The following is a 72,089-nucleotide window of genomic DNA, read 5'->3' on the forward strand; positions in this document are numbered from 1 at the left end:
TACTTAATCAAGGTATAAAAAGTCTACTGGTATGTGTATTTCATATACCCCCTTTTCTCACTAAGGTGGACCTGGGACATTCTGGTCTGCACTTCCTTCTATAGTTCCATGTGAGGAACGACCCACCCTCTCCTCTCTCCTCTTGTTCTTCTCATTTGTTCCTTCTTCCAGCCTCCTATGTCCTGAATTATCTTTTGAACCTGCTCTAAAGTTCCATTCCTTTACGGCATTGTTTTTAGTTCCTGGTGTATTACCCCTGAAGAAGTCCCTAGTGGACAAAACGCGTAGGGTTTCTCGCATGATCATTCTACACCTATGGTCGAAGTTATATTGAATCACAATGATCCACCGAAAATCTCTGTAAACGATTTCAAACAAATGTATTTAAAATTGTTTTATTGTGTGGAATAAATATTTTGTATTTTTACAATTGTGGACTGGTGAAACCACCTTCTGAGCGCACCTCTACACCTTCTTTCTTCATATATATATATATATATATATATATATATATATATATATATATATATATATATATATATATATATATATATATGAAAAAAGGGGGGGAGATCAGAGTGCGCTAGTAGAACAATAGATGTCACTTTATAGAAAGAAGTATATTTAATAAAAAATACATATAAAAAGTACACATATATATCATGTACAATAAAAGAACCCTTCTAGGGGTATCACAAATATACAATTGGTGAACATCAGTGGTAATTGCTCAGAGATTTCTTGATCACAAACAGAAGGCCCAACGCGTTTCGTCAAATTATGACTTCATCAGGGGCAAAAATTGCAATCAGCAGTAACTGTAATTCACAATAATACGTTACATCAGTAAAATTCATAATAGAATGTCACAAAAAGAAAAAGAAAAAATTTTTTTTGAAGAAGAAGAACAGGAGGAGGAGATGGCGAAAACGACAATGACCACATAAGGTCGGAATAGAATATTTAGAAAATAATACAATCAATAACAGAATCAATCAATAGAAAAATTAATTGAAAAAGAATTAATTCACCCATAAACACCACGTGATGATTAATGATAAAACACATACCTATGGATGTTCAGTACAGATAGTTCTATGAATCAGATGTCAAAAGACATAATCCGGTATATTTCAGCAATCTATATAAATTTATATAGATTTACAGAAAGTCACATTTCGACCCATAGATATTAACAAAAACCTTACAATTGAATATTTTAACATATTTTTACATACCAGGAAACAAAAGATTGTTCTAGCTTGAAATAACCAAATATAGGGTAATTGCCAGGTGTGATAGAATCCTCAAAGAAACATCTGATAACAGAGACATTCCAATCTTAGGGTTAATTTTACAGTCCCAAAAAAAAAAAAAGGTATGCAAGTTCAATTTATCAGGTAGGCAACAGTTAGGGAAAAGAATACTTACTAGCAACGACAGGAGCAGTCACATACAGCAGGAGTTCACCAGTGTGAATGAAAGCACTGTGTCTCTGAAGTGTATATATAGCCCAGGGAGTGTGACATCACTTCCGGGTACCAGATTAAAGAAATAATCTATTAAAAAGTGATTTAAGCTAATGTGGCTCTGATATAATGAGCTATATTGTTTAAACGCTCCATTATCTAATGGAGGAGTGAAGAAGGGGCTAAATAGGGCCATCAAATTAGTGAATATAAGCCAGTGGAACGCAAAGTGGATCGCGTGCGTTCCAACTGGCGGCCATTTTACAGCGGAAGTCCGGGAGTTTATGTGCAGGTGCTGCGAGTGCTCTATAATGAGCGGAAATCCGGGAGTGTGTATGCAGGTGCTACAGGTGCGCTAATGGGCAGAAGTGACAAACCGCTCAGCGTGCTTTAATGATAGTGGGACGCACAGTGTGACTCATGCGTTCCAACCGGCGGCCATGATGGGCGGAATTGATGTGCCGCTCTGTGTAATACAAAGCCTGTGGAACACATGGAGTTATAAATGCGCTCCAGCAGGCAGCCATAATGTGAAAAAAAGGGAGCAGTGTCCAAATATGCATCATTTTTACAAAGTAACTGGGTTAAACCCTCTTTGTGACTGCCATATTTATAAAAATATACTAACTTCCAATTACCCTAATTATTAAGGAATTATACATATGAAGGCTTGCTATTAGAGAAATTGCTGTTACAGGAAAAATTATACTACATTACCTGCACAAAAAAGGGACAAGGAAAAATTATACTAAATTACCTGCACAAAGAGGACAGTCTATATGTTTAATATGTGCAAAATTGGAAAAAATAGGAAAAATTGGTATACGAGTATAAAAAATAAAAAATAAATGATGATAAAAATAAAAATAAATATAAAAATAAAAATAGCTGATAATAGAATATATTAGAAAAAGGCACCCAAAATTGCCTTAATAAATTGAACTTGCATTTACAATGCTAATCGCAATTATCATGACTGAGTCAAGAAATATAATTTGTCCACAAGGAAGAAAAGGGAGCGAAAGATAAGGGGATGAGGAAAGGTTAGATGAATGCTACCACATCTATGCCTTCATTCAGGCCATTTGGTTTGAGGGTGTCGAGAGTATATATCCAATAACTCTCTCTCTCTTGATCAGGTGCTGTCCCCTATCTCCGCCTCTAGGGTTGATGGGTATTTTTTCCAATATTGTGAATGAGAAATTCTCCTTCGTTACAGTTGAGTTATGTTTCTCCAAAAAATGTCTTGGAAGACTATGAATCCTGACTTTATTTTTAATATTTCGAATATGTTCTTGGATGCGTATTTTGGTCTGCCTGATCGTCTTTCCAATATACTTCAGACCACATCCACACGTAATCATATAAACCACATGGTCTGAGTTACATGTAACCGCATCTTTGATCGAATACAATCGGTCATCTTCAAGGGTGTGATTTAAAGGGGTTCTGTCTAGAAACTTGCAACAAATACATTTGTTACATGATGTTACCCCAGGTTTTTTGATCAGGAAGTTCTTTTGAGTGTTCTCTTTATCTTTAGAGTTGGTTTTAAGCCTGCTGGGCGCCAGTATACTCTTCAAGTTGGAGGCCTTTCGGTAGACCACATTTGGTTTTTTGGGAAGATGTTGGCCCAGAATCGGATCTCTTAAGAGAGTACTCCAATGTTTTTCCAGAATTTTGCTGATGGTTTTATTATTACAGTTATATTGTGTAATAAACGGTCTGGTGTTCATTGGTTTTTTACTCTTGATGTTATGCTCCAAAAGGCTATCCCTTTCTCTAATGGCAGCTTTCGATCTTGCCATATCAATGAATTCTTTTTTGTATCCTCTCTCCAGGAACCTACCGTAGAGGAGTTCAGATTGTAGCCAGAAATCGTCTACTGTACTGCAATTTCGTCTAATCCTCAGAAATTGCGCATAGGGGACGCTATTTTTCCATACCGGGTGATGACAGCTTTCTGCTGGAATGAAGCTGTTGGCATCCACAGCTTTGAAGTATGTCCTTGTTACCACTTCTTTTTCTGGGATGCCTTCGAGTTCTAGGTCAAGAAATTCAATTTTGCTTTGATCGGTTTTGTATGTGAATTTAAGATTGAAATCATTCACTTGTATATCAGACATAAAACTGATAATGCTTGACTCGTCGCCACACCAGATAAGGAGGAGATCGTCTATGTATCTACCGTAAAAAACAATATGGTCTTTGTAGGTCGAATTGAATACATGTAGATCTTCCCATGCCCTCATGTGTAGATTGGCATAAGCCGGGGCAAACTTGGTCCCCTTTGCCGTTCCTTGTTGTTGGAGAAATAATTCATCATTGAATTCGAAAAAATGATGGCTAAGTATAAATTTTATACTGTCAATTAAGAAGGCGATCTCAGCATCACTTATGTTCGGGTCTGTTCGAAGAATGTTGCCTACTGACTCTATACCCTTGGAATGGGGTATAGAGGAATATAGGCCCTGAACATCTATGGTGAGCCAGCTGTAATTGGACGACCATATTTTCCCTTTCAAGAGTTGTAAAACAGTGGTACTGTCCTTCAGGTGTGACCGATTCTGTAACACAAATGGTTGCAGGCGTATATCTAAATAATGCGAAAGGTTAGAAGTTAAAGAGTTGACTCCAGCGATAATAGGCCGGCCTGGGGGATGATCTTGGTTTTTGTGTACCTTTGGAATATGGTAAAAGATTGGTACAGTAGGATGCTTTACCATCATGTAGTCATATTCCTCTTTACATATCACGCCCTTCTGTAAACCTGTTTGTAAATGGCAATTGAGTTCTGCTTGAAAGTCAGCGGTGGGGTTATTCTCAAGTTTCATATACGTTGTGTCATCTTCCAAAATTTTATTTGCCTCGGATAAATATTTAACTCTGTCCTGTAAAACTACAGCGCCACCTTTGTCTGCACTTCTAATGATAGTATTAGTGTCTTTCTTCAAGGTTTTAATAGCTTTATTTTCTTGGGGGTTCAGATTTTTTAGGGAAAATTTAGAGGGTTTAATTTTCCTAAAATCTTCTCTCACAGCTTCATAAAAAATGTCCAAGTGACTCCCCCTTGACTCCACAGGATAGAAATGTGAAGGTAAAGATACAATTGGCTTGTCTTTCTCTTCCTGAATGGAATTTGTTTGATTCTTGAGGAAATGACGTTGAAATGTCAAATTTCTGATGTATTTGTTCAAGTCAATAAATAAATCGAAGGCATTTCGGTGCCAATCTGGGGCAAATTTGAGGCCTTTATTTAATACCGCAATCTCGGCTGTAGATAACTCTTTCTCAGAAATGTTGATGATCCCTGATCCTGAGTTGACGATTGTGGTAGTTTTGTTTTTTTTGGGGATCTGTTTCCCACCTCTTGTTCCTCTATGTGGGTCTATGTGACGTTTTTCGTCTAAAAAATGTTGGCGTTGTTGTTCTCTATGAGGCGAGGGGGAACGAAAAGACTCAAATCTTCTTTTATTGTTATGATGATAATCTCGATATGACGGTTTTCTATTCCTTTGGTTCCTCCATTCTTGGGGATAACAGTTATCCCTATATTCTCTTTGATCATAGTTTCTGTTGTCTCTATGCCAATAAGGTCGCTCTGTAGCGTAGTTGGAACGATAATTATTCATCCGTGTGTTGTCATATGGTCTTGATCTCTCCTTATACCGAGCGGCTTCCGTATATGTGGAGTTATATGCTTGACCACGATTCCTGGATTCATTGGGCCAGATGTGTATTTGGCCACTTATATAATCTTTCTTATCACTATAGAATTTCTTTTGTTTTCTTTGTATGATGTCTCTCTCCAGATGATCTATTTTGGACTGAAGATCATTGATGTCCTTTTTAAACTCTTCGCTTCCTTCGAATTTGTATTTGTATTACACAGAGCGGCACATCACTTCCGCCCATCATGGCCGCCGGTTGGAACGCATGAGTCACACTGTGCGTCCCACTATCATTAAAGCACGCTGAGCGGTTTGTCACTTCTGCCCATTAGCGCACCTGTAGCACCTGCATACACACTCCCGGATTTCCGCTCATTATAGAGCACTCGCAGCACCTGCACATACACTCCCGGACTTTCGCTGTAAAATGGCCGCCAGTTGGAACGCACGCGATCCACTTTGCGTTCCACTGGCTTATATTCACTAATTTGATGGCCCTATTTAGCCCCTTCTTCACTCCTCCATTAGATAATGGAGCGTTTAAACAATATAGCTCATTATATCAGAGCCACATTAGCTTAAATCACTTTTTAATAGATTATTTCTTTAATCTGGTACCCGGAAGTGATGTCACACTCCCTGGGCTATATATACACTTCAGAGACACAGTGCTTTCATTCACACTGGTGAACTCCTGCTGTATGTGACTGCTCCTGTCGTTGCTAGTAAGTATTCTTTTCCCTAACTGTTGCCTACCTGATAAATTGAACTTGCATACCTTTTTTTTTTTGGGGACTGTAAAATTAACCCTAAGATTGGAATGTCTCTGTTATCAGATGTTTCTTTGAGGATTCTATCACACCTGGCAATTACCCTATATTTGGTTATTTCAAGCTAGAACAATCTTTTGTTTCCTGGTATGTAAAAATATGTTAAAATATTCAATTGTAAGGTTTTTGTTAATATCTATGGGTCGAAATGTGACTTTCTGTAAATCTATATAAATTTATATAGATTGCTGAAATATACCGGATTATGTCTTTTGACATCTGATTCATAGAACTATCTGTACTGAACATCCATAGGTATGTGTTTTATCATTAATCATCACGTGGTGTTTATGGGTGAATTAATTCTTTTTCAATTAATTTTTCTATTGATTGATTCTGTTATTGATTATATTATTTTCTAAATATTCTATTCCGACCTTATGTGGTCATTGTCGTTTTCGCCATCTCCTCCTCCTGTTCTTCTTAAAAAAAAAAATTTCTTCTTTTTCTTTTTGTGATATTCTATTATGAATTTTACTGATGTAACGTATTATTGTGAATTACAGTTACTGCTGATTGCAATTTTTGCCCCTGATGAAGTCATGATTTGACGAAATGCGTTGGGACTTCTGTTTGTGATCAAGAAATCTCTGAGCAATTACCACTGATGTTCACCAATTGTATATTTGTGATACCCCTAGAAGGGTTCTTTTATTGTACATGATATATATGTGTACTTTTTATATGTATTTTTTATTAAATATACTTCTTTCTATAAAGTGACATCTATTGTTCTACTAGCGCACTCTGATCTCCCCCCCTTTTTTCATGTCTATTTGATTGGGTCTTGGCTAACAGAGGACCCTTCAGAGGTGCTGCTTTCACTCTTTTAGCGCAGGAAAGGGTCTCTTCCTTTTTCATATATATATATATATATATATATATATATATATATAACAATCTATATGCTGCCAGAGTGTCTCGGAGATGTCACCGATAGTATAATGACATTTATATTATACTCTGGATATGTTAACTGGGATCTATATGAGGGATATGGTATGTGCTGGAATTTTACTATATACACAATTTGCCTGAATTGGCTTATTAATACCCGTTTCACACTTGCAAAAATATCCAAGATTTTTGCACATGAACCGGGATTTAGCTCAGTGTGAAAGGGTATTGAAAGAATATCCCGGGATGAGCATTCAGGTCCTGACCTGGGTAGATTACAGAATCCACACGGGATGCGGTCAGTGTGAATGGTCCCGTACCCGGGATCGGGTACACAGGACTTCAAAAAAGCTGCTGATTGGAGCTTTCTTGGGCTCACAAATGCTGATGTCATCTTTCAGAGCCCTGGACAGAGCAGTTCAAGCAGACAGGCTTAATGGCAAACTGGACGGACCAAGAAGTGAGAGAGCTCCTGAGCATAAGGGGAGAGGAGGAGATAAAATGCTAAATCACCGGCACAGTAAAAGATGGAGTTGTTTATAAGCTGCTTGGAGCCAGAGGCATGATCCGGACACAACAGCAAGTTGTTAATAAATTGAAGTCCCTGAGAAAGAAGTTCATGACAACAATCGTAAGAAGAGCAGGGTTGCCGACCCTCCCGGAATTTGCGGAGTGTCCCGAAAATCAGGTCCCCCTCCTGGCCCCCCGGAAGGGTGGGCAACCCTCCCGGAATCAGGGGGACCCCCACTGAGCCCCCCCGATCGCGGCATTTAAATGCCGCAATCCGCGGGTCTCAGAGGAGGGGGCGAAGCTAAAATGGCACAAACGTGTCATTTTAGCCCGCCCCCTCCATGGAGATCAGTTATTTCGGCTATTTGCTGTAATGGGGGCGGGGATTAATGACGTCACCGTTAAGCCACGCCCCCAAACTCGTAGTGAAAGATTCCTCTCCGGGCTTCTCCCGGAGAGGATTATTTGCCAGTCGGCAACCCTGAAGAAGAGTGGGGCTGGCCGCATCGAGTGGGAATACTATGATATCTGCACAACCGTCTTCGGGCACACAGCTCTCTGCAATCCTGTGAGTCTGTCTTCCAGTTCACAGTACATTGCTGCAGAAACCAGTCCAGGTCCTGAAGATACACAGACAAGTGAAGTCTGCCAGTCATCACCCCAGGTGAGGACACACCTGAGAGCAGTGAGCATGAAATATCCACCCACCTGCCCATGCATATAACTAGCCCTGATGACAGCATATCCGACACCGTTGAAGAGGTCGTGGAAGCTGCGTCCAGTGACAGTGGGTTTCCCCAAAGTGCCATCACCCCAACTTTGCAGAGAAACAGTAAGTTTATATTGACACATAGCACACTATAGGGTTAGGTTGGGGGGGGGGGTAGGGAGGTGTAGCATAGGGTTATACAAGGCATGCCCAAATAGTGGTCCTCCAGCAGTTATGGAACTACACATCCCAGCATGCCTTGGCACAGTTTTAGCATTACCTAATAGCAAAACTGTGGCAAGGCATGATGGGACTTGTAGTTTGGACATGCATGGTTTAGCCACCACCCAGGGGAACTTTAGAGTTAGGGTACTACCTTGGAGGGGCAGGTTTTGGCTGCGGGGTGGAAGGGCTAGGGTTTGTGACAGGGTAAGGGGGGGGGGACATAATATCCAGATCAATGTATAACTTGCAGTGATGTCGCAGTCAGTGTTCCCTCTAAGCTGTGCGCACGTGCGCGCGCACACACCTCGACGAGCGTGCGCACAGACATTACAACAGAGCGCACAAAGCAGCAGTGGTCCCTTTTTTGCAGTTGTGGACTCAATGTGTATTTCACCCATTAACTACATTGTGTGCTGTGTTTTGAATGATTAAATGTTTAATATCATTTTGAAGTAAAGTTAACACAAATACTGAACGTCATTTTCCAGTTATATATAAGTGACGCACAAAAATGTAAATTTCCTTCCAAAGTTGCACAGCCAAAATCTTTTGCCGCACACAGCCTTCGTAAAATTAGAAGGAACATTGGTCGCAGTGTAACGCAGTGTGTAGGTGGATTAATGCCAGACACATGTTTGCCAACGCTGCTATTTTTATTTATGGTCATTCTCAATTTATATCTTATCTTTACAGTTTACAACGTTCCACCTAGAGGGAAGAAACTGAACAAAGCGGAGCAAGCAGCTAGAGCCATGACAAGTGCCCTTGCTGAAGAACTCAGAGAAATGGACAATGCTATGTCCGCACAGGGGAATGCTGTGTCCGCACAGGGGAATGCTATGTCCGCACAGGAGAATGCTGTGTCCGCACAGGAAAATGCTATGTGTCCGCACAGGAGAATGCGGCGTCCGCACAGGAGAATGCGGAGTCCGCACAGGGGAATGCTGCGTCCGCACAGGGGAATGCTGCGTCCGCACAGGGGAATGCTGCGTCCGCACAGGAGAATGCTGCGTCCTCACAGGAGAATGCTATGTCCGCACAGGAGAATGCTGCATCCGCACAGGGGAATGCTACGTCTGCACAGGAGAATGCTGCGTCCGCACAGGGCACAGGAGAATGCTATGCCCGCACAGGGGAATGCTGCGTCCGCACAGGAGAATGCTTCGTCCGCACAGGGCACAGGAGAATGCTATGCCCGCACAGGGGAATGCTGCGTCCGCACAGGAGAGTGTAAGGCTCGACCAGTTTATAGAGGCCGAGCGCCAAATGCAGGATTCAATTCTTTCTCAAATCCTGTCATTGCAGGAACGCATGAATCGAGAGGCTCATGACCGTCATAGGGAATTACAGCAAATGAACATGGCGTTCTTGGAACGCTTGTTCAATACTCCAAAAGCCCCAAGCCAACACCACAGCTCACAGTACCCTGAGCCGGGTTATTCCACATATAATCATGGACCATACTTTGGTTCAAGCAATGCTGCAAATGAGCAAACCTCAGAGTTTTCAGTTTTTCGCAACTTGCCTTAAAGCTATAGGCACATTTATTGTCTGTTTTTTGTTTGCACTTAAAGTGCTTAGGCAGCAGATTCGTTACCTCAGTGTTTATGCAGCACTAGCGGTCATTCGCTAACCCTCAGTGTTTGTGCACCACTAGTTCATTTTGTTTTGCACTTAAGTGTTAATGCATTAGGTTAGCTTGGAATGCTAAACTTCAAGCAATTCTTGTTTGGGATAGGGGCGGTTGGGATGGGGGTGGTACAGGTGGATGAGGGTTTCTTTATGGTTTTATTTGCTATAGTGTCTATAATACAAAGCAAAAATGTTATATTTTGTACTGTGAATTTTTTTGCAAATAAAAATTGCACCTTAAATATAAAGGTGATAAACCAAATAAAAAAAAACTTAATGAAACACACTTGTGATCACGTTTTTAGTAAAATTACCATTTCATATGGTATTTGCAGTGATTTCCCGGGGTCAGTGTGAATTGGGGTTTTCCTGTGTCAATCCCAGGTCTGAGTGAGTGTGAAAGGGTAAATTCCCGGGAAGCATCCGGGAGCACATTCCCGGGTATGACCCGGATCTGCGAGTGTGAAAGGGGTATAAGGTCTCCCCATATAGTTACAGCATAGACACCACTATATATGATACACAGTTATTGTTGCCAAGTCTATAATTGGCAGGTTGCCCAGAAATACCACAAGTGATACTGTTGTGGTGGAAAGTTTATTTAGCTGAGCTTCAATGAGATCTGATAAATCACTGCTACAATACTGACACCTTGTGGTGTGAAGTGGTTTTGTCAGCTAATTCTTCATATACATTTTAGTATTCATCAAGAATTTATAAGTTGGGGTACATGCACAAGTCTAATGATGTGATCAGAATTATCAGAAATACAATTTTCTGCACCCACTCATCACAGCCCACTATCTGACGCTATAAACGTTAGGACACGTGTTTCGCAATTAAAGCTTCTTCAAGCTTTAATTATCCAGGGTATAATATAAATGTCATAATACTATCAGTGACATCTCCGAGACACTCTGGCAGCATATATATTGTTCTATATATATATAGACCACACCACAACGTTCGACTCTCTATGAACCACGCATTGGCATAACCCCATTATATATCTAACCACAAGAGTACTCACCAACACGTGCTTACTAAGAGTCCGGCAAGGATATATATATATATATATATATATATAATCCAAATTCCCCTTTTGGGGGAAAGGAGCACTCGCCAAATAGGTAAATAGTTCAATTTATTCAAAAAAAAGGCAAAAATAGCAAAGGTCCAAAGTATTACCTCCTCCGACGTTTCGATCCTGTATAGGATCTTTTTCAAGGAGAGAATGAAGTAAATCACTGTCAGCAAAAGATAGACAAATGGGGTCACCAGTAGAGAGGTTAATCAGCTGCCGCTGTCAGGTGTCTGACAGCGGCAGCTGATTAACCTCTCTACTGGTGACCCCATTTGTCTATCTTTTGCTGACAGTGATTTACTTCATTCTCTCCTTGAAAAAGATCCTATACAGGATCGAAACGTCGGAGGAGGTAATACTTTGGACCTTTGCTATTTTTGCCTTTTTTTTTAATAAATTGAACTATTTACCTATTTGGCGAGTGCTCCTTTCCCCCAAAAGGGGAATTTGGATTGTATTTGGCACACTACGGTGTGTTCTTGGGGCACCCCTACAATTTGTCTCCTGGTGTGTGCGAGTGCAGGTACCGACATATTTGTATATATATATATATATATATTTATTCATTTTTCATTGATGTGTATTAGCCAATACAGGACAACTATATTTACATATTTCAAAGGAAATATAAATATTTAAAATGACCATTTCTTTCAATATATCCTGGATGTATTCATCCCAAGTCAAGAATAAGCCGCACACTTCCAAACACCCCATCGGCCTGTATTGTAAAGTCTATTTAACACTTATTTTTCGTATCTTTAATCACCGTATTGTGTACATGTATGTTGTATGTATGTATGTGTGTACATGTATGTCCCATATTTTAACCTCTCTCATTTCGCAGCTACAGGGGCTGTTTCCTGAATCCATAAACTAATAAAGAATAACGAGATTCCTGCTTTTGATATTAACCTGATATAATAAATACCCAGAACGCTTTCGGGTGCATCCGCAACAACTACTTTCCTCTTCCCTTTTCTTTGTTCTTTAACTGTTATAGGGATTGTTATGGATTTAGGGGTTTTATTGATACTTAATTGGTAATCCAAATGATTATTTAGCCCTTAATAATCTGTTCCCATCGCCCCTTTCCATAGAAGACGTTTCTGTAAGAGTCCAGGTTCCTGAGGTACTACTGTAGTGGGGGGTCTCTCAGGGTGGTCATGGTAGATCTAGCACTAATACTGGGATTACCCCCCCGGCTGCTCGTACACAATGGGGGTGTGCAGGTTCCCCCATCCTCCTACCATGGAGCGCTGGAACCCTATTATACACTTATAATGGCTGAATACAGGAGTGTGGGGGGGGGGGGGGGGGCACTGACCAGGCCAACAGCCATAACATCCCCTATGTCCCTACGCTCCAAACTCATTGTGATATGGACCAGTACAACATCCCGTCACAGGAGTACTCGGCGAGACCCCTCCCTGCCTGCGCAATGGGATATGGACCAGCACAACATCCCGTCACAGGAGTACTCGGCGAGACCCCTCCCTGCCTGCGCAATGGGATATGCATCCTACCCAGACTGTCAGCAGAACGCCCCTCCTCATGCTGGGGCAGATGCTCTTCTTAGTGCTGGCTGCCATGTTACACACCAGCTCCTGCCCAGCGGCTATGTAGGTATAGGAGTGGTGGAAGTGATTTCACCAAGGCCTCCAGCCAAAGGAGTGTCTCTACCAATGATAGGGGACTACTACCGCCAGGAACACTAGGACCCCGCAATGATGGGGGACTACTGCCGCCAGGAACACTAGGACCCCGCAATGATGGGGGACAATTACCGCCAGGAACACTAGGACCGGGACTACTGCCGCCAGGAACACTAGGACCCCGCAATGATGGGGGACTACTGCCTCCAAGGACACTGGGACCCCGCAATGATGGGGGACTACTGCCGCCAGGAACACTAGGACCCCGCAATGATGGGGGACAATTACCGCCAGGAACACTAGGACCGGGACTACTGCCGCCAGGAACACTAGGACCCCGCAATGATGGGGGACTACTGCCTCCAAGGACACTGGGACCCCGCAATGATGGGGGAACTACTACCGCCAGGAACACTGGAACCCCGCAGTGACGATGGACTAATACCACCAGGGACACTGCAATGATGGGAGCGATTGTTCCCCCACCCCTCTCCTTGTTGGGCACAGGTTATAATGTACAGGTCATGCCTACGGATTATACCATGTAATGTAGTCCCAGTCTCCCCCATCACATGACAGATCACGTGTCAATTCTCCATGGTCATCACTTCTGTATAAGGAATAGGACCAGAGGACATGGGAATAGAAAGTGTTGTGTAGCGCCCAATCTTGGGATCCCTGTAACATGAAGCCCCACATACAGGTCCAGGTACGACAGCCATCACCCCAGATTACGTCCAGCACAGTAATGACAGGTGACGCGACCTCAGCAGAATCATACCTTACTGCACTATTAGAGCAGGGGGACCAGAGACAGCGACAAACAAAAGTCAGGACCAAATTTATTACAAAAACAAAAAGCAGCGGAGGAATTCCAGGCCAGAAACGCTTCATAACTTAGACGCATCATGTATAATACACTATGCGGGGAGCAGAGATGGCTGATGGGAGATCATTGCTGGAAGACACAAGACTACAGTCAGTAACCAGCGCAGGGCACACAGGGTGAGAGCGGGCACAGAACGCAGAGCTGGGGGCAGGAGGAATACACAGGGGAGAGGATTGGGGAAGACACAGAGAGAGTGGGAAGGGTGCCAGTCAGTAACCATGGCAGGGTGAGAGCGGGCACAGGACCCAGAGCTGGGGGCAGGAGGAATACACAGGGGAGAGGATTGGGGAAGACACAGAGAGAGAGTGGGAAGGATGCCAGTCAGTAACCAGGGCAGGGTGAGAGCGGGCACAGGACCCAGAGCTGGGGGCAGGAGGAATACACAGGGGAGAGGATTGGGGAAGACACAGAGAGAGTGGGAAGGATGCCAGTCAGTAACCAGGGCAGGGTGAGAGAGGGCACAGGAGGAATCACACAGGGGAGAGGATTGGGGAAGGCATGGCGAGAGTGGGAAGGATGCCAGTCAGGAACCAGTGCAGGGTGAGAGCGGGCACAGGACCCAGAGCTGGGGGCAGGAGGAATCAGACAGGGGAGAGGATTGGGGAAGACACGGAGAGAGTGGGAAGGGTGCCAGTCAGTAACCAGGGCAGGGTGAGAGCGGGCACAGGACCCAGAGCTGGGGGCAGGAGGAATCACACAGGGGAGAGGATTGGGGAAGACACAGAGAGAGTGGGAAGGATGCCAGTTAGTAACCAGCGCAGGGTGAGAGCGGGCACAGAACGCAGAGCTGGGGGCAGGAGGAATCACACAGGGGAGAGGATTGAGGAAGACACAGAGAGAGTGGGAAGGATGCCAGTCAGTAACCAGCGCAGGGTGAGAGGGCACAGGACCCAGAGCTGGGGGCAGGAGGAATCACACAGGGGAGAGGATTGGGGAAGACACAGAGAGAGTGGGAAGGATGCCAGTCAGTAACCAGGGCAGGGTGAGAGCGGGCACAGGACCCAGAGCTGGGGGCAGGAGGAATCACACAGGGGAGAGGATTGAGGAAGACACAGAGAGAGTGGGAAGGATGCCAGTCAGTAACCAGGGCAGGGTGAGAGCGGGCACAGGACCCAGAGCTGGGAGCAGGAGGAATCACACAGGTGAGAGGATTGGGGAAGGCACAGAGAGAGTGGGAAGGGTGCCAGTCAGGAACCAGTGCAGGGTGAGAGGGCACAGGACCCAGAGCTGGGGGCAGGAGGAATCACACAGGGGAGAGGATTGGGGAAGGCATGGCGAGAGTGGGAAGGATGCCAGTTAGTAACCAGGGCAGGGTGAGAGCGGGCACAGGACCCAGAGCTGGGGGCAGGAGGAATCACACAGGGGAGAGGATTGGGGAAGGCATGGCAAGAGTGGGAAGGGTGCCAGTCAGTAACCAGGGCAGGGTGAGAGCGGGCACAGGACCCAGAGCTGGAGGAATCGAACAGGGGAGAGGATTGGGGAAGACATGTAGAGAGAGTTGGAAGGATGCCAGTCAGTAACCAGCACATAGTGAGAGCGGGCACAGGACCCAGAGCTGGGGGCAGGAGGAATCACACAGGGGAGAGGATTGGGGAAGACAAGGAGAGAGTGGGAAGGGTGCCAGTCAGTAACCAGTGCAGGGTGAGAGGGCACAGGACCCAGAGCTGGGGGCAGGAGGAATCACACAGGGGAGAGGATTGGGGAAGGCACGGCGAGAGTGGGAAGGATGCCAGTCAGTAACCAGGGCAGGGTGAGAGCGGGCACAGGACCCAGAGCTGGGGGCAGGAGGAATCAGACAGGGGAGAGGATTGGGGAAGACACGGAGAGAGTGGGAAGGGTGCCAGTCAGGAACCAGTGCAGGGTGAGAGGGCACAGGACCCAGAGCTGGGGGCAGGAGGAATCAGACAGGGGAGAGGATTGGGGAAGACACGGAGAGAGTGGGAAGGGTGCCAGTCAGGAACCAGTGCAGGGTGAGAGGGCACAGGACCCAGAGCTGGGGGCAGGAGGAATCAGACCGGGGAGGACACGGAGGGAGTGGGAAGGATGCCGGACAGTAGCGGGCAGTGCGGACGAGTGGGGAGTGTTGAGGAATGGGGTGGGGGACTCACTTTTGCCTTGTTCTGTACGGGGAGGTACAGCTTGAACTCTGCAGGGAGCTCGTCTTCTGAATATAGACGGTCTGAGAAATAAACTCTTCGGATCCGGCAATTTGCGTGAATCTAGAAGACAGAAGAGCCGTTACCGGACGTATCGCTGGGAGGGGTGCCCGGGATGGGTCCGATGTACATTAATGTGGCAGCTGGGCGAGGGGCGGAAACCAAAACACAACACTAAGTCATCTGTCCCAACCTGTACGCGGAGGGTTTCTATGTAATTCGTTCCGTACGCCCGGCGGGTGAAGTCTGACAGGTTAAACTGAATCTGATTCCATCCATCGTCTAATCTCATCGGCATCGTGCAGATAAACGGCTTCACCCGCGTCGTGCTCTGGTAGTTACTGGCGCGGAACCGCCGGCGGACATTCTTATCATCCAACACCTGCAGGAATCATACAGAGAATGCATCACCCTACAATGGGAGGGGCTAGCTTCATACCTCCACCCAGTCCGTCATACTGCAATGGGAGGAGCTAGCGTCATACATCCACCCAGTCTGTCACCCTACAATGGGAGGGGCTAGCTTCATACATCCACCCAGTCTGTCACTCTGCAAGGGGAGGGGCTAGCTTCATACATCCACCCAGTCTGTCACCCTACAATGGGAGGGGCTAGCTTCATACCTCCACCCAGTCCGTCATACTGCAATGGGAGAGCTAGCTTCATACATCCACCCAGTCTGTCATACTGCAATGGGAGGAGCTAGCGTCATACCTCCACCCAGTCTGTCACTCTGCAAGGGGAGGGGCTAGCTTCATACATCCACCCAGTCTGTCATACTGCAATGGGAGGAGCTAGCGTCATACCTCCACCCAGTCTGTCACTCTGCAAGGGGAGGGGCTAGCTTCAAACATCCACCCAGTCTGTCATCCTCCAAGGGGAGGAGCTAGCGCCAGATCTCATATCTCCTCAGTGTGTTACCCTACAATGGGAGGGGCTAGCGTCAGCTCTCATATCTCCTCAGTGGGTTACCCTACAATGGGAGGGGCTAGTGCCAGATCTCATATCTCCTCAGTGGGTTACCCTACAATGGGAGGGGCTAGTGCCAGATCTCATATCTTCTCAGTGTTACCCTGCAATGGGAGGAGCTAGCTTCATACCTCCACCCAGTCCGTCATCCTTCAATGGGAGGAGCTAGCTTCATACCTCCACCCAGTCCGTCACCCTACAATGGGAGGAGCTAGCTTCAAACCTCCAGCCAGTCTGTCACCCTACAATGGGAGGGGCTAGCTTCCTACTGCCTCTCCTTCCGACACCCTACAATGGGAGGGGCTAGCTGCCTACCTCCTCTCCTTCTGCCACCCTACAATGGGAGGGGCTAGCGTCAGCTCTCATATCTCCTCAGTGTGTCACCCTACAATGGCAGGGGCAAATGCAGGATTTTCAGAAGGGGGTTTCCAGAGGGGCGGAGCAAAGCACGGAGATGGACACTTAGGTGACCCAGTATATGCCGGGACAGTTAAAGTATTATAGATAGACCAAATTTATATAAATAAAAAAAAAAAAAAAAAAAAAAATTATATATATATATATATATATATACATATATATATATACATATGCAAATGACCGCACTCTCACCCAGGAAAGCAACAGTGGGGTGCCCATCCAGAAGTACAAGCCAGGAGGCTGGTACTCAAAAATAGTCCAGGAATCCACACACAAGGTGTAGAAAGGAGAGCACTCTCCAATCACAGGACATGATCAGCTACCAGGTAGCTGATCATGTCCTGACCTACATGGCAGAGATTACCTCATCGCTGACTACCTGTATACTTTGATGACAATGCTCCTTGATAATGGTCCTTGATTTGGACCGAAACGTCGGGGCTGTCATACTAATATATCACCTTTACTTCTATGGATTTTTGATGTCTCTTTATTTCATTATTTAAACCTTTCTGGATTTTCACAAAATTATATTTGTGATTGGAGAGTGCTCTCCTTTCTACACCTTGTGTGTGGATTCCTGGACTATATATATATACACATATACACATACATACATACATACATACATATACACACACACACACACACACACACACACACACACATATATACATTTATATACATATACACACATACATATATACACATACACAGCAGTGTAGACCCCTGGGCATAGCAATGTATTGGGGCCCCTACCGATCCTCCAGCGGTAGGGGTGGGGGGAAGCTTTGATGTCCTGTGGGTGGTATTATATCAACCGCTCAGCATGTAGGGCCTGGATCAGTAATTTCCACTAATTACCCCTTTACAGCACAGATGGTGGGAGATGAGGTGGGAGAAGGGGGCATTGGGCTGAATGAAGGGGCCCTGATACATAACTTCCGGGGTGGTAGAGGGTGTTTAATACGCAGAGGAGGGGTGTATAGTGGAGTGGGCTTATTATTCATAACTTTCTGGTGGGAGGACAGCTTGCTTGGCTGCAGATATCTCCAGTTCCCAGAAATAGATTTCTTAGATTTTAATGGAATTAAAAACTAGAGAATCCCACCTACCAAATGGTATTGGGGACTAGGGGATGAGAGTTCAGGAGGCAGAGCAATCTGCCAAAGAGTATATAAAACTACATACCAGGTGTGTGGAGCTGGAGCAGTAACCAGCTGCTGGAAGGCTGATATTTCTGGTTCTGGGAACAGTAGAGACAAGCTACTAGTGTCCTTCAAAGAGGAAGAGTCCCAGCTTTCGGAATATACCCTCAGAAAAACTCTAAATCAGACAGAACCTGAAATATCTGACTGGGAATAACAATTAACAAGGCTTGGATGGGGACCACTGCTTTGAAGTCAGATATCTCCGGTTCCCAGTGTCCGATTTTTACAATTCTTATACCCATGGAAAGAGGGGACCTTCAGCTTTCAGTTTAGGGTCCTTAGACTCCCGGGGGGTTCTGGGTACTCAGAAACCCCCCCTGCGTGCGCTACTGAATGGGAGGGGCTAGCTTCCTACCGCCTCTCCTTCTGCCACCCTACAATGGGAGGGGCTAACTTCCTACCGCCTCTCCTTCTGCCACCCTACAATGGGAGGGGCTAGCTGCCTACCTCCTCTCCTGTCACCCTACAATGGGAGGGGCTAGCTGCCTACCTCTTCTCCTTCTGTCACCCTACAATGGGAGGGGCTAGCTGCCTACCTCCTCTCCTTCTGCCACCCTACAATGGGAGGGGCTAGCTGCCTACCTCCTCTCCTTCTGCCACCCTACAATGGGAGGGGCTAGCTTCCTACCTCCTCTCCTTCTGCCACCCTACAATGGGAGGGGCTAGCTGCCTACCTCTTCTCCTTCTGCCACCCTACAATGGGAGGGGCTAGCTTCCTACCTCCTCTCCTTCTGCCACCCTACAATGGGAGGGGCTAGCTGCCTACCTCTTCTCCTTCTGTCACCCTACAATGGGAGGGGCTAGCTGCCTACCTCCTCTCCTTCTGCCACCCTACAATGGGAGGGGCTAGCTGCCTACCTCTTCTCCTTCTGTCACCCTACAATGGGAGGGGCTAGCTGCCTACCTCCTCTCCTTCTGCCACCCTACAATGGGAGGGGCTAGCTGCCTACCTCTTCTCCTTCTGTCACCCTACAATGGGAGGGGCTAACTTGGATCTCCCCCTCATTCTATAACCCTACACGGGGAATTGCAGGGAAGGTAGCAGAGAACCTGTCTTACAAGCTGAGTGGTTCCCTGGAGCCCCATGGGGCTCTCTGTCATTGGGCAGGAGACCCAGGCAGGTATCAGGGCTACCCACCTAGTCTAGGCTAGAGATGGGCAGCTGGGCCCCTGGAAGTGCGTTTTAGGTGGAAAACTAACCCCCAGACAGCCCGGCCCCCAGTGGGCTGAGACTCGGGAGCAACCACTCCCCTCTGTCCATAGTGGACAATGAAGAGCGTGCATGTGCCCAATCTCAGCACTTGGCTGGAAACAACAGTGTGGGCGTGCCCCCTGTGGTATGGTGTATTGGAGCGGGCGTACCCCCTGTGGTATGGTGTATTGGAGCGGGCGTACCCCCTGTGGTATGGTGTATTGGAGCGGGCGTGCCCCCTGTGGTATGGTGTATTGGAGCGGGCGTACCCCCTGTGGTATGGTGTATTTGAGCCGGCGTACCCCCTGTGGTATGGTGTATTGGAGCCGGCGTACCCCCTGTGGTATGGTGTATTGGAGCGGGCGTACCCCCTGTGGTATGGTGTATTGGAGCGGGCGTGCCCCCTGTGGTATGGTGTGTTGGAGCGGGCGTGCCCCCTGTGGTATGGTGTGTTGGAGCGGGCGCACGCCCTGTGGTATGGTGTATTGGAGCGGGCGTGCCCCCTGTGGTATGGTGTATTGGAGCGGGCGTACCCCCTGTGGTATGGTGTATTGGAGCGGGCGTACCCCCTGTGGTATGGTGTATTTGAGCCGGCGTACCCCCTGTGGTATGGTGTATTGGAGCCGGCGTACCCCCTGTGGTATGGTGTATTGGAGCGGGCGTACCCCCTGTGGTATGGTGTATTGGAGCGGGCGTGCCCCCTGCGGTATGGTGTGTTGGAGCGGGCGTGCCCCCTGCGGTATGGTGTATTGGAGCGGGCGTGTCCCCTGTGGTATGGTGTATTGGAGCGGGCGTGTCCCCTGCGGTATGGTGTATTGGAGCGGGCGTACCCCCTGCGGTATGGTGTATTGGAGCGGGCGTACCCCCTGCGGTACGGTGGATTGGAGCGGGCGTACCCCCTGCGGTACGGTGGATTGGAGCGGGCGTACCCCCTGCGGTATGGTGTATTGGAGCGGGCGTACCCCCTGTGGTATGGTGTATTGGAGCAGGCGTGCCCCCTGTGGTATTGTGTGTTGGAGCGGGCGCGCCCCCTGTGGTATGGTGTATTGGAGCGGGCGCGCCCCCTGCGGTATGGTGTATTGGAGCGGGCGTGCCCCCTGCGGTATGGTGTATTGGAGCGGGCATACCCCCTGTGGTATTGTGTATTGGAGCGGGCATACCCCCTGTGGTATGGTGTATTGGAGCGGGCGTGCCCCCTGTGGTATGGTGTATTGGAGCGGGCGTACCCCCTGTGGTATGGTGTATTGGAGCGGGCGTACCCCCTGTGGTATGGTGTATTGGAGCGGGCGTACCCCCTGTGGTATTGTGTATTGGAGCGGGCGTACCCACTGTGGCTACTGCATAGTGGGTGGAGTCAGTAACAGGCAGTTAATGATGGTAACAGGGAACCCCCTATTGGCCAGGTTTTGGGAGACCAGAATCTGCTATCTGTGGACCCAGAGCGCAGGGCAGATGTCCAGTCACGGAGGGACGAGCTTCAGGTCTCCACTCATTCTGGACACCCTATATAGGGAGGGGCTAACTTTAACTCTGTAGTGCAATTCTGGGGTCATACAGCTCTCTTATATCTGTGTCCCCCTGAAGTGGGAGGGGCAGGTTCCATGTCTTCTGTTTGTGTCATCCTGCAGTAGGAGGGTCACTGTGGTCACACCTCCCTTCTGTGTCACCCTGCAGTGGGAGGGTCACTGTGGTCACACCTCCCTTCTGTGTCACCCTGCAGTGGGAGGGTCACTGTGGTCACATTACTCTCTTCTGTGTTAGCCTGAAGTGGGAGGGTCACTGTGGACACACCTCCCTTCTGTGTCACCCTGCAGTGGGAGGGTCACTGTGGTCACACCTCCCTTCTGTGTCACCCTGCAGTGGGAGGGTCGTGTGGTCACATCTCCCTTCTCTGTCACCCTGCAGTGGGAGGGTCACTGTGGTCACATCTCCCTTCTGTGTCACCCTATAGTGGGAGGGTCGCTGTGGTCACACCTCCCTTCTGTGTCACCCTGCAGTGGGAGGGTCACTGTGGTCACACCTCCCTTCTGTGTCACCCTATAGTGGGAGGAACTTACCTGAACCTCAAAGGTGAAATATTTCTTTAGATTCTTGATAATCATTACCAGGAACGGCAGCTTGATGCCCAGGGTTTTCTTGGGGTCTGCCGGACAGGTTATATATGTGGTGCTAAAACAAGACACAGACCCCTAAATTACACAGTGATGGCAGCGTTCCCCCTGCCCAATGCCTAGAATAGAATATACATTACTGCAGATCAGACACAAAGATGCACCCGCTACCTGGTGAGTACCTGATAACCTAATGCTCCCCAGGAGCCCCGGGGGCCGGAGGTGACCTACGGATAACGTACATCTCAGGGGATACATCCCAGTACAGCTCACCAGGAGCCCCGGGGGCCGGAGGTGACCTACAACTCAGGGGATACATCCCAGTACAGCTCACCAGGAGCCCCGGGGGCCGGAGGTGACCTACGGATGACGTACATCTCAGGGTATACATCCCAGTACAGCTCCTCAGGAGCCCCGGGGGCCGGAGGTGACCTACGGATAACGTACATCTCAGGGGATACATCCCAGTACAGCTCCCCAGGAGCCCCGGGGGCCGGAGGTGACCTACGGATAACATACACCTCAGGGGATACATCCCAGTACAGTTCACCAGGAGCCCCGGGGACCGGAGGTGACCTACGGATAGCGTACACCTCAGGGGATACATCCCAGTACAGCTCACCAGGATCCCCGGGGGCCGGAGGTGACCTACGGATGACGTACACCTCAGGGGATACATCCCAGTACAGCTCACCAGGAGCCCCGGGGGCCGGAGGTGACCTACGGATGACGTACACCTCAGGGGATACATCTCAGTACAGCTCACCAGGAGCCCCGGGGCCGGAGGTGACCTACGGATGACGTACATCTCAGGGGATACATCCCAGTACAGCTCACCAGGAGCCCCGGGGGCCGGAGGTGACCTACGGATAACGAACATCTCAGGGGATACATCCCAGTACAGCTCACCAGGAGCCCCGGGGGCCGGAGGTGACCTACGGAAAACGTACATCTCAGGGGATACATCCCAGTACAGCTCACCAGGAGCCCCGGGGGCCGGAGGTGACCTACGGATAACGTACATCTCAGGGGATACATCCCAGTACAGCTCACCAGGAGCCCCGGGGGCCGGAGGTGACCTACGGATGACGTACATCTCAGGGGATACATCCCAGTACAGCTCACCAGGAGCCCCGGGGGCCGGAGGTGACCTACGGATAACGTACATCTCAGGGTTTACATCCCAGTACAGCTCACCAGGAGCCCCGGGGGCCGGAGGTGACCTACGGATAACGTACATCTCAGGGGATACATCCCAGTACAGCTCACCAGGAGCCCCGGGGGCCAGAGGTGACCTACGGATAACGTACATCTCAGGGGATACATCCCAGTACAGCTCACCAGGAGCCCCGGGGGCCGGAGGTGACCTACGGATAACGTACATCTCAGGGGATACATCCCAGTACAGCTCACCAGGAGCCCCGGGGGCCGGAGGTGACCTACGGATAACGTACATCTCAGGGGATACATCCCAGTACAGCTCCCCAGGAGCCCCGGGGGCCGGAGGTGACCTACGGATAACGTACATCTCAGGGGATACATCCCAGTACAGCTCACCAGGAGCCCCGGGGACCAGAGGTGACCTACGGATAACGTACACCTCAGGGTATACATCCCAGTACAGCTCACCAGGAGCCCCGGGGCCGGAGGTGACCTACGGATAACTTACATCTCAGGGGATACATCCCAGTACAGCTCACCAGGAGCCCCGGGGGCAGGAGGTGACCTACGGATAACGTACACCTCAGGGGATACATCCAAGTACAGCTCACCAGGAGCCCTGGGGGCCGGAGGTGACCTACATCTCAGGGGATACATCCCAGTACAGCTCACCAGGAGCCCCGGGGGCCGGAGGTGACCTACGGATAACGTACATCTTAGGGGATACATCCCAGTACAGCTCACCAGGAGCCCCGGGGGCCGGAGGTGACCTACGGATAACGTACATCTCAGGGGATACATCCCAGTACAGCTCACCAAAGCCCCGGGGGCCGGAGGTGACCTACGGATAACGTACACCTCAGGGGATACGTCCCAGTACAGCTCACCAGGAGCCCCGGGGGCCGGAGGTGACCTACGGATGACGTACACCTCAGGGGATACGTCCCAGTACAGCTCACCAGGAGCCCCGGGGGCCGGAGGTGACCTACGGATGACGTACATCTCAGGGGATACATCTCAGTACAGCTCACCAGGAGCCCCGGGGGCCAGAGGTAACCTACGGATGACGTACACCTCAGGGGATACATCCCAGTACAGCTCCCCAGGAGCCGGAGGTGACCTACGGATAACGTACACCTCAGGGGATACATCCCAGTACAGCTCACCAGGAGCCCCGGGGGCCGGAGGTGACCTACATCTCAGGGGATACATCCCAGTACAGCTCCCCAGGAGCCCCGGGGGCCGGAGGTGACCTACGGATAACGTACACCTCAGGGGATACATCCCAGTACAGCTCACCAGGAGCCCCGGGGGCCAGAGGTGACCTACATCTCAGGGGATACATCCCAGTACAGCTCACCAGGAGCCCCGGGGGCAGGAGGTAACCTACGGATAACGTACATCTCAGGGGATACATCCCAGTACAGCTCACCAGGAGCCCCGGGGGCCGGAGGTGACCTACGGATAACGTACATCTCAGGGGATACATCCCAGTACAGCTCACCAGGAGCCCCGGGGCCGGAGGTGACCTAAGGATAACGTACATCTCAGGGGATACATCCCAGTACAGCTCACCAGGAGCCCCGGGGCCGGAGGTGACCTACGGATAACTTACATCTCAGGGGATACATCCCAGTACAGCTCACCAGGAGCCCCGGGGGCAGGAGGTGACCTACGGATAACGTACACCTCAGGGGATACATCCCAGTACAGCTCACCGGGAGCCCCGGGGGCCGGAGGTGACCTACATCTCAGGGGATACATCCCAGTACAGCTCACCAGGAGCCCCGGGGGCCAGAGGTGACCTACGGATAACGTACACCTCAGGGGATACATCCCAGTACAGCTCACCAGGAGCCCCGGGGGCAGGAGGTGACCTACGGATAACGTACATCTCAGGGGATACATCCCAGTACAGCTCACCAGGAGCCCCAGGGGCCGGAGGTGACCTACGGATGACGTACATCTCAGGGGATACATCCCAGTACAGCTCCCCAGGAGCCCCGGGGGCCGGAGGTGACCTACGGATAACGTACACCTCAGGGGATACATCCCAGTACAGCTCACCAGGAGCCCCGGGGGCCGGAGGTGACCTACGGATGACGTACACCTCAGGGGATACATCCCAGTACAGCTCACCAGGAGCCCCGGGGGCAGGAGGTGACCTACGGATAACGTACACCTCAGGGGATACATCCCAGTACAGCTCACCAGGAGCCCCGGGGGCCGGAGGTGACCTACATCTCAGGGGATACATCCCAGTACAGCTCACCAGGAGCCCCGGGGGCCGGAGGTGACCTACGGATAACGTACACCTCAGGGGATACATCCCAGTACAGCTCACCAGGAGCCCCGGGGGCAGGAGGTGACCTACGGATAACGTACATCTCAGGGGATACATCCCAGTACAGCTCACCAGGAGCCCCGGGGGCCGGAGGTGACCTACGGATAACGTACATCTCAGGGGATACATCCCAGTACAGCTCACCAGGAGCCCCGGGGGCCGGAGGTGACCTACGGATAACGTACATCTCAGGGGATACATCCCAGTACAGCTCACCAGGAGCCCCGGGGGCCGGAGGTGACCTACGGATAACGTACATCTCAGGGGATACATCCCAGTACAGCTCACCAGGAGCCCCGGGGGCCGGAGGTGACCTACGGATAACGTACATCTCAGGGGATACATCCCAGTACAGCTCACCAGGAGCCCCGGGGGCCGGAGGTGACCTACGGATAACGTACATCTCAGGGGATACATCCCAGTACAGCTCACCAGGAGCCCCGGGGGCCGGAGGTGACCTACGGATGACGTACATCTCAGGGGATACATCTCAGTACAGCTCACCAGGAGCCCCGGGGGCCGGAGGTGACCTACGGATGACGTACACCTCAGGGGATACATCCCAGTACAGCTCACCAGGAGCCCCGGGGGCCGGAGGTGACCTACAGATGACGTACATCTCAGGGGATACATCTCAGTACAGCTCACCAGGAGCCCCGGGGGCCGGAGGTAACCTACGGATGACGTACACCTCAGGGGATACATCCCAGTACAGCTCACCAGGAGCCGGAGGTGACCTACGGATAACGTACACCTCAGGGGATACATCCCAGTACAGCTCACCAGGAGCCGGAGGTGACCTACATCTCAGGGGATACATCCCAGTACAGCTCCCCAGGAGCCCCGGGGGGCCGGAGGTGACCTACGGATAACGTACACCTCAGGGGATACATCCCAGTACAGCTCACCAGGAGCCCCGGGGGCCGGAGGTGACCTACATCTCAGGGGATACATCCCAGTACAGCTCACCAGGAGCCCTGGGGGCAGGAGGTAACCTACGGATAACGTACATCTCAGGGGATACATCCCAGTACAGCTCACCAGGAGCCCCGGAGGTGACCTACGGATAACGTACATCTCAGGGGATACATCCCAGTACAGCTCACCAGGAGCCCCGGGGGCCGGAGGTGACCTACGGATGACGTACATCTCAGGGGATACATCCCAGTACAGCTCACCAGGAGCCCCGGGGCCGGAGGTGACCTACGGATGACGTACATCTCAGGGGATACATCCCAGTACAGCTCACCAGGAGCCCCGGGGGGCGGAGGTGACCTACGGATAACGTACATCTCAGGGGATACATCCCAGTACAGCTCCCCAGGAGCCCCGGGGGCAGGAGGTGACCTACGGATAACGTACATCTCAGGGGATACATCCCAGTACAGCTCACCAGGAGCCCCGGGGGTGACCTACGGATGACGTACATCTCAGGGGATACATCCCAGTACAGCTCACCAGGAGCCCCGGGGGCCAGAGGTGACCTACGGATAATGTACATCTCAGGGGATACATCCCAGTACAGCTCCCCAGGAGCCCCGGGGACTGGAGGTGACCTACGGATGACGTACATCTCAGGGGATACATCCCAGTACAGCTCCCCAGGAGCAGGAGGTGACCTACAGATAACGTACATCTCAGGGGATACATCCCAGTACAGCTCACCAGGAGCCCCGGGGGCCGGAGGTGACCTACATCTTAGGGGATACATCCCAGTACAGCTCACCAGGAGCCCCGGGGGCCGGAGGTAACCTACGGATGACGTACATCTCAGGGTATACATCCCAGTACAGCTCCCCAGGAGCCCCGGGGGCAGAAGGTGACCTACGGATGACGTACATCTCACGGGATACATCCCAGTACAGCTCACCAGGAGCCCCGGGGCAGGAGGTGACCTACGGATGACGTACATCTCAGGGGATACATCCCAGTACAGCTCACCAGGAGCCCCGGGGGCCGGAGGTGACCTACATCTCAGGGGATACATCCCAGTACAGCTCACCAGGAGCCCCGGGGGCAGGAGGTAACCTACGGATGACCTACACCTCAGGGGAAACATCCCAGTACAGCTCACCAGGAGCCCCGGGGGCCGGAGGTGACCTACGGATGACGTACATCTCAGGGGATACATCCCAGTACAGCTCACCAGGAGCCCCGGGGGCCGGAGGTGACCTACATCTCAGGGGATACATCCCAGTACAGCTCACCAGGATGTAATTTATGGATGTTCGGGACGATGAGCACTTACCTGACATTTGTTCCTTCCACCTCGAGTACCAGGGACTGGATATCATTGTCTGTTATCCTCTTGATGTGCCCATTCCTCACCTGCCGGGGACAGGATGGGAAGGCGTTAGAAAATTGTTGGTCAGGACTTGATATAAAGGATCCCACACACGGATCTATACACTGTATATGTTGATGTACGAACCTTCTGTGCCGAGCAATAATATCAATAAGTAAGGCGCTGCATCCACCCGCACAGAATATAGAGGAGGCCCTGCTTTTAATACCTTGTACTGTACAGGGGGGAGACAGTGAGTGAGGAGCATAGAACGGTGGGTTAGGATGAGAGCTTACACTCTATAGGGGACAGACAGGTGTGACACAGAGGAGACAGTGAGGAGCATAGAGCGGTGGGTTAGGATGAGAGCTTACACTCTATAGGGGAGGGACAGACAGGGGTGACACAGAGGAGACAGTGAGGAGCATAGAGCGGTGGGTTAGGATGAGAGCTTACACTCTATAGGGGAGGGACAGACAGACAGGGGTGACACAGAGGAGACAGTGAGCGAGGAGCATAGAGCGGTGGGTTAGGATGAGAGCTTACACTATAGGGGAGGGACAGACAGACAGGGGTGACACAGAGGAGACAGTGAGTGAGGAGCATAGAGCGGTGGGTTAGGATGACAGCTTACACTCTATAGGGGATGGACAGGCAGACAGGGGTGACACAGAGGAGACAGTGAGTGAGGAGCATAGAGCGGTGGGTTAGGATGAGAGCTTACACTATAGGGGAGGGACAGACAGACAGGGGTGACACAGAGGAGACAGTGAGGAGCATAGAGCGGTGGGTTAGGATGAGAGCTTACACTCTATAGGGGAGGGACAGACAGACAGGGGTGACACAGAGGAGACAGTGAGTGAGGAGCATAGAGCGGTGGGTTAGGATGAGAGCTTACACTGTATAGGGGAGGGACAGACAGACAGGGGTGACACAGAGGAGACAGTGAGCGAGGAGCATAGAGCGGTGGGTTAGGATGAGAGCTTACACTGTATAGGGGAGGGACAGACAGACAGGGGTGACACAGAGGAGACAGTGAGCGAGGAGCATAGAGCGGTGGGTTAGGATGACAGCTTAAACTCTTTAGGGGAGGGACAGACAGACAGGGGTGACACAGAGGAGACAGTGAGCGAGGAGCAGAAGTGAAGGGCAGAAATAATCTCTTAGACTGTACTGTTAGGCTAAAAGCACATTACCGCTACACCCCGCATCAGCCTACGTATCAGATAGGCAGCCAGTTCCCAGCCGGAGACCTTTGCCGCTACACCCCGCTTCAGCCTACATATCCGATAGGCAGCCAGTTCCCAGCCGGAGACCTTTCCCGCTACACCCAGCTTCAGAATACGTATCCGATAGGCAGCCAGTTCCCAGCCGGAGCCCTTTCCAGCTACAGCCTACATATCCGATAGGCAGCCAGTTCCCAGCCGGAGCCCTTTCCCGCTACACCCCGCTTCAGCCTACGTATCCGATAGGCAGCCAGTTCCCAGCCGGAGCCCTTTCCCGCTACACCCAGCTTCAGCCTACGTATCCGATAGGCAGCCAGTTCCCAGCCGGAGACCTTTGCCGCTACACCCCGCTTCAGCCTACATATCCGATAGGCAGCCAGTTCCCAGCCGGAGCCCTTTCCCGCTACACCCCGCTTCAGCCTACGTATCCGATAGGCAGCCAGTTCCCAGCCGGAGCCCTTTCCTGCTACAGCCAGCTTCAGCCTACGTATCAGATAGGCAGCCAGTTCCCAGCCGGAGCCCTTTCCCGCTACACCCCGCTTCAGCCTACGTATCCGATAGGCAGCCAGTTCCCAGCCGGAGCCCTTTCCCGCTACACCCAGCTTCAGCCTACGTATCCGATAGGCAGCCAGTTCCCAGCCGGAGACCTTTGCCGCTACACCCCGCTTCAGCCTACATATCCGATAGGCAGCCAGTTCCCAGCCGGAGCCCTTTCCCGCTACACCCCGCTTCAGCCTACGTATCCGATAGGCAGCCAGTTCCCAGCCGGAGCCCTTTCCCGCTACACCCCGCTTCAGCCTACGTATCAGATAGGCAGCCAGTTCCCAGCCGGAGCCCTTTCCCGCTACACCCCGCTTCAGCCTACATATCCGATAGGCAGCCAGTTCCCAGCCGGAGCCCTTTCCCGCTACACCCCGCTTCAGCCTACGTATCCGATAGGCAGCCAGCTCCCAGCCGGAGACCTTTCCCGCTACAGCCTACGTATCCGATAGGCAGCCAGTTCCCAGCCGGAGCCCTTTCCTGCTACAGCCAGCTTCAGCCTACGTATCCGATAGGCAGCCAGTTCCCAGCCGGAGCCCTTTCCCGCTACACCCAGCTTCAGCCTACGTATCCGATAGGCAGCCAGCTCCCAGCCGGAGACCTTTCCCGCTACAGCCTACGTATCCGATAGGCAGCCAGTTCCCAGCCGGAGCCCTTTCCCGCTACAGCCCGCTTCAGCCTACGTATCCGATAGGCAGCCAGTTCCCAGCCGGAGCCCTTTCCCGCTACACCCAGCTTCAGCCTACGTATCCGATAGGCAGCCAGTTCCCAGCCGGAGCCCTTTCCCGCTACAGCCTACGTACCCGATAGGCAGCCAGTTCCCAGCCGGGGACCTTTCCCGCTACAGCCCGCTTCAGCCTACGTATCCGATAGGCAGCCAGTTCCCAGCCGGAGCCCTTTCCCGCTACACCCAGCTTCAGCCTACGTATCCGATAGGCAGCCAGTTCCCAGCCGGAGCCCTTTCCCGCTACAGCCCGCTTCAGCCTCCGTATCCGATAGGCAGCCAGTTCCCAGCCGGAGCCCTTTCCCGCTACAGCCAGCTTCAGCCTCCGTATCCGATAGGCAGCCAGTTCCCAGCCGGAGCCCTTTCCCGCTACACTGCAGATATACACATGAGGTTTATTTATATTGTATATAACGTATACACATGAGGACAAGGGTATGTATGTGGGATATACAGTAACACATGGGGGTATATATATGTGGTATATACAGTAACACATGGGGGTATATATGTGGTATATACAGTATCTATATTAGGCGGGGTATATACAGTAACACCAACGGTATTGTGACCGGACGCCTGTCCTAGGCTCTGTCTACGCCCTCCGGACCCACAGATGGCGGTTTCTGGTCTCACGGGATCTGGCCAATAGGGGATTCCCTGTAACCATCAGTAACCGCACGTTACTGACTCCACCCACTACACAGTGAGCAGGGATATCGCTGGCACCACCAGATGCCTACTACGTGGTGTCCGGAACCACAGATACTTCCTGAGGCCCAAACGCTGGCACCTGAGTACTACCTGCTGGGGTGCATGCTTCGACACGCTGCTGACACTCCCCGGACTGGCGTCTGTTGGTTCCCCACTGGTCACGGACCAGGCTTTGGTAGCTGGCAGAGCGGAGCTTGGAGATGCTGGATGCTTTACCCAGTACAGCCAGGGAAAGGGATTAGGTTTGGCGTATTCCTATTGGTCGCAAGATGCGAACGGTCATCTTGACGCAAAGGATGTTTATTTGCTCAAAGATCTGAAAAGAGCCCTCTCCTATCCCTAGGAGGCACAGCAAACAGCAGATGTCACAGCATACAGCAGATGTCATAGCATACAGATGGTTACAGCAGTCCTAAGGACAAGTCAGCCCCGATTTACGCTGAGCTTCCCGGGGGAGCTTGATAACACTTGGCACTTGATGTGCCATATTTTACATGTGATAAATCGGTTGCGATTTATCACATGAAAAATCCGGGGAGCTGCAGGCGGGGGGGGGGGGGGGGGGGGAGCGGCAGGATGGGAGTGGGGACCGGCCGGGGTAGTGACAGGAGCAGGCTGGGGGCGGGGTCCGGTCCTGGGTACCTGTAGGTGCAGGTTGTAATCTGTATTGTGCACTGGGAGAGCCTCAGCCTCTTCAGATGTATCAGCGCTGCGGCAGGCAGGGTCAGGAGCGGGGACCGCAGATGCAGAGAGACCGGGTGCGCGGCCCGAGAATACAAAGAAATCCCATTCAAAGGACTGGGCGGCCGCTGATTGGCTGAGAACTCAGCCAATCAGCGGCCGCCCAGTCTTTTGAATAGGATGGTTTCTATTCTCCCGCTGCTCTGCGGTCCCCACGGCGAGCGGGAGAATAGAAACCATCCTATTCAAAAGACTGGGCGGCCGCTGATTGGCGCCGCAAATGAGAGGGAGAGCCGCGTCAATGAGGACGTGTACCCTGCAGAGGAGCTCCGGCATGTTAGAGTCAGCGCCGGAGATCTCCGTCTGTTAGGAGTCAGATCTGAGCGCTGCGGACGTCACGCAAGTAGCGCCTCTGACTGAGCGGTCCAGTGAGAACTGGCATACCGCTCCGACTAAACGACCAGGTCATGACGAAGCTCCAATGCGAAGCGTACGCTGACCCAGACACTCAGTGTGCTCTCCTCCTCTCCCCTATCCCTATTACATGTATTTTGATCTGTATTAGCTTAAAATCGTTTAGTCGGAGCGGTATGCCAGTTCTCACTGGACCGCTCAGTCAGAGGCACTACTTGCGTGACGTCCGCAGCGCTCAGATCTGACTCCTAACAGACGGAGATCTCCGGCGCTGACTCTAACACGCCGGAGCTCCTCTGCAGGGTACACGTCCTCATTGACGCGGCTCTCCCTCTCATTTGCGGCGCGCAGTGCTGGTGCAGAGGTGGCAGATCTCACCAGACACGCACCGCTTGAGGGGTGACCCACGGGGCACCATATTGCCTACCCTATTTGTGAAGTGAAGTAATCTGATCAGTAACATCACAGGGGAACATAAACCCAGATTATTTTGTTACCAGCAGATCAGTAATAGGCGACTTAAACGCACAAAATTCCACTGTGGAAAACTGTACAATAAACCATTATTACTAATACATAGAATCTAACCAACATCTAGGAGGATATTGAGTTGGATCACACTGAGTAAGGATTTCTATCCTTTTTAAACCTACACTGTGTGTGTCTTTATGTGTCACTGTCTGTCTATATTTCGCTACATTCTTTTAAACATATCCAAATAAAAGTTACATTTTACTTTCTTAATAACCTGTGCACCACACAGAGACATACTTTCTCTTCTTTCCAAAAATTGTCAAACCTGTGTCCAGTGGTAGCACACCCTCCCTACTCACGGTTAACCAACCGATGTACAAATGCACTGAGGGTAAATGAGAACAATACTGCTTTGATAAAACCTGTGCGACTGATTGCCCCACGTTCCCCTTTCCCCAATGTATATATGGCGCACTGTGTCTGTTGTGTCTGAATCCTGCCTGTAGTTTATATTGATCATTTTGTCTACTGTGAAGTCGTTGTCCTTGGAAACCTCATCCAATTCGTTATCACTGACTAATCAGATTCGCCGTTTTATAGTGATCCCTGACAGACGAAACGCGCTGGGTTGTTATTCCGGCGAGAACCTTACCGAGGACATATTTACATATGGGAAAGACTTTATAATAAAATCTTCAGGATGAATACATTTGTGCTTCACTAAATATGGAGTCTATTATATCATAGTACTGGTGCCAAACCATTATCGCTGTATAATATGTATGTATTTTAGTATACACATGAGGAGGGGGTATATATGGTACATACAGTATACACAGGAGGAGGGGGTATATATATATATATATATATATATATTACATACAGTATACACACGAGGAGGGGGGTGTACATATGGTTCATACAATATACACAGGAGGAGGGTGTATATATGGTACATACAGTATACACAGGAGTAAAGGGTGTATAGATGGTACATACAGTATACACAGGAGGGGGGTGTATATATGGTACATACAGTATACACAGGAGGGGGGTGTATATATGGTACATACAGTATACACAGGAGGGGGGTGTATATATGGTACATACAGTATACACAGGAGGAGGGTGTATATATGGTACATACAGTATACACAGGAGGAGGAGGTGTATATATGGTACATACAGTATACACAGGAGGAGGGGGTGTATATATGGTACATACAGTATACACAGGAGGAGGGGGTGTATATATGGTACATACAGTATACACAGGAGGAGGGGGTGTATATATGGTACATACAGTATACACAGGAGGAGGGGGTGTATATATGGTACATACAGTATACACATGAGGGGGTGTATATATGGTACATACAGTATACACAGGAGGAGGGTGTATATATGGTACATACAGTATACACAGGAGGAGGGGGTGTATATATGGTACATACAGTATACACAGGAGGAGGGGGTGTATATATGGTACATACAGTATATACACATGAGGAGGGGGTTTATATGGTACATACAGTATACACAGGAGGAGGGGGTATATATATATATATATATATATATATATATATATATATATATATTACATACAGTATACACACGAGGAGGGGGGTGTACATATGGTTCATACAATATACACAGGAGGAGGGTGTATATATGGTACATACAGTATACACAGGAGGAAAGGGTGTATAGATGGTACATACAGTATACACAGGAGGGGGGTGTATAGATGGTACATACAGTATACACAGGAGGGGGGTGTATAGATGGTACATACAGTATACACAGGAGGATGGTGTATATGGTACATACAGTATACACAGGAGGAGGGGGTGTATATGGTACATACAGTATACACACGAGGAGGGGGTGTATATATGGTACATACAGTATATACACACGAGGAGGGGGGTGTATATATGGTACATACAGTATACACAGGAGGGGGTGTATATATGGTACATACAGTATACACAGGAGGAGGGGGTGTATATGGTACATACAGTATACACACGAGGAGGGGGTGTATATATGGTACATACAGTATATACGCACGAGGAGGGGGGTGTATATATGGTACACAGTATACACAGGAGGGGGGAGTATATATGGTACATACAGTATACACAGAAGGAGGGGGTGTATATATGGTACATACAGTATACACAGGAGGAGGGGGTGTGTATATATGGTACATACAGTATACACAGGAGGAGGGGTGTGTGTATATATGGTACATACAGTATACACAGGAGGAGGGGTGTATATATGGTACATACAGTATACACAGGAGGAGAGGGTGTATATATATGGTACATACAGTATACACAGGAGGAGGGGTGTATATATGGTACATACAGTATACACAGGAGGGGGGTGTATATATGGTACATACAGTATACACAGGAGGAGGGTGTATATATGGTACATACAGTATACACAGGAGGAGGGTGTATATATGGTACATACAGTATACACAGGAGGAGGGGGTGTATATATGGTACATACAGTATACACAGGAGGAGGGGGTGTATATATGGTACATACAGTATACACAGGAGGAGGGGGTGTATATATGGTACATACAGTATACACAGGAGGGGGTGTATATATGGTACATACAGTATACACAGGAGGAGGGGGTGTATATATGGTACATACAGTATACACAGGAGGAGGGGGTGTATATATGGTACATACAGTATACACAGGAGGAGGGGGTGTATATATGGTACATACAGTATACACAGGAGGAGGGTGTATATATGGTACATACAGTATACACATGAGGAGAGGGTGTATATATATGGTACATACAGTATACACAGGAGGAGGGGTGTATATATGGTACATACAGTATACACAGGAGGGGGGTGTATATATGGTACATACAGTATACACAGGAGGAGGGTGTATATATGGTACATACAGTATACACAGGAGGGGGTGTATATATGGTACATACAGTATACACAGGAGGAGGGGTGTGTATATATGGTACATACAGTATACACAGGAGGAGGGGGTGTATATATGGTACATACAGTATACACAGGAGGAGGGGGTGTATATATGGTACATACAGTATACACAGGAGATGGGGTGTGTATATATGGTACATACAGTATACACAGGAGGGGGTGTATATATGGTACATACAGTATACACAGGAGGAGGGGGTGTATATATGGTACATACAGTATACACAGGAGGAGGGTGTATATATGGTACATACAGTATACACAGGAGGAGGGGTGTGTATATATGGTACATACAGTATACACAGGAGGAGGGGGTGTATATATGGTACATACAGTATACACAGGAGGAGGGGTGTATATATGGTACATACAGTATACACAGGAGGGGGGTGTATATATATGGTACATACAGTATACACAGGAGGAGGGGTGTATATATGGTACATACAGTATACACAGGAGGAGGGGGTGTATATATGGTACATACAGTTTACACAGGAGGGGGGTGTATATATGGTACATACAGTATACACAGGAGGAGGGGTGTGTGTATATGGTACATACAGTATACACAGGAGGAGGGGGTGTATATATGGTACATACAGTATACACAGGAGGGGGTGTATATATGGTACATACAGTATACACAGGAGGAGGGGGTGTATATATGGTACATACAGTATACACAGGAGGAGGGGGGTGTATATATGGTACATACAGTATACACAGGAGGGGGGGGGGGTGTATATATGGTACATACAGTATACACAGGAGGGGGGTGTATATATATGGTACATACAGTATACACAGGAGGAGGGGGTGTATATATGGTACATACAGTATACACAGGAGGAGGGGGTGTATATATGGTACATACAGTATACACAGGAGGAGGGGGTGTATATATGGTACATACAGTATACACAGGAGGAGGGGGTGTATATATGGTACATACAGTATACACAGGAGGAGGGGGTGTATATATGGTACATACAGTATACACAGGAGTAGGGGGTGTATATATGGTACATACAGTTTACACAGGAGGAGGGGGTGTATATATGGTACATACAGTATACACAGGAGGAGGGGGTGTATATATGGTACATACAGTATACACAGGAGGAGGGGTGTATATATGGTACATACAGTATACACAGGAGGGGGGTGTATATATATGGTACATACAGTATACACAGGAGGAGGGGTGTGTATATATGGTACATACAGTATACACAGGAGTGATACAGATACACAGATACACATATACACACACGAGGAGGGGGTCCCCCACCTTCTTGTCCCAGATCTGGAGCGGCTTGCTGCCGATGCTGTACAGGATGGACAGGAAGCCGGACTGGAAGGTGTTCTTGAACATGGTGACCGCTCTCCGCTCCTCTCTCCTCCGATCTCCGCCGCCGCCGCTGCTGCCCCGGTTGCTATAACACGTCACGAGGCCGCGGTTGCCGGGGGGACGCCTCCTCCCGCCCCCGTCGCTATGACAGCAGGCTCCGCCCACCACCGCGCTTGTGTTTACAGGTACACAGTTCCGTATCTTGGAGACCCGCCTGGGGCTCTGCGCGGGAGAGGGCGGAGCAGGGGAGGCCACGGCGGACATATTCCATCCGGGCAATTCAGCGGTATCACAGGCCAGACGGCCATCTTGGCTTCTGGAAAGCTCAAACACATTAGGAGTTTACATAGAGCCAGCGACAGTAGACACAGTAGTCCCAGACAAAATGTACCCCTAGGGCCCTCACTGCCCACCCATATTCATCACTGCCCACCCTTACACATCATTGCTCACCCATATCCATTACTACCCACCCATATCCATCACTACCCACCCATGTACATCACCGCCCACTCATACCTCTTACTGCCAACTCACAGCAATTACTGCACACCCATATCTCCCAACATGACCTTCTCCCTCTTAATGTATAATCACCATCACCTGTTTTAAACTGGTTAATTGATAAGAAAGGTGCTTTAACACAGGTGATGATAATCATAAATTAAGAGGGAAGTCCAGAAACAGAGCATTGTGTCCCTCCTGGAGAGGGTCATGTTGGGAGGTATGCCCACCATACCCATCATTGCCCACCCATATCATTCACTACCCACTCATACCCCTCACTGCCCACTCACAGCAATTAATGCCCACCCATACCCATCACTGCCGACCCATATCCATCACTACCCACCGATATCCATCACCACCCACCCATATCCATCACCGCCCACTCACATCCATCACCGTCCACTCACATCCATCACCGCCCACTTATACCCTTCACTTCCCACTCACAGCAATTACTGCCCACACATACCCATCTCTACCCACCCATATCCATCACAGCCCACTCACATCCATCACCGCCCACTCATACCCCTCACTTCCCACTCACAGCAATTACTGCCCACACATACCCATCACTACCCACCCATATCCATCACTGCCCACTCACATCCATCACAGCCCACTCAAACCAATCACTGCCCACTCACAGAAATCACTGCCCACCCATACTCATCACTGCCCACTCACATCCATCACCACCCACTCATACCCATCATTACCCTTCAGATCCATCGCTGCCCACTCAGGTCCACAATTGCCCACACAAAGCTCTTGCTGCTCACCTAAAGTCATGAAGGTCCACTGAGAGCCCCCAATGCCCAGCCTATGCCCTCACTACCTACTCAGAGGAATCAACCCCCACCTTGAGGCATCACTTCCTGCCCAGAGTCCTCCCTGCCCACCCAGAGTTATCACAGAGCAATCCTCACTGCCTATCCAGTGTCATCATTGTACACCCAGAGCTCTCAATACCCACCCATATCCATCACTACCCACCATGTCCATCACTACCCACCATGTCCATCACTACCCACCATGTCCATCACTTCCCAACCATACCCCATCACTGCCACCCATGTTCATCACTACCCACCCATATCCGTCACTACCCACCCATATCCATCACTACCCACCATATCCATCACTTCCCAACCATACCCCATCACTATCACCCATGTCCATCACTGCCCACCCATATCCATCACTGCCCACCCATGTCCATCACTACCCACCCATATCCATCACTACCCACCCATATCCATCACTACCCACCATGTCCATCACTACCCACCCATATCCGTCACTGCCCACCCATATCCATCACTTCCCAACCATACCCCATCACTGCCCACCCATGTTCATCACTGCCCACCCATATCCATCACTACCACCCATGTCCATCACTGCCCACCCATATCCATCACTACCCACCATGTCCATCACTACCCACCCATATCCATCCCTTCCCAACCATACCCCATCACTGCCACCCATGTTCATCACTGCCCACCCATATCCATCACTACCCACCATGTCCATCACTACCCACCCATATCCATCACTACCCACCCATATCCATCACTGTCCACCCATGTCCATCACTGCCCACCATGTCCATCACTACCCACCCATATCCATCACATCCCAACCATACCCCATCACTGCCACCTATGTCCATCACTGCCCACCCATATCCATCACTACCACCCATGTCCATCGCTGCCCACCCATATCCATCACTGATCACCCATGTCCATCACTGCCCACCCATGTCCATCACTGCCCACCCATATCCATCACTACCACCCATGTCCATCACTGTCCACCCATGTCCATCACTTCCCACCCATGTCCATCACTGCCCACCTATGTCCATAACTTCCCAACCATGTCCATCACTACCACCCATGTCCATCACTGCCCACCCATATCCATCACTGATCACCCATGTCCATCACTGTCCACCCATGTCCATCACTACCCACCCATATCCATCACTATCACCCATGTCCATCACTGCCCACCCATGTCCATCACTGCCCACCCATGTCCATCACTTCCCACCCATGTCCATCACTGCCCACCCATGTCCATCACTTCCCAACCATGTCCATCACTGCCCACCCATATCCATCACTGCCCCCCCATATCCATCTCTGCCCAACCATGTTCATCACTGCCCACCCATGTCCATCACTGCCCACACATGTCCATCACTGCCCGCCCATATCCATCACTGCCCGCCCATATCCATCACTGCCCGCCCATGTCCATCACTGCCCACCCATATCCATCATTGCCCATTGATGTGCATCACTGCCCACCCATGTCCATCACTGCCCACCCATGTCCATCACTGCCCACCCATATCCATCACTACCCACCCATATCCATCACTAACCACCCATATCCATCACTGTCCACCAATATCCATCACTGCCCACCCATATCCATCACTACCCAACCATACCCCATCACTGCCACCCATGTCCATCACTGCCCATCCATATCCATCACTGCCCACCCATATCCATCACTACCCACCCATATCCATCTATGCCCACCCATATCCATCACTGCCCACCCATATCCATAACTGCCCACCCATATCCATCACAGCCCACCCATATCCATCACTACCCACCCATATCCATCACTGCCCACCCATATCCATCACTACCCACCCATATCCATCACTGCCCACCCATATCCATCACTACCCACCCATATCCATCACTACCCACCCATATCCATCACTACCCACCCATATCCATCACTGCCCACCCATATCCATCACTACCCACCCATATCCATCACTACCCACCCATATCCATCACTACCCACCCATATCCATCACTGCCCACTAATGTGCATCACTGCCCACCCATGTCCATCACTGCCCACCCATATCCATCACTACCCACCCATATCCATCACTACCCACCCATATCCATCACTGCCCACTGATGTGCATCACTGCCCACCCATATCCATCACTGCCCGCCCATATCCATCACTGCACGCCCATGTCCATCACTGCCACCCATGTCCATCACTGCCCACCCATGTCCATCACTGCCCACCCATATCCATCACTGCCCACCCATATCCATCACTACCCACCCATATCCATCACTGCCCACCCATATCCATCACTGCCCACCCATGTCCATCACTGCCCACCCATGCCCATCACTGCCCACCCATATCCATCACTGCCCACCCATATCCATCACTGCCCACCCATATCCATCACTACCCACTCATATCCATCACTGCCCACCCATGTCCATCACTGCCCACCCAAATCCATCACTACCCACCCATATCCATCACTGCCCACTGATGTGCATCACTGCCCACCCATATCCATCACTACCCACCCATATCCATCACTGCCCACTGATGTGCATCACTGCCCACCCATATCCATCACTGCTCGCCCATATCCATCACTGCCACCCATGTCTATCACTGCCCACCCATGTCCATCACTGCCCACCCATATCCATCACTACCCACCCATATCCATCACTACCCACCCATACCCATCTATGCCCACCCATATCCATCACTGCCCACCCATATCCATCACTGCCCACCCATATCCATCACAGCCCACCCATATCCATCACTACCCACCCATATCCATCACTGCCCACCCATATCCATCACTACCCACCCATATCCATCACTGCCCACCCATATCCATCACTACCCACCCATATCCATCACTACCCACCCATATCCATCACTACCCACCCATATCCATCACTGCCCACTAATGTGCATCACTGCCCACCCATGTCCATCACTGCCCACCCATATCCATCACTACCCACCCATATCCATCACTACCCACCCATATCCATCACTGCCCACTGATGTGCATCACTGCCCACCCATATCCATCACTGCCCGCCCATATCCATCACTGCCCGCCCATGTCCATCACTGCCACCCATGTCCATCACTGCCCACCCATGTCCATCACTGCCCACCCATATCCATCACTGCCCACCCATATCCATCACTACCCACCCATATCCATCACTGCCCACCCATATCCATCACTGCCCACCCATATCCATCACTACCCACCCATATCCATCACTGCCCACCCATATCCATCACTGCCCACCCATGTCCATCACTGCCCACCCATGCCCATCACTGCCCACCCATGTCCATCACTGCCCACCCAAATCCATCACTACCCACCCATATCCATCACTGCCCACTGATGTGCATCACTGCCCACCCATATCCATCACTGCCCGCCCATATCCATCACTGCTCGCCCATATCCATCACTGCCACCCATGTCTATCACTGCCCACCCATGTCCATCACTGCCCACCCATATCCATCACTGCCCACCCATATCCATCACTACCCACCCATGTCCATCACTACCCACCCATATCCATCACTGCCCACCCATATCCATCACTGCCCACCGATGTCCATCACTGTCCACCCATGCCCATCACTGCCCACCCATGTCCATCATTGCCCGCCCATATCCATCACTGCCCGCCCATATCCATCACTGCCCGCCCATGTCCATCACTGCCACCCATGTCCATCACTGCCCACCCATGTCCATCACTGCCCACCCATATCCATCACTGCCCACCCATATCCATCACTACCCACCCATATCCATCACTGCCCATCCATATCCATCACTGCCCACCCATATCCATCATTGCCCAGTAGGATGGGTGGGCAGTGATAGACATTTCCATCACTGCCACCCATGTCCATCACTGCCCACCCATATCCATCACTACCCACCCATATCCATCACTGCCCACTAATGTGCATCACTGCCCACCCATGTCCATCACTGCCCACCCATATCCATCACTACCCACCCATATCCATCACTGCCCACCCATATCCATCACTGCCCACCCATGTCCATCACTGCCCACCCATGTCCATCACTGCCCACCCATATTCATCACTACCCACCCATATCCATCACTACCCACCCATATCCATCACTGCCCACTAATGTGCATCACTGCCCACCCATGTCCATCACTGCCCACCCATATCCATCACTACCCACCCATATCCATCACTGCCCGCCCATATCCATCACTGCTCGCCCATATCCATCACTGCCACCCATGTCCATCACTGCCCACCCATATCCATCACTGCCCACCAATATCCATCACTACCCACCCATATCCATCACTGCCCGCCCATATCCATCACTGCTCGCCCATATCCATCACTGCCACCCATATCCATCACTACCCACCCATATCCATCACTGCCCACCCATATCCATCACTGCCCACCGATGTCCATCACTGCCACCCATGTCCATCACTGCCCACCCAAGTCCATCACTGCCCACCCATATCCATCACTGCCCACCCATATCCATCACTACCCACCCATATCCATCACTGCCCACCCATATCCATCACTGCCCACCCATGTCCATCACTGCCCACCCATGTCCATCACTGCCCACCGATGTCCATTACTGCCCACCCATATTCATCACTACCCACCCATATCAATCACTGCCCACTGATGTGCATCACTGCCCACCCATGTCCATCACTGCCCACCCATATCCATCACTACCCACCCATATCCATCACTGCCCACTGATGTGTATCACTGCCCACTGATGTGTATCACTGCCCACCCATATCCATCACTGCCCGCCCATATCCATCACTGCTCGCCCATATCCATCACTGCCACCCATGTCTATCACTGCCCACCCATTACAATGGGCAATGATGGATGTCCATCATTGCTCACCCATATCCATCACTGCCCACCCATATCCATCACTGCCCACCCATATCCATCACTGCCCACCCATATCCATCACTACCCACCCATATCCATCACTACCCACCCATATCCATCACTGCCCACCCATATACATCACTGCCCTATTCACAACCCTCATTGTCAACCCAGAGCCCTTGGAGCGCAGACAGGGCATTCACTGCGCACACATATTATCATTGCCCGTTAGATTCATCGCTGCCCACTCACAGCTCTTGCTGCCCACCTAGCGTTATCAATGCCCACTGAGCCTTCAATGCCCACCCTATGCCCTCACTACCTAGTCAGAGGAATAGTCCTTCCTGTCCACCCAGAGTTATCACAGAGCAATCCTCACTGCCTATCTCACTACCCAACCATATCCATCACTGCCCACCTGTGACCGGACGCCTGCCCTTACGCTGTGGCTACGCCCTTCGGGTCCACAGATAGCGGTTGCTGGTCTCACGGGACCTGGCCAATAGGGGATTCCCTGTTACCATCAGTACCCGCCTGTTACTGACTCCGCCCACTATGCAGTGGGCGGGGATATCGCTGCCACCGCCAGACTCTTACCAGAGGCGTAACTAGAACTTCATGGGCCCCATAGCAAAATACTGAAAGCCCCCCCCCCCCCCTTCCTGGCTAAACCCCCCCCCCCCAGAGGCGTAACTACTTTTTTTGCGCCCCCCCCCCCGTCGGACATTTCAGGCGCCCCTCCCCCGAAATATTAACCCCCTCCTTACCCGTCCCCATTGCCGCCTGCGCTTCTGCCTCTAACCTGACACGCAGATCTGTGTCGGGTGACGGGCGGTCCCCGGCTCCGGCTGTAGTGCTAATATAATAACAGACACTCGGAAAATGGCTGCCTCCATACAGCATTATGGGGTCAGCCATTTTCCGAGTGTCCCTTATTATATTAGCACTGCAGCCGGAGCCGGGGACCGCCCGTCACCTGACACAGATCTGCGTGTCGGGTTAGAGGCAGGGGCGCCGGCGGCAATGGGGTAAGGAAAGGGAGGGCAGGAGTCGGGAGCCGGGACCAGGTGGTAACTATAGTCCCGCAGACCCCCCAGACACCCACACCTGCCTAGCGCCTCCCCGCCACCGCGGGGCTGCGGGACTATAGTTACGCCACTGCCCCCCCCAGCGAGTGACAGCGGGGGGAATAGAGACATAAAAAACATAGATGGAATACTGTAATAATTATAAAATGATTTAAAAAATGCTACAAGCACTTATTGTCTCAATAAACCCCTTCTGCCACTGTGGGGATAAGATATCAGGTGTGAAGGCAGGGAGGTGGGGGTGAAACAGGATTTGGCATTTTGCCATAATACCAGGACAGCAGCAGCACAGACGGGACTCCAGTGCTCAGTGGGACCTGTCCACTGACTGCAGGTGACTGATGGGGCCTCTAACACTGTGCGCTGGAGTCCCATCCATGCTGCTGCGGCCATGGTATTTCTGATCCCTGACACCCTACTCCGATCTCTCCTCCCCCGCTCCACTAACCCGTCCAGCTCCTCTTGGTGGCCCGGGTCCTCCTTCCCTGCCGGCTGCCGTTTCATACTTGCAGCGCTCCTCCGCTCCACGCTCCTGCATGTAATTGCCGCGCTGTGTGACAGGGTGCAGGGGGAGCAGCATTCCGGTGCCTCCCTGCACAGACTGCCGACGCGGATCTTCATATTATGCAGCAGGATGTCAGCGTCAGCAATCTCTCTGGATCAAAGCAGGGCACAATGGACTCATGGGATTTGTAGTTTATCATTAACTGCACAAAGTGTGACCAGTTGAAGATAAACTACAATCCCCATGATGCCACCGTGCCTGCTTATCTGTCTATAGCCTAGATACCTCTGAGGTAACTGAAGCTTAATCCCGGCGGCAGCTGCCTTCACATTGTGCCGTCATCATGGCACTCTCTCTAAGCGCCAGCTGCGTAATAGTCGGGCCGGGCTGCCTGGTGGTGTGACAGGGCGCAGGGGGAGCAGCGGGCCCCAATACAGCTCGGGCCCCATAGCAGCTGCACCCCCTGCACCCTCGGTAGTTACGCCACTGACTCCTACTACGTGGCACCTGGGACCACGGATACCTCCTCAGGCCCAAACGCTGGCACCGGAGTACTACCTGCTGGAGTGTGTGCGTCGACCCACTGCTGACACACCCCTGAATGGCGTTGGTTGGTTCCCCACTGGTCACAGACCAGACCTCTGCTTCAGTAGCTGGCAGAGCGAAACTTCGGAGGACGCTGGGCAGTATACCCAGAACAGCCGGAGAACGGAATTATTGCGGTAATTCTGTTGGTCGCAAGATGAGAACGCTAGGAGGCACAGCATACAGATGTTACTGCATTGAAGTCAGGTCAGGGCCGGCGCTACCCACTCAGCAGCTCTTGCGGTGCAGGGAGGCGCCGGACTGAAGAGGCGCTCAAGCCTCTCCCTGCACTACCACTCTGCTTCTGTCGGGACACGGTGCCTCCTGTACTGCACCTGTCATACAGACAGCGGTGCTGGAAGCACAGCAACAACGCAGAGCTGACTACCGCATCGGCTATCGCTTAATCGGGTCTTCCCCACCGCCAGTGTCCCAGTTATCAGTATTTTCAGCAATAGCCTGGACACCGCTGGGGCAGCTGCAATGTTGCTGTGCTTTGCGCTGCCTGTGTGACATGCGCGGGACATGCCTGGAGCTGCAGCTACAGCATGTGTGGCATCCCAGCTAGACATGCCACTATTTATCACCCAGCAATGTGTCTGGGTGGCCACTAGATAGAACCCGGGAGTGAGGGGTTAAATGTGAGCGCGCCAAAGAAACTGTGTCCAGGCTGGCTGACAGCCTGAGGGGACCAATAGAGACCAGCCGGATGTGGGGGAGGAGAGTGAGGACGACACAGAGGACTCACGTGAGGAAGGAGGAGGAAGTTGAGCGTGGCGAGGAGCGAGGAAGAAAGGAAGACGGCGTGCAGCAAGGGGAGAAGATCCAGAGAGGGAGAAGTGATAGCGGTGACCCGACAGCGACCGGCGGCGTGAGAGGGGAAGCAGCAGCAGCTGAAGAAGCCCAGGTGACAGAGCCGGCGCAGAGCGGGAGAGTGACAGCGGTGATCCGGAGATCAGCAGCACCAAGTAGCGGGGCCGGAGAGAGCGCCTGAGTGCGGCAACGCTGCAGCAGCAGCGCCCACACTAGTGTGCCCTCCGCCGCTGAAGAGGACAAGACAGACGCCGGGAGCAGCATCGGGACGGGCAGGAGCCTGCAACTGACTCCGGTCCACCAGGTACTGTTCACTGTGCCCTGCCAGCCAGCCCAACCACGCTGTACCTCACCAGCAAGTCCCCACTGTGCCTCCCCAGTCAGCAAGTCCCCACTGTGCCTCCAGACAGCTGCTCCCCCGTGCCTAAGACCCTGGATAGCCCCTGACTCCGTTCAGGTCAGTGCCCCCACTAGTTTCCGACCAGCGTGGGACCCTCCTGCCCTTAAGTGGACTCTTAAAGGATCCTCGCCCCTATCCCTAGTGCGTTGTGGAATTGTTCCCCTGTGTGGGGTCCCTGCACGTGGAGTTACAGACAGCATTTACTGCAGGACAGGCTCACTTTCCCCTGTGGAGAAACAGCACCATCTTGTGGCCAAAATAGAGAAGGTCCGGATTTTGATTCCAGTTATGATTAGAAGTGTGTAAAGTATTCTGTTATTGTATTGAATATATTGTGTTAGGTGACTAGAGTTGCGGCGTTGCCAAGTGAGAGGGTTACTTCCTCCAGGGTGCCACGTGACGGCCTGTAGGATCAGTTCTCTCACTTCCCAGCGACGTGGTATAGGGTCGTGAAAGGTTAAGTTATACATTGTTAAGCTGTATAGTTGTATAGTCAGCCACGTGGTTAGGCAGTGATTTCTAGGTACTCTGTTATGTCGGTAACCACTGTGTCATAGTGTATGTAATGTCTCCATTGTATACTTACTGCTTAATTGCACTGTTCCGTTAATAAAACACAAGCAGTTGAAACTCTCAAGCGTCTTGCTCTGTTTCCTACGGAGGTGTGATCTTTCCCAGCCGGGCGGTGAAGAACCTGCGTGGGGAGGAGTTATCCGGCAATGAGAAAGGTAATCTCCAAGCAAACCCCCCAACCCGCGGCACATCGCACATGGACCAGCCCTGCTTTCTCTTCACTGCCTGGGGTAGGTGTACTGGGCGGGTGTGGTATAATACCCCGACAGTCGGGATTCCGACGTCGGAATCCCGACTGCACAGCGGGGGGAGCGCAATGAAGCCCCTTGCGGGCTCGCTGCGCTTGCCACCTATTTTATTCTCCCTCTATGGGGGTCGTGGTCGAGGGAGCAGTCGGGATTCCGACGTCGGAGTACTGACTGTAGGAATCCCGACTGTCGGGGAGCCGTCCGGCACCCGTACTGGGCAGGCTGCCACCAACGCCAAAACTGCTGGGAAAGGGGGGAGGGGTAGGTTGTCTGGTAATAAACACTTGCTGAGTGCTTTCACCGTAGACCACCAGGGAAAGCAGAGTTATAATAAAAGCAATTAAATATGGTTATCTAAAACCACACACATTAAATGTAAGACATCATTTTATCCCTTATATATTTAGCCAGATCTGTCACTCATCCCCTGTGTATCTAACGTTCCCGCCCAGCAGGATACACAAACCCGCCCCCCCCTAGGGAAAAGTGTTCTATGTGTATAACGTTCTACACACCCCACCCCCTTGACATCACCCCCCCCCCCATGCCCAGCCAGGGCTACAGTACACGCCCACCATCCACCATTACTCCACAGCCACCATCCACCATTACTCCCGCACCCCCACTCCAGACCACCGCGACCCTCCTCCCGCAATTCGCGGGACCCCCGCGACCCCCCTCCCGCGATTCACAGGAAACCCGCGACCCCCCCCCTCCCGTGATTCGCGGGACCCCCGTGACCCACACACACACCCCCCCGCGCGATTTGCGGGGACCCCCGCCCCCTCCCGCGATTCGCAGACCCCCCTCCCGCGATTCACGCCCCCCCCCCCTCACGCCCCACCCTCCCTTGATTCACGGCACCCCCCCGTGCCCCTCCCGCAATTCACGGACCTCCACAACCCCCCCTCCCGCAATTCACTGACCCCGACAACCCCCCTCCCGCAATTTGCAGACCCCCCTTTCCACTATTCAAGCCCCCCCGCACCCCCTCCCACGATTTGCGGACCCCCGCCCCCCTCCCGCTAATCGCAGATCCCCGCACACCCCCCCCTCCCGCAATTTGCAGACCCCCCTGACCCCCTTCCGTCAATTCCTCCCCCCCCCCAGCAAACCCCAGCGACCCCACTCCCGAATTTCACGTACCCCCGTGACAATGGGGGATCCTGTACCGCCACAAACAGGTGCCGCCCCTAGGTGGGAAATCCAGCCCTGGCTGCCGCGCTGCAGGTTCCCCCACTGCCAGAAGTGTCCCCACGGCCCTCTGCACCAGCGCCACAACTTTTATCAATGTCTTGCCCACATACCACTATTATACAGCCTCCTGCTCTCATGCACCCTCACTCCCTCCCTCCCAGTGGGAGGAGACGCTCACCCACTGCCGGGAGCTGCATACTGTCCCCCACCCTCCTCCAGGTCTAGGGATGCCCATCGACCATCAATGATTTCAAATAATTGATGGTTTTTGGCCGATGTTGAATACTTTTGCCATCGATGTGGCAGGACCAGATGGTTTCCCTACATCGATGGCAAAGGAGAACCAATCAAGATTCAAATTTTTTTAAGGTGCCGGGACACGGAGCATAGCTCCGCCCCCCACACCCGGAAGTCCCGCCACCAAGTTCTGATTGACCCACGGCCTATTGAGTCAGATATAATGGATGACCATCGATAGCTACAACAATCGATGGTTATCCAAGTAATATGTTACTACTATCGATGGCAGGGTGCAAAATCGCCATCAATGCCAACCATCGATGGCGACTGCACCAATGCCTATCCCTCCTTTGCAACAGCCAAAAACCTTTACTACCCCTCATGCCCACACACCTCTATCACTGCCCTGCCTCCTGTTCTCCTGCCCCGTAACTTCCGCCAGTGGGGACCCGCTCACCCTGTGTTGCCCACATTCCCCTATCATGCTTTACCTCCTGCTCTCATGCACCCTCATCCACTGGCAGAAGCTGCACAGTGTCCCCCACCCTCCTCTTTAGTCCCCCGTATGCCCACACACCCCTATCACTACCCAGCTTCCTGCTCTCCTGAACCGTAACTTCCACCACTGGGGAGTCGCTGACGCTGTGTTGCCCACATACCCCTATCATGCCTCATAGCCCAGCCTCCTGCTCTCATGCACCCTAACTCCCACCCAGTAGGAGGAGACACTGACTCAGGGCCACCGTCCTATACTCCTGTGCTGCCACGCTGGACCCTCACCCACTGGCAGAAGCTGCACAGTGTCCCCCACCCTCCTCTTTAGTCCCCCTTATGCCCACACACCCCTATCACTACCCAGCCTCCTGTTTTCCTGTGTCGTGACCACAATACAAAGTTCACAAATTAAGGGGGCGCAGCCCCTTACGCCGGTGTGAAGAGCGCCCGTAGGGTGCGATGAATCACCTAGTATATATATATATATATATATATATATTGACTGACCCTAACCCCCTCCTTGCCCCAGTACTGCCAAAACTGCTATCTACCTTTACCATATAAGCATTTAATGGTAACTCTGTAGCAACGAGCATGAAACCTCTAATAAGGAGCATGTAACCCCTGTATTTGAGCAAGAAACCCCTGGCAACGAGCATGTAACTCCTGGCAAAGAGCATGTAGGTAAGCGCCACTTATGTGGCATAATATATAACCAGCATTACAGTGTGTGGTATAATATGTAATAGGCATTACGGTTGTGGCATAATGTGGGTTATAACATGTGGGTTATAACATGTGTTATGGGCATTACAGTGTGTGGCAATCATGTGTAATAGGATTTATGGTGTTAATTTGGCGCGCGACTACGGGGCGCACTATCACTGGTTTTCGTGTGTGGGTGTGGGGGGGGGGGGGGACCAATTTGTTTTCTAACACAGGGCACCAAAATCTACATATTTACATATGGTATTGCTGCTACTAAACCCATTATGTGTTTTTTCATTGTGCGCCTTCAGCAGGCATTGAGGGTGCAAATTTTTAGTTTGCAGGGGGGCGCCGTATACTATAGTGCCATTTATACTATATTGAGTCTTTGGATTTCTGAGACCCAAGTGCATGATTTTGCATTTTTTGGCATTAAACTGTAGTTGCCATTCTCTTGACCATTCCTCTAATCTGGATTAGCGGGAGGGATTGGCACTGGTCGTAAATTTCAGTAGAGTTATATAATAGATATAATTGTTAGATAACCAACATATTTGCTGCTTGCAAGCAATCCTAGCAGTGTTAGGTTGGTGGTGCTCCCAAAAGATGTTCAGTAGTTAAACTGAAAGAAAAGGGGGGGGCGTCACGAGGGTGACTACAAGGGAACATACGTAAGGTTTTTGGGGCACACTTGAAAAAGATATATATAATGATAATGAATTGGTGGTTAGTTGAGTAATTAGTGTAATAAAACTTAACTTTTATTCTGTTTATTACTAAAAAAGAGAGAAAGAGACAATATTCAATGCGTTTGAATAATATGGCTGATTGCCAAAAGTGGGTCCTTGATAATAATCACAAGATCAGCGCAATGTTTGGATATGGGTGTACCATGCCTGTATGATCAACACCTTTCATAGGTTATTTAATTTGCATAAATGCGCAGTATAGTTGATACAGGTATTGGTTTAGGGATGCTTGACACACATAATTAAACAGTGAAAATTCCAATAAACAATGTGTTGTCCTCCGTGATAGACGAGTAGTAGTGGGTCACAACTGTGGATATTGGGGAATGAGAGTGGTAGAAAGATTTAGGAAGTCAGGAGTAGTGGAGAGTATAGACAGTTTGAGCTAGGTCCAGAAGGTGATCCCTTCTTCGCCTGGTAATTACAACACCGAGTATTCCCAGTGAGTCTTCCCACAGGTACTAGCCCGGCCAGTCACCGCTTAGCTACTGAGATCGGGACGGGTTCAGGCGATCCAGTGACGTATGGTAGTAATGTTGGCAAAATTGGGGGGGCACCAGCATTGTAGCTCAATTGAAAAAGAGTGCTTCTGCTTTCTGAGGCGTCATCAATGGTTCACCCTGTTGCTTGCCTGCATTGCAGGGGGTTCAGTTTTGACGCGACTGATGAGAGAGCACTGAAAAGAAGGGTTATGGCATAAGTGGTGGGTTGGTATCAACAGTGCGGACCCTGACTTCTGCTGTCCATCATCTACTAATTGTATCAAATGATGAATGAGAGAGTAGGAGAACGCTGATCCTTTCCCCGGAATAGAAGAAGGGTAATAGGGTTGAGGCAACCACTGTTTGGTGTTGCCACCGGTGTAGATTATCTACAATGGAGGTTAATATTGAAATAGATGGTGTTTGTATCCTCATGAGTAGTGCACCTTAGGCGCCATTGTTGCCAGTACTGAATGGTTCTGACTGGGGCTAGTGTGACACCTTGAGGAATTTATTGCTAGGTTTGCACGGTCTGTAGCCTCACAGGTAGATTTAAAGGTTTTGGCAGCCGTAGATTGCAAACACTGTTATTGGACAGGCTGGGTAGTATTGGCTATGGAGGAACAGATAGGTTATCAGACAGGTAATGACACCAGCAGAGTGTCAAATCACGATTGATACAAAAGAGTGCAAGTTTCACAGTTTTAACATGTAAACTCTATCAATTGAAAATAGTCTTTTAGCTTAGGTTGGGTTTAACGATTTAGTCAGTTTTGACGCTGACGGTATAAGCTTAGCATACACATTGGGAGAGTTTGGCAGCTATTAGTCCCAAATACAGTGGTTTACAAAAAACTGAATAGTGAAAGCTGAATGGATACAGACATATAGACTGGGTATCAAATATATAATAGTACTATTGGTATATTACATTAGAACAAATAAAATTTGCAGATTCACCAGTGTTCTGAGTTTCGCACTGACTGTATACTGATCCAATTTGAGACAAAGTCTGGCAGATAATTGCCTGGTCTGTGCTTATACAGTTATATTATCATATGTTAACCTCATGCAAAAACCTGTTATAGGTAAAGGACGCAGTACCTGATACTGGGTGGAAAGAGTGGTTTTAGATACCGTCAACAGTATATGCAGAGGTGTGGGTGATAAGCTGAACAGCTGCTAGGCAGTAAGTATGCGAAAATTTGGCAGATAATTGCCTGGTCTGTATCGATACAGTTATATTTCGTGTATTTACCTTATGCAACAACAGTCCATTATAGGTCAGAGGTGTAGACGTTCAGATAGTGACTGCAATATGTGCAGGGGTGTAGATATCAGACTAATCAGCTGATAGAGAGTAAAAAGAATGGAGATTTTTGGCAGATAATTGCCTGGTCTGTATCAAAGCAGTGGTGTTTAATGCGTTTTTACCTCATACAACAACAACTTCTGTAATGTGTCAAAGGTGCAGCACCCGAGGCTGGATGGAAAGAGCCTTTTGAATGCTATCTGCGGTATATGCAGAGGTGGGGGTGACAGACTACTCGGCTGCTGGGTACTGAGCGTGCTGTGTTTGATCACAGCAGAGCGGCAGCTAGCGTAATGTAGCGGAGGTAGAAAGTCAAAAACCGTAGATAAGGATACAAGAATGCTGGTTTAGATGAAGTATTCCTGGGTTTACTTAGCTTATAGAAGCGGCGCCCGGCGCCATATGACGGGAGCCGCTGCTCAAGATGATAGTTGTGACCGGCGTCTGTGACGGAGGCAGGGGGTGTGTCAGGGGCGTTCCTCACACGTGTTTCGCCGAGGCTTTCTCAAAGGACGCTGTCAGGAGGACAGCACAGCCCGTATACATGTACTGCTCTGGCCAATCGGAGCCAGGGGGCGGATCTGTGCAGCTGGAATGGATTAGTGTCCCGTAATAGTAAAAGGCGGGTCTATGTCTCCGCAACTTGGGCTGAATTATAGCGTGGATAAGTGAAACTGACTAAGGGGTAACAGTGATGAAATATTAATGACCCTGAGTTGGTTAAACTGTACGCGTGATGGTCACTACATAAACAGTATGATAAGGGCATAGAGATACCCATGTAATGTTTAAGTATATTGATGTCTGCAAATGACAATGATTGTCTAAGAAATGTTTAGCTAAATATGGAGATTATTGTAGTATTATCACGCGATTTAAGGGGCTGCGGGAGTTTAGTAGTAACTATGTATGAGAGGATCTGCACATTTTTGACTGCATCTCTTTAGTTATGTATGGAGATTATTGTGATGTTATAAAAAAGGCAGTCACACAATTTTAAGGGGCTGTGAAAATTTTTTTAGTGTCAATGTATGAGAGGATCTGCACATATTTGTATGCATCTCATTCATTGTATATATATATAGAGTAATTAGGAATAATTAAATAAAGTGAGTAAAGATACAATAAATGAATGAAAACTGAATGGATAAGAAAATGAAAAAAATGAAAAAAATGAAAAAAATATATAAAAAAAAATGATGAAAAAAATATTAATAATACATGATGTTAGGTGCTGGAGAACTTTGGTGCTGGCTACTTGGTATATATTCACCATTCAGTCAGCAAACAAAATAGCAACATACAAGAAACAATATAAGGTATAATGTAACATATACATACATATACACATATATACACACATATATATATACATATATATACATACACATCAATAAAAAAATATAATATATAATATATATACATAAGGTCGGGGAACTGGACATTGATGATATAGGTCATGATGGACACTGAATGGACTGGCCACTCAGTGTATGTTGAGGTAAGCCAGCCAAACATCATAAAGAAGGAAACAATATATAGAGAAATATATATCATGTGTCATATGTAGAGAGATGAAATCAATATACAGTCGGAGAACTGGATAGTAGTGATATTGGTCATTATAGGCGTTTAATGGAGATGTCAAATGTTCCCAGGAAGGGACAAATCTCCAGGGTGGAAGGGTGTAGGACAATAGAAGTAGGCGACAAACGTTAGCTAAAGGAAGGCGCTAGCTAAAGGAAGGCGCTGTAATTGATGCCTTCATTGAGGCCTTTAGGAGTCAGGGATCCGAGATGGAAAATCCACCAGCTTTCCTTACGGAGGAGTGACTGGGTGATATCACCTCCTCTTCGTCCTAGGTGGATATGTTCGAGCCCACAGTATTTGAGATCCTTGGTGTTTGCGGCATGTTTTTTAAGGAAATGTCGTGCTACCGAGGTAAGGGTCTTCATTTTTGTTTGATCACTGGCAGCGTTCCTGACATTCCCAAGATGTTCCAGGATTCTCTGTTTAAGAGGCCTGGAAGTCATGCCAATGTATCTCAGTTGGCATGGGCACATTATGCAGTAGATGACGTTAGGGGTCTTGCAGTTGAAATGTTCCCTGATCTCTATGGATGTCCCAAATTTGTCTTCTATAGTCTTGATATTAGTGACGTGGCTGCACCCTTTGCAGTTGCCACAGGGATAGGTCCCCGTGGTTTGCGATTTCTTTGATTGGGTCACATCAAAGTGGCTGTGCACCAGGTTATCCTTCAAGTTTGGTGCCCGGCGCCAGCTCATATCCACCCGTGGGTTTAGATTGGCGGCAAGGTCATGATCTGATAGTAAGATAGACCAATGTTTTTGAACAATGCTTTTGATTTCTTTCCATTCTGGGCAGAAAATTCCTACCAGTCTGATGGTATTTGATGCTGTTTTTTCGGGCGTTTGGAAAAGGATCTTGTCTCGAGAGGTGGTGAGTATGGCCTTCTTGGATTTCTTAATAAGCCTCTTGGAATAGCCACGTTCCTGAAGTCTTTGAGATAGGTCTTTACATTTTTCTTCAAACACTATGTCGTCCGAGCAATTTCGCCGGAGTCGTAGAAATTCACCCTTAGGTAGGTTGTCAATAGTTGGGGGGAAGTGCGAACTCGTGCTATGTAGTAGGCTGTTGGTAGAGGTGGATTTGCGATATAGTTCGGTGGAGAGCATGTTATTGGTGTCTCTGTAGATTCTCAAATCCAAGAAGTTGATGCTATTGTTGTCGCATTCAAAAGTAAATTTTAAGTTGAGATCATTTGTATTTAAACGCTCAATGAATCTGGTGAGGTGAAGTTTAGAGCCTTTCCAAATGACAAGGATATCGTCTATATACCTCATCCAACTTTGAATGCATTCGGTATCCTGGTCGTTCTGAAAAACCACCTCCCTCTCCCACCAACCAAGGAAGAGGTTTGCATAGGTTGGAGCACATGCTGCTCCCATCGCAGTTCCTCTTCCCTGGATGTAGTAGTGGTTTTCGAAGATGAAGTAGTTTTTACGGAGTACAAAATCCAGAAGGTCCAGTAGGAATTCGTGAAAAGGAGTGATACCCTCCATTTGCATGAAGTATCGAACGGCTTGTATGCCGAGGTCATGCTTGATGCAGTTGTAGAGTGCCTCTACATCTAGTGATACTAGGAGATGATCCTCATCCAACTGCACGTCATGGAGTTTCTTGAGGACATCGGCGGTGTCCTTAGTGTATGATGGTAATCCGACAACGTGATGACGCAGATGAATATCCAAGAAAGTGCATGCCTTTTCAATTAGGGAGCCATTACCGGACACGATCGGTCTGCCAGGAGGTTCCTCAAGGCATTTATGAACCTTGGGTAGCAGGTAGAAGGTTGCTACTCGTGGTGTAGGGTTCTCAAGGTATTTATGCTCCGACTTGGTGATGACTCCGTTGGCTACTGCCCTGTTGATAATTCTATTGTATCCTAGTAAGAAGTTAGAGGTGGGATCAAACATGGATTTGCTATAGCATGATGCGTCATTGAGTTGTTTGTGTGCTTCTTTCAAATACATTGAGACGGGCCATATAACGATGTTTCCACCCTTATCCGAGGGTTTGATGACCACGTCTCGTAGCTCTTTAATTTCTTTGAGAGCTTTGGCTTCTTGTCTGTTCAGGTTTCCCTTTGGTATGAATTTGTTCTTCTTTCTCCTTAGATATAGCTGGTCTAAATCCTTCGCCACTAAATTAGTGAAAACTCTCACTTCTGGGCAGATTGTATCTTGTGGAAAGAATGTTGAGCGTTTTTTACAAATTTGCCTACTATTACTGGCCTCTACCGGGTTCTCCAGTTCCTCGAGTTCTTCTAGGGCTTGCAATTCACGTGTTGACCATCCTGGATTTTGGTCAGATTCCGTTATATCCTGTCGAGAGGCATGGAATTTAGTGAGGAGTAGTTTGCGGCCGAATAGTTGTAAACTAGTTTCCCATCGGAATCTATCAAATTTGCCAGTGGGTGAGAAAGAGAGACCTTTTTGTAATACTTTTTGTTGATCTGTGGTCAGGGTATGGGTTGATAAATTAATTATCTGGAGGCCTGTCACTTCGGTACCTAGTTGGGTTTTTTCCTTTGTGACTGACGGCTTGGTTGCCTCGGTTCCCATCTTGTCCAATCCCTTCTTCGATTTTTTCTTTGATCGTCTTGTCTTCCTCTTCCACGGTATGCTCCTCTCCATAAATTCATACCAAAGGGAAACCTGAACAGACAAGAAGCCAAAGCTCTCAAAGAAATTAAAGAGCTACGAGACGTGGTCATCAAACCCTCGGATAAGGGTGGAAACATCGTTATATGGCCCGTCTCAATGTATTTGAAAGAAGCACACAAACAACTCAATGACGCATCATGCTATAGCAAATCCATGTTTGATCCCACCTCTAACTTCTTACTAGGATACAATAGAATTATCAACAGGGCAGTAGCCAACGGAGTCATCACCAAGTCGGAGCATAAATACCTTGAGAACCCTACACCACGAGTAGCAACCTTCTACCTGCTACCCAAGGTTCATAAATGCCTTGAGGAACCTCCTGGCAGACCGATCGTGTCCGGTAATGGCTCCCTAATTGAAAAGGCATGCACTTTCTTGGATATTCATCTGCGTCATCACGTTGTCGGATTACCATCATACACTAAGGACACCGCCGATGTCCTCAAGAAACTCCATGACGTGCAGTTGGATGAGGATCATCTCCTAGTATCACTAGATGTAGAGGCACTCTACAACTGCATCAAGCATGACCTCGGCATACAAGCCGTTCGATACTTCATGCAAATGGAGGGTATCACTCCTTTTCACGAATTCCTACTGGACCTTCTGGATTTTGTACTCCGTAAAAACTACTTCATCTTCGAAAACCACTACTACATCCAGGGAAGAGGAACTGCGATGGGAGCAGCATGTGCTCCAACCTATGCAAACCTCTTCCTTGGGTGGTGGGAGAGGGAGGTGGTTTTTCAGAACGACCAGGATACCGAATGCATTCAAAGTTGGATGAGGTATATAGACGATATCCTTGTCATTTGGAAAGGCTCTAAACTTCACCTCACCAGATTCATTGAGCGTTTAAATACAAATGATCTCAACTTAAAATTTACTTTTGAATGCGACAACAATAGCATCAACTTCTTGGATTTGAGAATCTACAGAGACACCAATAACATGCTCTCCACCGAACTATATCGCAAATCCACCTCTACCAACAGCCTACTACATAGCACGAGTTCGCACTTCCCCCCAACTATTGACAACCTACCTAAGGGTGAATTTCTACGACTCCGGCGAAATTGCTCGGACGACATAGTGTTTGAAGAAAAATGTAAAGACCTATCTCAAAGACTTCAGGAACGTGGCTATTCCAAGAGGCTTATTAAGAAATCCAAGAAGGCCATACTCACCACCTCTCGAGACAAGATCCTTTTCCAAACGCCCGAAAAAACAGCATCAAATACCATCAGACTGGTAGGAAATTTCTGCCCAGAATGGAAAGAAATCAAAAGCATTGTTCAAAAACATTGGTCTATCTTACTATCAGATCATGACCTTGCCGCCAATCTAAACCCACGGGTGGATATGAGCTGGCGCCGGGCACCAAACTTGAAGGATAACCTGGTGCACAGCCACTTTGATGTGACCCAATCAAAGAAATCGCAAACCACGGGGACCTATCCCTGTGGCAACTGCAAAGCGTGCAGCCACGTCACTAATATCAAGACTATAGAAGACAAATTTGGGACATCCATAGAGATCAGGGAACATTTCAACTGCAAGACCCCTAACGTCATCTACTGCATAATGTGCCCATGCCAACTGAGATACATTGGCATGACTTCCAGGCCTCTTAAACAGAGAATCCTGGAACATCTTGGGAATGTCAGGAACGCTGCCAGTGATCAAACAAAAATGAAGACCCTTACCTCGGTAGCACGACATTTCCTTAAAAAACATGCCGCAAACACCAAGGATCTCAAATACTGTGGGCTCGAACATATCCACCTAGGACGAAGAGGAGGTGATATCACCCAGTCACTCCTCCGTAAGGAAAGCTGGTGGATTTTCCATCTCGGATCCCTGACTCCTAAAGGCCTCAATGAAGGCATCAATTACAGCGCCTTCCTTTAGCTAGCGCCTTCCTTTAGCTAACGTTTGTCGCCTACTTCTATTGTCCTACACCCTTCCACCCTGGAGATTTGTCCCTTCCTGGGAACATTTGACATCTCCATTAAACGCCTATAATGACCAATATCACTACTATCCAGTTCTCCGACTGTATATTGATTTCATCTCTCTACATATGACACATGATATATATTTCTCTATATATTGTTTCCTTCTTTATGATGTTTGGCTGGCTTACCTCAACATACACTGAGTGGCCAGTCCATTCAGTGTCCATCATGACCTATATCATCAATGTCCAGTTCCCCGACCTTATGTATATATATTATATATTATATTTTTTTATTGATGTGTATGTATATATATGTATATATATATGTGTGTATATATGTGTATATGTATGTATATGTTACATTATACCTTATATTGTTTCTTGTATGTTGCTATTTTGTTTGCTGACTGAATGGTGAATATATACCAAGTAGCCAGCACCAAAGTTCTCCAGCACCTAACATCATGTATTATTAATATTTTTTTCATCATTTTTTTTATATATTTTTTTCATTTTTTTCATTTTTTTCATTTTCTTATCCATTCAGTTTTCATTCATTTATTGTATCTTTACTCACTTTATTTAATTATTCCTAATTACTCTATATATATATACAATGAATGAGATGCATACAAATATGTGCAGATCCTCTCATACATTGACACTAAAAAAATTTTCACAGCCCCTTAAAATTGTGTGACTGCCTTTTTTATAACATCACAATAATCTCCATACATAACTAAAGAGATGCAGTCAAAAATGTGCAGATCCTCTCATACATAGTTACTACTAAACTCCCGCAGCCCCTTAAATCGCGTGATAATACTACAATAATCTCCATATTTAGCTAAACATTTCTTAGACAATCATTGTCATTTGCAGACATCAATATACTTAAACATTACATGGGTATCTCTATGCCCTTATCATACTGTTTATGTAGTGACCATCACGCGTACAGTTTAACCAACTCAGGGTCATTAATATTTCATCACTGTTACCCCTTAGTCAGTTTCACTTATCCACGCTATAATTCAGCCCAAGTTGCGGAGACATAGACCCGCCTTTTACTATTACGGGACACTAATCCATTCCAGCTGCACAGATCCGCCCCCTGGCTCCGATTGGCCAGAGCAGTACATGTATACGGGCTGTGCTGTCCTCCTGACAGCGTCCTTTGAGAAAGCCTCGGCGAAACACGTGTGAGGAACGCCCCTGACACACCCCCTGCCTCCGTCACAGACGCCGGTCACAACTATCATCTTGAGCAGCGGCTCCCGTCATATGGCGCCGGGCGCCGCTTCTATAAGCTAAGTAAACCCAGGAATACTTCATCTAAACCAGCATTCTTGTATCCTTATCTACGGTTTTTGACTTTCTACCTCCGCTACATTACGCTAGCTGCCGCTCTGCTGTGATCAAACACAGCACGCTCAGTACCCAGCAGCCGAGTAGTCTGTCACCCCCACCTCTGCATATACCGCAGATAGCATTCAAAAGGCTCTTTCCATCCAGCCTCGGGTGCTGCACCTTTGACACATTACAGAAGTTGTTGTTGTATGAGGTAAAAACGCATTAAACACCACTGCTTTGATACAGACCAGGCAATTATCTGCCAAAAATCTCCATTCTTTTTACTCTCTATCAGCTGATTAGTCTGATATCTACACCCCTGCACATATTGCAGTCACTATCTGAACGTCTACACCTCTGACCTATAATGGACTGTTGTTGCATAAGGTAAATACACGAAATATAACTGTATCGATACAGACCAGGCAATTATCTGCCAAATTTTCGCATACTTACTGCCTAGCAGCTGTTCAGCTTATCACCCACACCTCTGCATATACTGTTGACGGTATCTAAAACCACTCTTTCCACCCAGTATCAGGTACTGCGTCCTTTACCTATAACAGGTTTTTGCATGAGGTTAACATATGATAATATAACTGTATAAGCACAGACCAGGCAATTATCTGCCAGACTTTGTCTCAAATTGGATCAGTATACAGTCAGTGCGAAACTCAGAACACTGGTGAATCTGCAAATTTTATTTGTTCTAATGTAATATACCAATAGTACTATTATATATTTGATACCCAGTCTATATGTCTGTATCCATTCAGCTTTCACTATTCAGTTTTTTGTAAACCACTGTATTTGGGACTAATAGCTGCCAAACTCTCCCAATGTGTATGCTAAGCTTATACCGTCAGCGTCAAAACTGACTAAATCGTTAAACCCAACCTAAGCTAAAAGACTATTTTCAATTGATAGAGTTTACATGTTAAAACTGTGAAACTTGCACTCTTTTGTATCAATCGTGATTTGACACTCTGCTGGTGTCATTACCTGTCTGATAACCTATCTGTTCCTCCATAGCCAATACTACCCAGCCTGTCCAATAACAGTGTTTGCAATCTACGGCTGCCAAAACCTTTAAATCTACCTGTGAGGCTACAGACCGTGCAAACCTAGCAATAAATTCCTCAAGGTGTCACACTAGCCCCAGTCAGAACCATTCAGTACTGGCAACAATGGCGCCTAAGGTGCACTACTCATGAGGATACAAACACCATCTATTTCAATATTAACCTCCATTGTAGATAATCTACACCGGTGGCAACACCAAACAGTGGTTGCCTCAACCCTATTACCCTTCTTCTATTCCGGGGAAAGGATCAGCGTTCTCCTACTCTCTCATTCATCATTTGATACAATTAGTAGATGATGGACAGCAGAAGTCAGGGTCCGCACTGTTGATACCAACCCACCACTTATGCCATAACCCTTCTTTTCAGTGCTCTCTCATCAGTCGCGTCAAAACTGAACCCCCTGCAATGCAGGCAAGCAACAGGGTGAACCATTGATGACGCCTCAGAAAGCAGAAGCACTCTTTTTCAATTGAGCTACAATGCTGGTGCCCCCCCAATTTTGCCAACATTACTACCATACGTCACTGGATCGCCTGAACCCGTCCCGATCTCAGTAGCTAAGCGGTGACTGGCCGGGCTAGTACCTGTGGGAAGACTCACTGGGAATACTCGGTGTTGTAATTACCAGGCGAAGAAGGGATCACCTTCTGGACCTAGCTCAAACTGTCTATACTCTCCACTACTCCTGACTTCCTAAATCTTTCTACCACTCTCATTCCCCAATATCCACAGTTGTGACCCACTACTACTCGTCTATCACGGAGGACAACACATTGTTTATTGGAATTTTCACTGTTTAATTATGTGTGTCAAGCATCCCTAAACCAATACCTGTATCAACTATACTGCACATTTATGCAAATTAAATAACCTATGAAAGGTGTTGATCATACAGGCATGGTACACCCATATCCAAACATTGCGCTGATCTTGTGATTATTATCAAGGACCCACTTTTGGCAATCAGCCATATTATTCAAACGCATTGAATATTGTCTCTTTCTCTCTTTTTTAGTAATAAACAGAATAAAAGTTAAGTTTTATTACACTAATTACTCAACTAACCACCAATTCATTATCATTATATATATCTTTTTCAAGTGTGCCCCAAAAACCTTACGTATGTTCCCCTGTAGTCACCCTTGTGACGCCCCCCCTTTTCTTTCATTCCTCTAATCTACCTAGATCCTCAATCATTTGTTTTACCCCTCCTGGTGTGTCTACCCTGTTGCATACCTTTGTGTCATCTGCAAAAAGGCACATTTTACCCTCAATTCCATTTGCAATATCACCAATAAAGATATTAAAAGCACTGGTCCAAGTACAGATCCCTGGGGTACTCCACTTGTAACCTTTCCCTCCTGTGACTATACTCCGTTTACTACAACTGAGGAAGCCGCCGATAGATACGCAAGGCGGAGAAACGCGTTTTTGAGCTCCATTGCTGCATCATACATCTTAAGTCCTTCCAGCCGAGTCACATCCACAGTGGACAGCTGCTATCCAGTTTATTTACTGGTAAAGGAGGATCAGTGACGTGCCACCAACAGAATTACACCTGCTTCAGGAGGCATCCCCATGCATAAACATATTGCTGGAGAACACTGACTGTGACCAGGACTGGTAACTATACCAAGGATTACAAATCTTAAGCAAAGAATTATTATCATGCCATAAAGCCTGCCAAATTGCCTCATAACACCCAGCCAGCCATTTATGTTATATGTTGTTTGTCATGTATGTGGATTATATGTATTATTGATTGATATGTTGAAGTGCACTTCAGAATAACATGTATATTTTTTAGAATTCCTGGAAGGCTGCAGCAATCTGAGGGAAGGTAGAGGCCGTTTTCCCCTTCGCATCGCGTACAGAGTGTACGTATGTTTGGGCTCTTTGTGCGCGGAGCGCCCTAGCTAGCATAGAGCCTGGTTTATTTCCCCATAAATAGTACTTGTGCCTACATTTGTTCATGTCCATTTTGATTTTATTTTGGAGGAATTTTTTAAAATCTAGTCTGGCTGCTGTGAGGTCTGTTAGGGTGTTCTGATCTAGTGAAGATTTGTGGGCTAACTCTAGTGATTGGATGCGAGTAAGCAGATGTTGTCGTTGTGCCAGTCGTTCTTTTTTCATTTGTGATCCTAGTTGGATACACTTTCCCCTAAGGACACATTTGTGTGCCTCCCATACTGTCATAGCTGAGACATCAGGTGTGTCGTTGATGGAGATATAGTCATTGATGGCGTAATTCCTGTTTAAATCGGGGGTCATGTAATAGCAGTTCGTTAAGCCTCCATGACCATGTTTTTGGACGTGGGTTAGGGGGCTTATAGAGGCAAATACTGGAGCGTGGTCGGACCATGTGATAGAGCCTAGGGAGCTATGAGGGAAACATTCCAGGAATCTGTGGTCTACCAGAAAGTAATCTATACGGGTATATATCCCGTGTGGGGGAGAAAAAAAGGTATAGTCTCTGTCGGTGGGATGGTGGGTCCTCCAAAGGTCTATAAGTTGGTGTTCGTGGAGTATTTGTCGGATCTTTCTATGGTCTCTTGACATAGGGCGTGAGGACCCAGAAGAAGAGTCTAGGAAGGGGTCTAGAGACCAATTGAGGTCTCCTCCAAGTACCAAAATACCCTCTTTCAAAGGTTCCATCAGACGGAGGGCTCTATTCAAGAATTGTCTCTGCTTACAGTTAGGGGAGTAAATATTGACAAAGGTATATTTTTGATTATAAATCTTACATGTCAAGACCTGGCACCTTCCATCTATCAATGAATGATGAGAGAGCTCTGTGACAGGTAATTTGCGGGACAGAAGGATTGCTACACCAAGGGATTTACTCAGGGGGTTGTTACTACAAAACACATGTGGGAAGTAATAGTTGCCTAGCTTAGGAGACTTTAACTGTTTAAAATGCGTCTCTTGCACAAAAGCCACATCAACTTTGTCTGAACGTAGTTCACGTAACAGCGTGGACCATTTTTCAGGTATGTTCAGACCCTTGACATTGAATGAACATATTTTAATGTCTTCTGAAGTCATGGGGGCCATAAGTTTCGTGGAATTGTGAAGGAGGCATCCAAATTGTGACGCTGGTTGGGCAGAGGGGGGGAAGGAAAGAAGAAAGGGAAAAAGGGAGTGGGTGTGTTAATAGTCATGAGAACATGTTTCAAAGAAATTAAGAAAACATACTGTCCGCTGTTGGGTGGCATGGGGACATATCATGTACCCATGCCCCAAGTCGAAGTGCGGAACGACCCAACTGGGGTCTGGTTGTCCAGTGTGGTAGAGTCTGGACAGAATTTCGGACAGTCTCCTGCCCTTGTGGCAGTATCAAATTAACGCTTACTAAAATCACTACGTCACCTCAGGTATCATTGAGTAGCCCTCCAGCTCTCTGTGAGGGAGCAGCATCTCTTCGCCGTTGAACAGGGATCCACTGTGGTCTTGAGGCCTGTAGTGGTGTAGGATCAAAGCGAGAGTTCAGCTGGGACCAATCTGTAAGTGTCGGTATCGGGATATCGAGTGTTGAGCAAAATTTGTCTAAATCTTCAGGTGTCTGCAGGGTAGCTTGGCGGCCTTCGTGAGAGGCTTGGACACTCAATGGAAACCCCCATCTAAATCTGATGTTTCTTTGCTTGAGTAGATCTGTGAGTGGGGCAAGCAGACGTCGTTGTTGAAGGGTGTTCCAGGAGAGGTCTGGGAATATCTGGATCTTGGAGCCGTTGAATTCGATACCCTCTAGTTTGCGGGCTTTGCTAAGAATCTCTTCCTTCTCATGATGGTAGTGTAGACGACAGATAATGTCCCTGGGCGCCTCCGATCTTAGTCCTTTGGGGCGAAGTGCCCTATGTGCCCTGTCGAAGAGGATAGTCGGTACTTATGTAGTATCTGGGCTGCCGATTTTTTGATTGTATGCCTTAAGTTAAGGCATACAATCAGATGCGATGCGATATCGCATCGCATCGCATCGCATGCGACCATCGGATGCGATGACCCGATTTTTCCATAGGAATCAATGTTAAAATGGACTGAGTCCATTTTAACATGGAATTCAATGGGAAAAAGGGGTCCTTTTCATAGCCCTACTATCCAAGTGGGCATGGAGTTGGATATAAACCTGTGGCGAGCGCAGCGAGCCACCGAGCCCGAAGCGTGGCGAGCGAAGCGAGCCCCGCGAGGGGCCGGTATTCTGTGTCCCCTCGCGGGGCTCGCTACGCTCGCCACGCTTCGGGCTCGGTGGCTCGCTACGCTCGCCACAGGTTTATATCCAACTCCATGCCCACTTGGATAGTAGGGGTATGAAAAGGACCCCTTTTTCCCATTGAATTCCATGTTAAAATGGACTCAGTCCATTTTAACATTGATTCCTATGGAAAAATCGGGTCATCGCATCGCATCGCATCCGATGGTCGCATGCGATGCGATGTACCCGATTTAGAAATCGGCAGCCCAGATACTACATAAGTACCGGATAGTCTTGTCTGGAGGGGCTGCCGTAATCTCATTGAAGACTTTAGTGAGGGCATCGGTTATGCCTGGGCCTTGTATATCTTCGGGCATTCCTCGTATACGAAGGTTGTTACGTCGCCCCCTGTTGTCCAGGTCATCTAGCCTACGTTGCATCGCCCTCATCTCCTGTGCATGGATGGAGACCACATCTTGTAGTTTGGTCTGTGCAGAATCCATTGCTCCCATGTGGTCTTCTAAACATGTATATTTTTTAATAAATACAAATTTATTATTATAACCATTGTGTATATTAATATTGAAAAATAGGGCAGACCTGCGCTTCTTAAAGTGACAGCGTCCCATATTCTGGGACTAAGTCACTCCCTGTCTGGTTTACTACAACTCTCTGTTTTCTGTCCTGCAACCACGCTCTTATCCATTCAACTATCTTAGAATCCAATCCCAAGCTTTGACATATGACGCTGTATGTATGAAGCACGGCATGCCTGCTGAGTGCCGCTTCCTCCTTGTAGACCCAGCATTATATATATATATACATACAGGCGTATTGGGCAGCAGGTATATACAGGTATAGCAGGTGTATATAGGTATGTGGCTGGCTGGTATATACAGGTATAGCAGGTGTATATAGGTATGTGGCTGGCAGGTATATACAGGTATAGCAGGTGTATATAGGTATGTGGATAGCAGCTGCGTGTGTCAATAGTGCACTGGCGCTACTAATAGATTCCCCTCTGATTGGGTGTATATATAACCTTAAATAGAACAGAATTCCCCCCACAGGCCACTGTAATGAGCAATAGTCTTGTGCAAACGTGTTATTATTAAAAGTTCTACAAAGGTAAATTACAATCGATCTTTGTACAGTTGTAAGATGCTTCAATGGCTTCCATACTTATTGCTCATTACAGTGGACTTTGGGGGAAATTCTGTTACATTCAATATGGGCAGCGGGTATATACAGGTATAGCGGGCAGCGGGTATATACAGGTATATATAGGTATAGCAGGCAGTGGGTGTATATAGTATGTGGCTAGCAGGTATATACAGGTACAGTGGGCAGTGGGTGTATATAGTATGTGGCTGGCAGGTATATACAGGTACAGTGGGCAGTGGGTGTATATAGTATGTGGCTGGCAGGTATATACAGGTATAGCGGGCAGCGGGTATATACAGGTATATATAGGTATAGCAGGCAGTGGGTGTATATAGTATGTGGCTAGCCGGTATATACAGGTACAGTGGGCAGTGGGTGTATATAGTATGTGGCTGGCAGGTATATACAGGTACAGTGGGCAGTGGGTGTATATAGTATGTGGCTGGCAGGTATATACAGGTATATACAGGTATAGCGGGCAGCGGTTATATACAGGTATATAGGTATAGCAGGCAGTGGGTGTATATAGTATGTGGCTAGCCGGTATATACAGGTACAGTGGGCAGTGGGTGTATATAGTATGTGGCTAGCCGGTATATACAGGTACAGTGGGCAGTGGGTGTATATAGTATGTGGCTGGCAGGTATATAGAGGTACAGTGGGCAGTGGGTGTATATAGTATGTGGCTGGCAGGTATATACAGGTATATACAGGTATAGCGGGCAGCGGGTGTATATAGGTATGTGGCTAGCAGGTATATACAGGTATAGCAGGCAGTGGGTGTATATAGTATGTGGCTGGCAGGTATATACAGGTATATAGAGGTATAGCGGTCAGCAGGTGTATATAGGTATGTGGCTAGCAGGTATATACAGGTATATACAGGTATAGCGGGCAGCAGGTGTATATAGTATGTGGCTAGCAGGTATATACAAGTACAGTGGGCAGTGGGTGTATATAGTATGTGGCTGGCAGGTATATACAGGTATATACAGGTATAGCGGGCAGCGGGTGTATATAGGTATGTGGCTAGCAGGTATATACAGGTATAGCAGGCAGTGGGTGTATATAGTATGTGGCTGGCAGGTATATACAGGTATATAGAGGTATAGCGGTCAGCAGGTGTATATAGGTATGTGGCTAGCAGTTATATACAGCTATATACAGGTATAGCGGGCAGCAGGTGTATATAGGTATGTGGCTGGCAGGTATATACAGGTATATACAGGTATAGCGGGCAGCAGGTGTATATAGTATGTGGCTAGCAGGTATATACAGGTATATACAGGTATAGCGGGCAGCAGGTGTATATAGTATGTGGCTAGCAGGTATATACAGCTATATACAGGTATAGCGGGCAGCAGGTGTATATAGGTATGTGGCTGGCAGGTATATACAGCTATATACAGGTATAGCGGGCAGCAGGTGTATATAGGTATGTGGCTGGCAGGTATATACAGGTATATACAGGTATAGCGGGCAGCAGGTGTATATAGGTATGTGGCTGGCAGGTATATACAGGTATATAGAGGTATAGCAGTCAGCAGGTGTATATAGGTATGTGGCGGGCAGGTATATAGAGGTATAGCGGTCAGCAGGTGTATATAGGTATGTGGCTAGCAGGTATATACAGGTATATAGAGGTATAGCGGGCAGCAGGTGTATATAGTTATGTGGCGGGCAGGTATATACAGGTATAGCGGGCAGCGGGTGTATATAGGTATGTGGCTGGCAGGTATATACAGGTATATAGAGGTACAGCAGGTATATACAGGTATAGCGGGCAGCGGGTGTATATAGTATGTGGCTGGCAGGTATATACAGGTATATAGAGGTACAGCAGGTGTATATAGGTATAGTGGCTGGCAGGTATATACAGGTACAGTATATAGAGGTATAGCAGGTGTATATAGGTATGTGGCTAGCAGGTATATACAGGTATATAGAGGTATAGCGGTCAGCAGGTGTATATAGGTATGTGGCTGGCAGGTATATACAGGTATATAGAGGTATAGTGGTCAGCAGGTGTATATAGGTATGTGGCGGGCAGGAATATACAGGTATAGCGGGCAGCGGGTGTATATAGGTATGTGGCTGGCAGGTATATACAGGTATATACAGGTATAGCGGGCAGCAGGTGTATATAGTATGTGGCTAGCAGGTATATACAGCTATATACAGGTATAGCGGGCAGCAGGTGTATATAGGTATGTGGCTGGCAGGTATATACAGGTATATAGAGGTATAGCGGGCAGCAGTTATATACAGGTATAGCGGGCAGCAGGTGTATATAGGTATGTGGCTGGCAGGTATATACAGGTATATAGAGGTATAGCAGTCAGCAGGTGTATATAGGTATGTGGCGGGCAGGTATATAGAGGTATAGCGGTCAGCAGGTGTATATAGGTATGTGGCTAGCAGGTATATACAGGTATATAGAGGTATAGCGGGCAGCAGGTGTACATAGTTATGTGGCGGGCAGGTATATACAGGTATAGCGGGCAGCGGGTGTATATAGGTATGTGGCTGGCAGATATATACAGGTATATAGAGGTACAGCAGGTGTATATAGGTATAGTGGCTGGCAGGTATATACAGGTACAGTATATAGAGGTATAGCAGGTGTATATAGTATGTGGCTGGAAGGTATATACAGGTATATACAGGTATAGCTGGCAGCGGGTGTATATAGGTATGTGCCTGGCAGGTATATACAGGTACAGTATATAGAGGTACAGCAGGTGTATATAGTATGTGGCTGGCAGGTATATACAGGTACAGTATATAGAGGTATAGCAGGTGTATATAGTATGTGGCTGGCAGGTATATACAGGTACAGTATATAGAGGTATAGCAGGTGTATATAGTATGTGGCTGGCAGGTATATACAGGTACAGTATATAGAGGTACAGCAGGTGTATATAGTATGTGGCTGGCAGGTATATACAGGTATATAGAGGTATAGCAGGTGTATATAGTATGTGGCTGGCAGGTATATACAGGTATAGCAGGCAGCAGGTGTATATAGGTATAGTGGCTGGCAGGTATATACAGGTATATAGAGGTAAAGCAGGTGTATATAGGTATAGTGGCTGGCAGGTATATACAGGTATATAGAGGTATAGTGGGCAGCAGTTATATACAGGTATATACAGGTATAGCAGGCAGCAGGTGTATATAGGTATAGTGGCTGGCAGGTATATACAGGTATATAGAGGTATAGCAGGTGTATATAGGTATAGTGGCTGGCAGGTATATACAGGTATATAGAGGTATAGTGGGCAGCAGTTATATACAGGTATAGCGGGCAGCGGGTGTATATAGGTATATAGAGGTACAGCAGGTGTATATAGGTATGTGGCGGGCAGGTATATACAGGTATATAGAGGTACAGCAGGTGTATATAGGTATGTGGCGGGCAGGTATATACAGGTACAGTATATAGAGGTACAGCAGGTGTATATAGGTATGTGGCGGGCAGGTATATACAGGTACAGTATATAGAGGTACAGCAGGTGTATATAGGTATAGTGGCTGGCAGGTATATACAGGTATATAGAGGTATAGCGGGCAGCGGGTGTATATAGGTATATAGAGGTACAGCAGGTGTACATAGTTATGTGGCGGGCAGGTATATACAGGTATAGCGGCCAGCAGGTGTATATAGGTATGTGGCGGCCAGGTATATACAGGTACATTATATAGATGTACAGCAGGTGTATATAGGTATGTGGCTGGCAGGTATATACAGGTATATAGATGTAAAGCGGGCAGCGGGTGTATATATTATGTGGCTGGCAGGTATATACAGGTATAGCGGGTACTGGGTGTATGTATTATGTGGCTGGCAGGTATATACAGGTATATAGAGGTATAGCGGGCAGCAGTTATAAACAGGTATAGACAGGTATAGCGGGCAGCGGGTGTATATAGGTATATAGAGGTACAGCAGGTGTATATAGGTATAGTGGCTGGCAGGTAAATACAGGTATATAGAGGTATAGCAGGTGTATATAGGTATAGTGGCTGGCAGGTATATACAGGTATATAGAGGTATAGTGGGCAGCAGTTATATACAGGTATAGCGGGCAGCGGGTGTATATAGGTATATAGAGGTACAGCAGGTGTATATAGGTATGTGGCGGGCAGGTATATACAGGATTATAGAGGTACAGCAGGTGTATATAGGTATGTGGCTGTCAGGTATATACAGGTATATAGATGTACAGCGGGCAGCGGGTGTATATATTATGTGGCTGGCAGGTATATACAGGTATAGCGGGTACTGGGTGTATGTATTATGTGGCTGGCAGGTATATACAGGTATATAGAGGTATAGCGGGCAGCAGTTATAAACAGGTATAGACAGGTATAGTGGGCAGCGGGTGTATATAGGTATATAGAGGTACAGCAGGTGTATATAGGTATGTGGCGGGCAGGTATATACAGGTACAGTATATAGAGGTATAGCAGGTGTATACAGGTATAGTGGCGGGCAGGTATATACAGGTACAGTATATAGAGGTACAGCAGGTGTATATAGGTATGTGGCGGGCAGGTATATACAGGTACAGTATATAGAGGTATAGCAGGTGTATATAGGTATAGTGGCGGGCAGGTATATACAGGTACAGTATATAGAGGTACAGCAGGTGTATATAGGTATGTGGCGGGCAGGTATATACAGGTACAGTATTTAGAGGTATAGCAGGTGTATATAGGTATAGTGGCGGGCAGATATATACAGGTATATAGAGGTAAAGCAGGTGTTTCGGCAGACAAAGCCCCTTTCAGTGTCAGACACAGAGGCAGTGTTCTCCCCGGAATGTCTGGTATGTATAATTGGGGACCCTCTCTCCCGTCATTACGGCGAGCAGGGATGTAATTACTGAACGCTTTGTGATCTGCTTCTGTGCCGCTTTGTTCTGTGTTTCCATGAGCAGGTGACCTGCAGGTATGAGCCCCCTCCGCTACTGAGTACTGCCAGTGTGTGTACAGGAGACGCCTGGCGCTGCCTACTGTACATGCAGGACGGGTGTCACCGGCTAATCACCCACATGTAATGCTGGCAATGACCCTACCACCTTCATACCACTCTGACTACCCCGTGTGACTCTACATACCCCCACGTACCACTCTGACTACCCCATGTGACTCTACATACCCCCAACGTACCACTCTGACTACCCCATGTACCACCACATACCCCCCACATACCACTCTGACTACCCCATGTGACTCTACATACCCCCAATGTACCACTCTGACTCCTCCTGTACCTCCACATCCCTCCACATACCACTCTTTCTACCCCATGTGACTCTACATACCCCCAACGTACCACTCTGACTCCTCCTGTACCTCCACATCCCTCCACATACCACTCTGACTCCTCATGTACCACCACATACCCCCCACATACCACTTTGACTACCCCATGTGACTCTACATACCCCCAATGTACCACTCTGACTCCTCCTGTACCTCCACATCCCTCCACATACCACTCTGACTCCTCATGTACCACCAGATACCCCCCACATACCACTCTGACCACCCCATGTACCTCCACATCCCTCCACATACCACTCTGACTACCCCATGTATCTCCACAAACCCCCCACATACCATTATGACTACCCCATATACCTCCCCATACCCCCCACATACCACTCTGACTACCCCATGTGACTCTACATACCCCCAACGTACCACTCTGACTCCTCATGTACCACCACATACCCCCCACATACCACTCTGACTCCTCATGTACCACCACATACCTCCCACATACCACTCTTTCTACCCCATGTGACTCTACATACCCCCAACATACCACTCTGACTCTTCA

At 48.8% G+C, this 72,089-nt stretch overlaps 1 protein-coding gene across 1 annotated transcript; it reads right to left on the reverse strand.

The window, feature by feature from the left end:
• Window positions 1-13,507: 13,507 nt before the first annotated feature.
• LOC146056331 (cilia- and flagella-associated protein 20) lies at window positions 13,508-36,717 on the reverse strand. Its single transcript, XM_083168388.1, has 6 exons — window positions 36,486-36,717; window positions 27,384-27,463; window positions 21,577-21,688; window positions 15,921-16,109; window positions 15,680-15,790; window positions 13,508-13,640 (listed from the first exon to the last, which is right to left on the reverse strand). The coding sequence occupies exons 1-6, from the start codon at window positions 36,567-36,569 to the stop codon at window positions 13,635-13,637; spliced, it is 582 nt and encodes a 193-aa protein (XP_083024514.1). The 5' UTR covers window positions 36,570-36,717; the 3' UTR covers window positions 13,508-13,634.
• Between the last annotated feature and the right edge of the window lie 35,372 nt (window positions 36,718-72,089).

The sequence above is a fragment of the Crinia signifera genome, unplaced genomic scaffold, assembly GCF_055691185.1.
Source record: "Crinia signifera unplaced genomic scaffold, ASM5569118v1 HAP2_SCAFFOLD_80, whole genome shotgun sequence".
Lineage (NCBI taxonomy): Eukaryota > Metazoa > Chordata > Amphibia > Anura > Myobatrachidae > Crinia > Crinia signifera.

Excerpts from the sequence above, each read along its gene's own strand:
- LOC146056331 (XM_083168388.1), bottom strand. The coding sequence starts at position 36,569 with ATGTTCAAGAACACCTTCCAGTCCGGCTTCCTGTCCATCCTGTACAGC. Across the intron at positions 16,110-21,576 it reads ATTTCACCTTTGAGGTTCAG|GTGTTGGATGATAAGAATGT; the intron begins GTAAGTTCCTCC and ends TGATTCCTGCAG. Across the intron at positions 15,791-15,920 it reads TAGAAACCCTCCGCGTACAG|ATTCACGCAAATTGCCGGAT; the intron begins GTTGGGACAGAT and ends TCTGTCTTCTAG.